The following is a 70,544-nucleotide window of genomic DNA, read 5'->3' as shown; positions in this document are numbered from 1 at the left end:
GTTTTGTGTTGTGTGTTTCCTTGACTGATGAAGCCTTCTGGATAGAAGGTGAAACGTTTCAGAAAAAAAAAAAAAAACGATAAACTGTCCAGATGACCTGACTGAAAAATGTTGGATAAAACAAAATTAATTTTCCTTCTTGTATGTCCCTTTTAAACAACAACAATAAAATGGAAACATTAAAATCAGGTTTTACGATGTATGATCCCACAAAGTGAGTTTTGATAAGTTTCTGCTCCAGTCTTTAGACTGTGGATCAGCTCCTCTCAGCTGTGATTGAAACACTCCATCTGATTTGATGTTTGCTGTGGCTGCAGCTGTTGGTGGCCCTGGACGCCCTGCAGGATCTCGGTGTCCTGCACACTGATATTAAACCAGACAACGTCATGTTTGTTGATTTGATCAAGCAGCCTCTTCGGGTCAAACTAATAGACTTTGGTAAAGCCATCCCAGCCTCCCTGATCCATCCTGGACTGACTCTTCAGCCAGTTGGCTACAGGTGGATTTAGCCTCCATGCTTCAGTTTTGAATGTGGATGAGCTGTCTGTTTAAACCTTCATGTTGGTCCTCAGAGCATTCCAGACAATTAACCATGTTCCTGTCTTTGTCCTCCTCAGGGCTCCAGAAGTGTCCCTCGGCCTCCCCTTCACTGCAGCTGTAGATGTGTGGGCCAGTGGCGGCTCCAGAAATATTTTTCTGCAGGTGCTAAGAGGGGGCTAAGCATTTTACTGAGGGTGCTATGAAGGATCATTTGTTCTTTCAGTTCTCAAGGTCAAGGTGTCTTTACTGTCAGTCACATCACACGTGGTACATGAGGTGGAACGAAACTATGTACACACAGGGTCCCAGTTACAGCCAGCAAAGTAATTGCAAAGAAAAACAGTAATACAATCTAAGACGTGACCTAAAAAATATACTAAACTAAGACTATACTAAGCACTAGTGTTAAGAGTTTGTATACTCATGTTGTATTATGTGCTTTTGTATATATTGTTTATTATTTAGAGGCATGCTTTGTTTTCACCAGTGTGGTGGCAAAGAGCCGCTCAGTAACGAGCACGTCACCACACATCTGTATCATGATATAAATTGCCTCGGATAATGTTTGTATCACTAGAGTCTAGACGCTTCACTTCTGCTCACTTGAATGTTCGTCACTCTGCCTCTGCTACTTGTACGTGCATGTGCTCATGCTCACACGATGCTTGTAGGCCTCAGAAGCCACTGTATGTGTCACTGGGAATAAAAGATGCTAAAAAGGAGGAATGCCTCTCTACTACTTCATACCTCGTACTCTACGCAGACGACGCTGCAAATCAACAACTAATGGTACAAAACTATGCGCCAAACAACAGCAGCACAAACATGAGTCTGTGTGAACACAGCAGCATGAAATAAATTAGCAGCATGAGATCAGCAGCATGGATAGTCAGCAGCAATCAAGTCAACAACCAAGTGGCATTACAGTGATTTTTTTCACAGTAAAACAAAGATCATTATTATTCATGGTCACACTTGTTAATCAAATAAAACAAACTTGAAAGATGATTTGTTTTTCTTAAAAGCATAGGAAGAATAAGAAACATTAGTCAGACTGTAGCTGACTCTGTGTCCAAGGATGAGAAATGTGTAGAAAAACATCAGTCAGACATTACTGAAGTCAAAAGTAACTTCATGGTTAGTCTGGAAGATGAATAAGGGTCAGGGGTCACAGTTAGAGGAGTGCAGCTTCATGCTACAAGCTGTTCCTTAATGCTCCTCAACCTCCTGCCTGAGGGGAGCGGGGCAAAAAGTGTGTGTGCTGGGTTAGAGGGGTCCTTCATGATGCAGGTGGCCCTCTTCCTGCATCTGGAGGTGTAAATGTCTTCTTTCTTTTTCAGCAGCCGGCCAACCTGGTGCAGCTCTGCTGACAAGTTCTCCTTGGTAACTCCCATGACAGGCCATGGGCAGTATGCATCTTTTGGTTAAGAACGATGAGTGTTTGGGGCTTAGAGCTGGCAAACCTTTCAGTATTTCATTTGTTTCTGAAGAACAAGGAAGTTTCAGTTCCATTAGCATCCTGTCTAAAACAGGATAGAACGACTGTGTTTTTAGGCCATCCATGCTGTCTGCACCTTTTCTTTCTATCGGGGCATCCACAATAAAAGGCTCTAAGTGTGTATTATGAAATTAATAGGGGTCGTGAACGATCGGCACCAGATATTCAGACAAGAGGAAAAATGAGACACAAGGAGACTGTTTTCTGCTAGAAATAATAGTGTCATTTATTAATCTGCCACAGAAAAACAGCCAAGCAAAAACATGTACACTTGTACACTCTTAACACACAAATTGATATGAGAGCCTCTCACCGTGACACGTGGTCGGGAAGCCGTTTCGACCCGGGTAAACAGGAATCACATCAAAACTGCGCCGGGCACTCACGCGCGTTGGTCCACAGCAGACTTCAGATTTTCTCACAATGTTGTGCTTCTTAAATACCCCTCCCTGACCGGATCGCGTGAGAGCAGTGAAAAACAAGTTTGATGGTTGTCAGGAGGACAGATCTAATTAAAACATGTTTTTCCATCATCAAAGCAGTCTGTGCAACAGAGCGATGGCTTCATAAAAACATGTCCTTCAAACCCTGGGTCACTGTAACCTTAAGATGGGCCAGATCCCTGGTTAGAGCATCCCCCGGAGGACTTTAATTACTCCAAAACACATCTACAGCACAGGCCTGACTTCGGACAGATAAGCTGCATCAAAAGTGAGTATAAGTATTAATTGACATAAAAGCATCAAAATAATCATTCCTATATCATTCCACCCTTGCCTTTTATGGCAATTTAGACATTTAATTCTGAAAAGTAACACACACAAAATATATATGTTTGAATAGGCATAAAGGCAACTTAATATATTTTTATAAAACATATTTTTATATCAAGGTGTTTAGCTGTTTGTCTGCCTTTTCTGTCATTGGATAGTGTCTGCTGCAATTCCCGTTTTGATGCAAAGCAAAGGTCTTTTGCTTCTGTTCTGAGTCTCTCCCATTTTTCATCTGTGTGTTGTTCTGTTATAGCAGTGATTACAGAATGAGCCAGGTTATTTGCTGCTACTAGACCTAAATTAGGACACTGTAGCTGATCAGACATGAATTTGGTTGTTCTGAAAATATCCTCAAAAGTTGTAAGATGCAGAACAAACTTCTCATCTATAAGTCCACTGAGAGCTTTAGCCTCTGTCCTACGTTTCGCATCTTTCTGCTGAACGTTGCGCAATGTAGCCATAACTGCTGGGAGTGTTTCTTTGACGGCGTGTATGGACTCACACTGGCATGCCCAGCGGGTGTCACCAAGTCTCTTGAGTTCAATGCATGTCTTACTGACACAAGTTCCTCCTGTTTCTTCAGAAAAAGATCATGAACAACCGACTCAGAAAAAAACTTGTGAAGCATTTGCAATGTCTCAAAAAAAATCTGCTGCGGCATCAACATTATGTACACAGTCTACCAACACGAGATTCAGCCTGTGAGCATGGTAGTGAATGTACAATGCTTGCAGCACCTAATCCTTCTGCTGGTGTGAAATGTAAAAATTCCTCCACCACTTTCTCTGAATCTGGCTGCAAATAGCGAACGATCACAGAAATGTGTTATTTTTCGCTTATATCTTTACTTTCATTTAACAAAATAGCAAAATGTTCAGCTTCCTTCACCTCCTTGCTGATTTGTTTTCTTATCATTTCAGCCATTACATTAAAGATCTCATTCTGTATATTGTGGTGAACGTACTTAATTTGGATTAGTGGTCAACTTCTGTTGGACCGTGGAATAAAATTTTCCAATGATAGCAACTCACAGAAATTGCCTTTGTTGGCTGAATCACCATTCTCAATATGACCATGCTGTGTGATTGTGTAGCGCAAACTTTCTACCACACACATCATGTACCTCTGGTTCTCCTTAACCAGCGCCGAGTGTCCTTTATCACCGGCGTCAAGTGAGCCTTTATCGAACATGATGGGATTTAAGCCATTTGTTTCTTTTAACTTGAATTCACTCCATGCCTCCATTGCAAATTTCTTTCATGATGTCTCTTCAACGATGCAACTGCTTTCCGCCAATTATTAAATCCGTGAGCGGTAAATGCTGGCTCCAGGTGAAATCTGTGTCCTCCTTCTAGTAAATGCCAACAAGCAAAAACACAGCATCTCTACCCACGCTGTATTCCAACCACAAATATGAATCGAGCCTGCCTTTATTAAAACTTCTCTGTTGCACTCCAAATAGGCTTGGCGGGTATTTTTGCAGAAGTGGTCGTCTTGGTCCATTTTGAGGAGTTCTGCTTAGATCGTCCAGCTGTCCAGCGCCAGCAGTGTTAGTATTCTCCACAGATGTAGAAGGATGGCGGTACCTTGATCACCTTCTTCCAAATTATTGTTTCTTTGTTGGTCGCAGTCTGCTTCCAAAAAAAAAAAAACAACCTCCTCCTCTGATTCCATCCTAGGAAATTTGGGTAACAGAAAACAATCCATTTTTGCATTTCGTGCACTTTTCAAACGTTTATTGGAACTTCCGGTCCGGAAGTGAAAATTCAAGTTCACTTCCTGTTGCGAGTTCGGATTTCTTTTTTTTTTTTTTTTTTACTCAAAATCATTGATTGTTTTATTTTTTATTTTTTAATTAGTTGTGTTTTGCGAGTAAAATATCACACCAACCACATATTAAAGAATATTAACTTAGATGAAAAAGAAAATAATCGGATATTTTCTTGGGGTTCTACGAGGTTGTCGTGACTTTTCCAGGGAGAGATATAGCGCCCCCTAGCGTCGCTCTGGCGCTGAGGCACAGTCTACATTTGATTTTTATTGTTTAAACATGAATACATATGTAAAAAAAGAAATGAAACTGGGACTGTCCCCGTTTCTTAATTTCGTCCTAATAACATTTTATTTTTTTTTGTCTCTGATTTGGAAATGTCCCCAGATTTAACTCCAGAAATCTGGTCACCAGGAGCAGACCTGTGCCTTTCTCCTTTCTGAGTTTCTGGCATCGATTCGTCGTGCCTGTTGCTACAGTGGCTGGCCGCTCTGCTGCTTCATCACATCTGCTTGAACATCGACTGAGCTGCTTCTCTACTGCATCCTCAGCTTAGCGACCTAAACGAGTCTTCGTCCTAGCAATGTCTGAGGAAGAAATTAAGTCTTTGGAAGAACAACAGGTACATTTAAAACGGCAAGCTAAAACACCGAATTTTAATGTGGAATAACTGCAGGCGGCACGCGCTTTGCTAGTTAGCCGGTAGCTAATATTGTCTGATTTCTTCATATCATTGCTAAGCTAATTTGCTACTATATGTTATCAGTGAGAGGATATTGGATCATTTTGGGGGCAAAAATGACTATTTATTAGACGGTAAGTACTGATTTAGCCATTCATGCTAACTTAGGTTGCTGCTGCTTGTGCAAACAAAGTGAGTTTGCCTCGGTGGTGACGGTGCAGAGCTCCTGTGAAAATGTATACAATAATATCGTAGGTGGTTTTTGACTCATTAGAAAAACAACCATCGTTTAGGTATTGTTTGGACACTGTCAACACACATTATTCTGATGCCAACAGGAAATGCAGGACAAAGTCATCAGTCCAGAGAAAGAAGAGGAAGCTAAGCTAAAGGCCAGATATCCTAATCTAGGAGCCAAGCCTGGGGGTTCTGACTTCCTCAGGAAAAGACTTCAGAAGGGGGTGTGTTTACTCATCTAAACATTTCTTAATTTCAAAAACAACCAAGCTTGCTGAATTCTCACTTTTGTCATCTTTTGTCCAGCCAAAATATTTTGACTCCGGCGACTACAACATGGCCAAGGCAAAAATCAAGAACAAGCAGTTGCCATCAGCCCCAATGGAAAAGACTGAGATCACAGGAGGACACATCCCAACACCTCAGGACCTGCCTCAAAGGAAGACCTCGATCGTAGCAAGCAAACTAGCTGTCTAACAATTTTGTGTTCATAGTTTTCCTACCATTCCATCCACCATTTTACAATTACTGTACCTGTTTTTTGTTTTCGTTTACCCTTGTCCAAATTCCATAAGAACAATTTGATAATAGTTGTCATGAGCTAAACTGTCGAGAGAAAAAACCTGACAAAACTGAAAATGTTGAAGATTTTAATAGTGTAATTACTAAGATTGGAGCACAATCTAAAATCAATAATTAACAGTTTCCAATTTTAAGCATCTCTATTGCCTCCATATTAATTAATAGTCACAATTTATCAGTGATAATCAGAACAAAATGGGATACATTTAAATTGTAAATGTGTAATTTAAAGATCCTCTTTAAATGGTTCCGGGGTTTACCTACTTATTCAGAGGCATGTTTAAATTATTAAAAAAATTAACTTTTTTTATTGTTCCTTTTGAACTTTCTTTTTGTAGCTTTCTTACATTGTTTTTATTTAATTATGTGCTTTCAAAGTATGGTAGACTAGATAATTCATGCTTTGTAGCCAGTTGTGTTCAGTTCATGTTCAGTTCAGCATTGATTTACAATGAAATGCTGCTGGTCTTCATCTCATCCTGACCTTTAAAATGGCCTTAAAAGTAACAAACTGTTGTTCCTCTTGAGCAATATTTGCTCCCTCAGTGGAAAATCTTGGTTATGAATTTTGCCTGGCATGTCTTTTGCTGTTTGACTGAATTTGATTTGGATTTTATGGGGAAGAAATTACCAGGACAAGTCTGGAGTGTGCATGTGCATTTCCTGTGTAGTTACGCTGTGCCATTTGTTTTATAATTAAAATAGTTTTGCATAATTTATTTTCACTTGAATGTTCTGAATTATTTTTCTCTTGTTTTCTTTGGACCAAATTTAAATTCAGTAATCTTAACCCAACTGTATCGATTTAAATAATTCATTATGGATCAAACGTCTCTGTCAAGGTTCTTGAGCGTGATCAGAAAAAAAATTGTTGATAAAAATCTGAAATGCGGGAGAGTATGAGAGCCTGTGAGAATAGCATTGTTGTCTACATTAATTTGTTAAAACTAAAAGGTAAACAACCATACAATTTATACCAACAAAGTCCACGCTCAATAATCCAGGTATACAATGCAACAATTTTCAGTCAGGTCTTCTGGACAGTTTTGTTTCTTTGTGCTGTTTCACCTTCCATCCAGAAGGCTTCATCATTGAATGGATGGAAGGTGAAATGTTTCAGATGACCTGACTGAAAATTGTTGGATTGTATACCTGGATTATTGAGCATGGACTTTGTTGGTTTTGAACCAGTTTGGCATGACTGTCGACGAGGAAGAGGGCTGGCACCAGAGGAGGGGGTGTACGAAAGAGACCATCTTAGCACCAACATAACTGGTTTGTTCCACTTTGGAGTAAGATGTTTAGGGGAAGAATCAGTTTTGTGTTGTGTGTTTCCTTGACTGATGTCGCCTTCTCGATGGAAGGTGAAACGTTTCAGCACAAAAAAAGAAACTGTCCAGATGACCTGACTGAAAATTGTTGGCATACAATTTATAGTTTTTGTGGCCCCAAGGAATTTTTTTTTATCCCACCTTATGTTTAACAGTTTATTTGTGCTTTTTGCTTGAATAGTCAGGGTGGCATCTTTTGTCATTGCCAAGACAAACTGCTGACTCAAAATTGCAAGAAGACGATTTCTTTAGTAGAATTCATTGAATTCTGTTAGTTTTCAACTATCAAACCACACGGCCTGGTTTTAGGCAGCTGTCCATCCATTATCCTCTGCTTGTTCTGGAGTCCGGTAGCGGGGGCAGCAGCTTGAGCACAGTGCTTTGACATTTTTTCACATCCACCTCTTCCAGTTCTGGGAAAATTCCAAGGTGCACAGGCCAACTGAGAGTCCTCCGTGTTACCAGGGTCTTCTTCTAGTTGGACATGTCTGGAACACCTTAGGGAGGCACCCAGGGAGCATCTTAATGCGTGAACCACCTCAACTGGCTCTATGGGGAGAAGCGGCGGCTCTGCTCCGAGTCTTTCCTAGATAACTGAACTTCTCACCCTATCTAAAGAGCCCTGCACACTCCATCTGAAGCTGCAGATCGGCTCACATTGACGTGGCTGCATGATGAAAATGGCGTCATTTGGTTACACCCGCCCCTTCTCGACACAAGACCCGGGTTGAACCTTTTCTCCCAGGCGCATGCACAAAGTATTGTATGATTAGGCCGAAGTTTGTGGGTGTGTTCGTATATGTGGAAAAGCACTGTTACATTCATCTGAACCACTCTTCAAACACTAAATTAGTCAAACGGCAAAAAACTCCTGGATGGAAATCATGCAGACGCGCACAGTATGGAGGAGTCTGCTGAAAAGTGTGGCGCTTTCTTCATGATAGATTTGTGGCCAAATGATGGATGCAGGGATGTTGTGGAAACCCTAGCAGGAAGAAACCCGTGCAGTGACGTATTTAGCAGTGGAAGGGGTTTCCTGGGAGCTTTGCACCGTGAGTCTCGCAGACTATGAAAGGAATGTGCAAAAACGAATGTCCTGCGGTCGACAGTTTCAGATGGAGTATGCTGGGTCCTTAAGGGTGAGCTACCAGATACCCTGTGGAGAAAACTCATTGACCACTTGTATTCACAGTCAGGTTCTTTTGGTCACTGAGGGTAGGAACACAGCCGGTTAACAGAGAGCTTCGCCTTCAGGTCCCTTTTCACCCCAGCAGACCGGCACAGGGTCTACAATACTTTGAAAGCTGCACCAAGAAACTTGAACTCATCCTTTGGAGGCAGCACCTCACTTCCAACCCAGGGAAGGCAGTCCACCATTTTCCATAAGGAAACCAGGATTTGATTGTGCTGACCTCCATCCCAGCTGCTTCACACTTGGTAGTGAACTGCTTTAGAACTGGAGATCATGACACGATGATGAAAGAGGACCACATCATCTGCACATACAGACGGGATCTTAAGGCTACCGATCCAAACGATTTCAACCCTTTCTGAAAATTAGAGTCTATTGTGTGCATAGCTTCCAAAACTGCTCTAGACCGTGCACATGATTTAGTTACTCACTTCTGCAGTATCGCTTCAGTCCGCTTTGTACCAACTTGAGCAACCATTATGGAAACTGAATTAGGAAGGGTTAAGAGTCACAAATATTTTATTTTAATTCTGAACTCACTAAAGGAAGATGAGAACCCTGGTGAACTTTCCAAGACATTTTAGACTTTTTTTTTTTTGCAAATGCTATCTTGTCACCAACCATCTCAGCAGTGACACTGGCTTTGTTACGAGATTCAAAACCACATTTTTCTTCCAATTCATGTCCATTTGTTAAAACAAGTGATGACATACATCATATGCATTTAAACAGTGTGACAACGTGTTCCCCATAGAATTTACACAGGATTATGTGTGAGAATGAAAAAAACGTCTAAACAAAAAATGACTGAACAAAATTATTATGAAAGTGTCATCACTTTTAATTAGCAAGGCTGACATTAAGTTTGACATGAATGGTGAAAAAAATCTAACCCTGTTTTGTAAAGAGTCAGAGAATCATTAAATGTTTAGATGACAATCGTTAGATGACATCAGCTTTCTTGTAAAAAGTTTTATTGTGTTGAAAGTTGGGAAAATGCATATAAAACAAATCTAGACCCACTAAATAAACTTTAAAAAGCTACCAGAATAATACACAACAAGAAAAACAGCTAATCAGCAATTGTGTTTAAAATCCTTAAACATTAAAGTTAATTATGCTTATAATGATGTTTATTGTAAAGATTGTGATGTATTTAAGATCAGAGAGGCGATTTAGTGAGTTTGTTAATTTTGTTTAGATTAAAATAAAATTGAGCTTTTTCTTTTTGTATATGTTTTTCTTGTTTATTATTAGTGTGTTCTTAGAACGACATGTGAGACGTGCACATTTATCAGCTAAGGCCTCGGCCTTCGCAGTTTGTCAGATTGTTTGTATTTTTTATTTGTGACTCTGGCAAAATGAGTCACAGTGAGGATTTTTTCCAATTATGAGTTATTATTTTCAAATTATCCATCTCAAGTACCTAAAAATGATAGTTTGTTGAAATTTTGTTATTTATCACCAACAAGCTAGTTTTGTTAATGAGAGTGCAGATTTGAAAACTCGGTTTTTATTGGTCTACTCTAGGATGATGTTATTGGGAATTCTAACACTTATAAAAAGTGAAAACCCAAAGTTTCACTGTTTTGGTTAAACATTATGTGAAGAGATTTCCCTGCACTACGACAGCTGGCAAAGAAAAGTGGTCAATTTTAAAGGTAATAAAAAAAACCCCATTATTTTGAAGGCATACATTTTAGAAAATTTTGATTTGAAGATAGATTTGGAAGAGTATATGTTCTTTTAGTTACTGAGATCTCTGCACGGTCTGAACTGGGGTTTGGCCTGTTCAGTTGTACTAACATCATTTTAAATGTAATTTCAAAATAAAACATAATTTTTTTTATTCATTCAAGAGAACTTGGAAAGCATGCCTTTAAAAAAACAAATGTTTTTTTTTTTAACAATGCCATTGAGGTTTAAAACAGTATTATGTTCATGTGAAGCCAAAGTATAACGGAGCTTTAGGGCCACGCTAAGAAAAAAAAACTTAAAAGCCATAAAATCACGAGAATAAAGCCGCAGTATTATGAGAATAACGTTGAATAAAGTCTTAATGTTACAAGAATAAAATCGTACAATACTATTTTTTTTTACAGCTCTCGTTTATTTATTTATTTATTTATTTCCACGAGTCAGATCCACAATGCAACCTGTCAATCAATCCAGTAGGCGTGTCAGCAAATGACCAATCTGAAGCTAAATGCTCCTTACCTGCAGAGCTGCGCTGCAGCCCATCAGAGTGTACCACCTGCAGATTCAAAGTCCTGATACTGATAATAATCTGATGCTGATGTGCTGACAGATTAACTATCTCCTTATTTGTAAAACCAATACCAAAGTATAACTTAACAAGATGCTCAACATTCTTCATTTTACCACAGTTAAAATGTGGTAAACCTGCTGTATCGTGTCGAAGTTCTGATAATATTACGACTCATTTAGCTTCAGATTGGCCATTTGCTGACAAGCCTACTGGGTTGATTGACAGGTCGGTGTGGATCTGACTTGTGGAAACAAAAACAAACAAACAAACAAAAAAAAACGAGAGCAGCAAAAAAAACTTGTACAACTTTATTCTTGTAATATTAAGACTTTATTCGACTTTATCTCGTATTTTTTTGGCTTTTAATTATTTTTTTTTTTTAGCGTGGCCCTAAAACCAAAGTGCTATTTTCCCTCTTGTGTAGAAAGAGGCGTTTATGTGCAAATTTAGTAAAAGTGGAAGCACTTCATGGCGCTATTGGTTTTCCACCGAGGTTAGCCGGTTATGATTTCTGACCGCAGGGAGGCGCTGTTGAGCCGCTTCAGCTACAGAAGCGGTCTGAGCATGCGCAGTTTGACTGACACGCTGCCAGCTGAAACTGAATCCTCAGGCCGGCAGAGCGCCGCGAGTTGAGGAGGGGAGAGCTGAGAAGTTTCTTTCTGTGGGAGTCTGCAACATGTTTTATTCTGCTCTCTGGGGGCAGAAGACGTCTCTGAAGACCCGCGGTACATTTTAAAAGACATGGCAGCCTCTGAACTTTACTCCAAGGTAGGGAGAAGCTGATAACAAGCTGGTCAAGGTTTCTATTAACCTTCTACCTTTAGTTTGTCAAACTAACTGCTCTGATTCATGTCTATCTTTTAGCTCTCATAATTATAATTTACAACTTCTTTAACGTTATTTTATCCACATTTACCGCATGGCTTCACTGTCTGCAGCTCATTGTCACTGATGTTAAGAGCAGGGCTCTGAACAACTCTAATCCGGTCTCTCCTTCTTGCAGAAGGCCCGTGTGTGGCTCCCAGATGCAGCAGAAGTGTGGAAGCCAGCAGAAGTTCTCAGAGATTACTCTCCAGGCGACCTGACCCTGTCTCTGCAGCTGGAGGATGGCACGGTGAGACAAAACCCCACACAATGAAGTATGCACAAAGTCACAGGGGGATTGTTCCACAAGCAAAAGGCTTATGATGCTCACCTACTGACATGCACAATATTTCTTAGCAAAACCTTAAATTTACATGTTATGACAAACCATTCAGTTTGATGGTATGTATATGCTGAAAAACAAAGACAAACAGCTGTGTGCAGCTCTGCAAACTGAATATTAAAAGTTTGCTATGTTCAAATAGCTGTCAAGCTCAGCTGCTACCTCTAGGTATTATGTCGAGTTTGGACACGCACCTCAGGTATGGAAATAAGGCTGAATTATTATCTTGAGTGAGCATGAACAGACCAAGCACAGAGAACATTTTGTTTAACTTCAACCTAAAGTAAAGTAAAATATACTTATGTTGCTTTTGTGTCGTTTTTCAGTTTGTTTGTTTTTTGTCCAATTTGAAGCAATTATTTAAAAACGATATGACCTAACAGATACCTGGTTTGCATTTATTGCAGAAAGTGGAGCACAAAATCGACCCCCGAACGAACAACCTGCCACCTCTCAGAAACCCGGACATCCTGGTGGGGGAGAATGACCTGACAGCTCTCAGCTACCTTCATGAACCAGCGGTGCTGCACAACCTTAGAGTGCGTTTCATCGACTCCAGGCTTATTTACACGTACTGTGGTAATGAGCTTCGTCTCCTTTGACTCCCATTATCACCGTCACTGTAGACTTTGAAGCCTCACTCACTCTGTATGCTGACATAATCTCTGTATGCTGACATAATCTCTGTATGCTGACATAATCTGCAGTAACACTAAGCTGATGATTATGATACGTCTACTTTTAAAGGGAACACAATACAAACATAACACTAAGAGTAGAGGTACCTTTTATAAGAAGACAACAGTCACAATCAGTATTTACCACAAGCAAAGCAAAGCCTGGTTGTGCTACTTTTTCTTAAGGAGATCAACAGATTTGTCCCTTTAGAAGTTCAGTCAGCCATAAAATTGTGCGGATATGTTGGAAAAATGTAATTGTTTTTCTCTGTCGATGACTGGATGGATGGATGGATGTGCGTCTGATCCCCTGAGGGAGGTATTTCTTGCCATGGCAGCAGGTAATAAAGTGGCATTAGTCAGGAGTCAAACCTAGTAGGTGTGCTGTAAAATAAAACAAGTTCTAACAAAACAGATAAATAAATGAACATGAAATAGAAATTTAAGTCTTTAAATTACTGTCTGAAAGCGAGCGGCGAATTACCGTATTTTTCGCCATATAAGTCGCACCTTTTTGCATAAATTTGCAAGTCCTGCAGCTTATACACCGAAGCGACTATTATAAGTTTTTTCCCATATTTATAACCAATTTTTGGCTGAGATCTGACGATTTCATTAATTCTGACATGAAAAATATTAAACACTATTGCAGTCACTAGAGGGCCCTCGACTAATATGGCAAGCCAAATGTCTCATTAATAGGCAAAAGTGGCTATTAATGAGACACTTGGTTTGCCATACAGAGTCACCTTCATCTCGCTCCAGAACTCCTGGAGCAAACGTCAAATCAGCTGCGTTTCGCTGCACCGCCCAGGAGAAATGCAGTTGATTTGACCTTTAAAGTGCATTTATTAAGGAAAAGTTCAACAGAGACACAACTTTACTATAATTCTGAGCAAACAAATAATTGTTTTTAAATGTTAATCCACAAACCGGATTCTAAAAAAAGTTGGGACAATAAACAAATTGTGAATAAAAACTGAATGCAATGATGTGGAGGTGCCAACATCTAATATTTTATTCAGAATAGAACACAAATCACAGATCAAAAGTTTAAACTGAGAGAATGTATCATTTTAAGGGAAAAATCTGTTGTTTCCAAATTTCATGGCGTCAACAAATCCCAAAAAAGTTGGGACAAGTCCATTTTTACCACTGTGTGGCATCCCCCCTTCTTCTTACAACACTCAACAGATGTCTGGGGACAGAGGAGACCAGTTTCTCAAGTTTAGAAATAGGAATGCTCTCCCATTCATGTCTAATACAGGCCTCTAACTGTTCAATCGTCTTGGGCCTTCTTTGTCGCACCTTCCTCTTTATGATGCGCCAAATGTTCTCTATAAGTGAAAGATCTGGACTGCAGGCTGGCCATTTCAGTACCCGGATCCTTCTGCTACGCAGCCATGATGTTGTGATTGCTGCAGAATGTGGTCTGGCATTATCGTGTTGAAAAATGCAGGGTCTTCCCTGAAAGAGATGGCGTCTAGATGGAAGCATATGTTGTTCTAGAACCTGAACATAGTTCTCTGGTGCCTTTCCAGACATGCAAGCTGCCCATGCCACAAGCGCTCATGCAACCCCATACCATCAGTGATGCAGGCTTCTGAACGGAGCGTTGATAACAACTTGGGCTATCCTTGTCCTCTCTGGTCCGGATGACATGGCGTCCCAGTGTTCCATAAAGAACTTCAAATCGTGACTCATCTGACCACAGAACAGTCTTCCATTTTGCCACACTCCATTTTAAATGACCCCTGGCCCAGTGCAAACGTCTGAGCTTGTGGAGCTTGCTTAGAAATGGCTTCCTCTTTGCACTGTAGAGTTTCAGCTGGCAACGGCGGATGGCACGGTGGATTGTGTTCACTGACTATGCTTTCTGGAAGTATTCCTGAGCCCACTCTGTTATTTCCTTGACAGTGGCATTCCTGTTTGAGGTGCAGTGACGTTTAAGGGCCCGGAGATCACGAGCATCCAGTAGAGTCTTACGGCCTTGACCCTTACGCACAGCGATTGTTCCAGAGTCTCTGAATCTTTTGATGATGTTATGCACGGTTGATGATGATAACTTAAAAGTCTTTGCCATTTTACACTGGGTAACACCATTCTGGTATTGCTGCACTATCTTTCTGCGCAACAATGTTGGAATTGGTGATCATCTTACCATCTTGGCTTCTGAGAGACGCTGAAACTCTGAGAAGCTCTTTTTATACCCAATCATGTTGTCAATTGACCTAATTAGTGTGAATTGGTCTTCCAGCTGTTTGTTATATGCTCAATTTCCTTTTTCCAGCCACTTATTGCTACATGTCCCAACTTTTTTGGGATTTGTTGACAATGTGAAATTTTGAATCAACATATTTTTCCTTTAAAATGTTACATTTACTCAGATTAAACTTTTGCTCTGTCATCTATGTTTTATTACGAATAAAATATTGACATTTGCCATCTCCACATCATTGCATTCAGTTTTTATTCACAATTTGTTTAGTGTCCCAACTTTTTTGGAATCCGGTTTGTAGTTAAATTCTTGTTAAATTCCTCCCATGCACGCTCCCGCGGCTGCCATTTGGCAGCAAATCATATTTCGGCACAACACCGGCCCACATTTCCAGGTGGTCAGCGGTGACGCATAATAGATGCGACTTATACGGCAACGCGACTTATTTATATATATATTTTCCAATTTTATTAAGACATTTTTGGAGTGATGCGACTTATACGGCAGAAAATATGGTAAATAGTAAATATAATTGCAGTGTAGTGCATGCTAAGATTTGCAAGAAGCAGTGCAAAGAATGAAATAGTTAATAGAGTTTTCACATCTAAAGTTTTTTAAGTGATGTTTAATGACGTGAACTGACCACCTCCTACACAAAGATGAGCTACTCTGTAATGAAACTTTTTTTTAATGACAGCAGAGTTGAGTGAATCTGTGGGAGAAAGAGCTTTGTTGTCTCTGCGTGATGTCATGAAGGGGAGGGAGAGATCGCTCGTGATTGAGAGCACTTTGTCCCTCGCTGACTCAAACGTCTTCAAGTTCGGTCCAATTATTCTTCCAGCCTTTTTTATGAGTTTATTGAGCACCTCTGCCATTGATGCAGCTCTCCGTAGCACAGTAGATGGCACCTGTCACCACAGACTGGTAAGATCTCCAGCGTCTTGGTGCACACGGTAAAAGATCTGAACTCACTCTGAAAGTAGAGTTTGTCTTATTCTAACACACTCAAGTTTGTGTAGTTCGCAACAACACCCACCTCCTCACATAAGATTTTGTTGACTTGGTTGGAGATCTTTACCTCCTACAGTTAACTATCATCTCCTCAGTCTTTGCCATAGACTGTATGGTTCTAGACTTCCAGCCGGAACATGGAAGAAGAAGATAAAACAGATGCTGTCATCTCTATAGACAGGTCTTAAGTCCCGCTCCCTCTGTATAAATAAATGAAACATTGCCCTTGGCAAATAATAAAAACAAAAACAACACCTCCAGATATTTCTTTCCCTGTTGGATCTTGATGGATTCATGTCGTTTTGGCCTTGCTGCTTTACATTCAGATGTTGTTTTGTCCAACACTTTTAACTGTTTTGTGTGGGGGAAGGTAGGGAGGCTTAAAGATGCAGATCCTTGGTTTCCAAAACACAATATGGCAGCAGCTCCCATACACCTGCTCCTGCTGGTTTTAGTTCCCAACTAAATATATATATATATATATATATATATATATATATATATATACACACACACACACACACACAGGTTTGTTTTGCTATCTTTGTGGGGCCTTTGCATTGACTTCCATTCATTTTTCATTCATGTCTATAGCCTAACCATGACCTTTATCCATAACCTAACCATTACCAGTACATACCTAACCCTAAACCTAACACATCCTCAATTCACACCTTAGTCCTAAACCTAGCCCCTGACCCACCAACGGGACTTCTTCTTATGGGGCCCGGGCTTTGGGCCCCATAAGGAGCAGTTGGTCCTCACAATGCAGTATAAGTTGGAAAAATGGGCCTCACAAAGTAGCATAAACAAGGACACACACACACACACAGTATGTGGTCTTTGCAACATTTAGGGACTGACTGTTTCTGCAGGACATCAGAGCTTCTGCAGGTGACATGACTCAAAGTTGTCTTAGAACTCCGCGGTGTAAAGAGTGGGAACAGAAGAGTCTCCTGTGTTACACATCACATCAGACAGAATGCTCCTCTCTCAGCTCTAATGGGCCTTCAACTCTGGGAATTTTGAGAACAGTCCCTGGGTTTACTAATGTAAGGAGTGAGCACTGTAACATTTATAAAGAAAAGATTAGTCTTTTTTTTATTCTTGTCAGCAAATTTGATTGGAAGAAATTATTTGATTTCTCGAGATGTTTTCCTTAACTAAAATAATGAGGGATGCACAATATTGTCAACATAGTATCGATATCAGCTGATATTAGTGATAAAAGGTGCTTTTTAATGTATATGCATATTTATTTATTTATTTATTTATTAGCGCTGCCTTTGTATGACAACCCAGTGACAAGGATGCCTGCAGCGCCAGCACAACATTATGACATGACGTGCACTGTTGAGTTTACGTTAGCAAAAATTTACAAATTTGCACTGTTCGAGTGTTGTCATTGTGTTAGAGAGTAAATGTCATGAATACATTTGACATTAAACATAATCCAAGTTGAAGTGTTGCATCATTTTCAGCTCCTTTTTGGCATCTGCATTTGGTAGCAGGTCAAACTGACAAAGATCATGCAGAATAATGTAGTATTTTAATTTCACAGCAGAGAAAGCTATGTAGTCTCTGTAAGTAGGTCTAAAAATATCGGTATTGATATCAGTTATCAGCGAAATAAGTTTTAATATATCAGCATATCGGATATCGGCCAAAAATCTAATCTCGTGCGTCCCTAAAAATAATAGTATAAAAACATTGGATATGTTTGGTATTTCATTAAATTTAAAATGAGTGATTGGATTTCAAATTTACATTCAGTATTCAATTATTTAAAGATGCGACAGATACTGCTTCAAAGGCTCAAGGTTCTTTATTGTCATTCGCAAGATACAAGAGGTGGAATGAAAATGTGTCCCAGTTACACCCCAAAATGGCAAAAATATGAAGTATATATATATATATATATATATATATATATATATATATATATATATATATCAAAGAAACAGTATACAAGATCTAAGATAGTAAACAACAATGTAATATCTTACGGTGTATTATTTGAGCCTGAGTTTGTGTTTTTCTGCACGTGGGCTTCAGGAATCGTCCTGGTTGCCATCAATCCGTATGAGAGCCTGCCTATTTATGAAGCCGACATCATCAGTGCCTACAGCGGGCAGAACATGGGGGATATGGACCCTCACATCTTTGCAGTAGCTGAGGAAGCATACAAACAGATGGCCAGGTTTGATCCAAATATAAAACATTTCACACATTTTGCATTTCTGGGCAGAAACTATGCTTATTAGTCTTAAAACTCACAAAGCTTATATGTAACATGTGTGTTCTTATATTTCATGCAGAGATGAGAAAAATCAGTCCATCATAGTAAGCGGTGAGTCTGGAGCTGGGAAAACGGTTTCTGCTAAGTACGCTATGCGTTACTTTGCTACAGTCAGCAGCTCCTCAGTTGAAGCCAATGTTGAAGAGCGAGTTCTTGCATCTAGTCCAATCATGGAGGTAACATTTGCCACTGCAGGAAAAGGTAATGCCGTTTAAAAATATAATTTGCATGATATAAAATATCTTTACTTGAGTTAGGCTTTTGGGAATGCCAGGACAACGAGGAATGACAACAGCAGTCGCTTCGGGAAGTACATCGAGATTGGATTTGACAAGAAGCACCGGATTATTGGCGCCAACATGAGAACCTACTTACTGGAAAAATCTAGAGTTGTGTTTCAGGTAAAATGTCATCAATACGTCTGACTTTGATGTAAAACTCTCAGGCACGTGTGTAATTATTGTGTTGGATTTTTTGGGGGTGATCTATTTGGCAGCTGTCAACTAAGACAATCTGTTTTAAGTGTAAATTTGTCAATGCAGGTTGAGTTTTGTCTGACACATTTGGGGTAATTTTCCTGATTAACCTTCAGCATCTATTCTGTTGTTTTAGTCTCATGGAGAAAGAAACTACCACGTATTTTACCAGCTTTGTGCCTCGTCACATCTACCGGAGTTCAAAGCCTTCAAGTTAGGTCTGTGAGTTTGTAAAATATCCACGTTCTGCACATGATGTTTAAAAATGACTGCTGTAGCAAAATAATTGCATGAAGTTTCCAATAAAGGAGCAATATTTTACGTTTGCTGTTGAAAGGTTGTGCTGATGACTTCTGCTGCACTAACCAGGGTCAGAGTCCGGTCATAGATGGAGTTAATGATGCCAAAGAGATGCACAGTACCAGGAGAGCTTTCTCACTAGTGGGTGAGTATTAATATAAAGGAAGACATTATTTTATAATTACCTGATGCAACTGATAATTGTTTATTGTTTGTTGTTTGCATTGTAGGAATTGGCGATGGTGAACAAATGGAAATTTACCAAATTTTGTCAGCAATTCTTCATCTCAGCAACGTGGAAGTGAAAGATCAGTCTGCAGACAGATGCAGCATCTTGGTAATCAGATTACCCTTTGATTTAGTAACAGAATAATTGAAATGCTTTTGTTGGGGGGGGGGGGGTACTGTAATGCGTTTTGTTTTAAAGTGAGGGGCATACTGCAGGTAATACAGTGACTTCTCAGATCAACTTCTACAATGCTGAAGTATTCCTTTAAATTTGTGTTAATACGTATGTGAAGCTTTACTTTCATCAAGTCCTTTAATGTGTTTCCAGCCGAATAATGCCCACTTGATGGTTTTCTGTGAGCTCATGGGGGTACCGTGTGAAGAAATGGCTCACTGGTTGTGTCACAAGAAGCTCAAGACGACCACAGAAACCTTTGTTAAGCCCGTTTCCAAAATAAATGCGGTCTACGGACGGGATGCCTTAGCCAAACACGTTTATGCCAAACTCTTCAGCTGGATTGTGAACAGTATTAACAACGCCTTAAAATCTACAGAGAAGCAACACTCGTTTATTGGTGTTCTCGACATTTATGGGTAAGTTCTCCTAAACAGTTTTTCTTCATTTCATTCAATCCAAACGAACCGGATTTGATTTCAAATGTGTGTTTTGTTTTCTTCAGGTTTGAAACGTTTGACGTCAACAGCTTTGAGCAGTTTTGCATCAATTATGCCAATGAGAAGCTTCAGCAGCAGTTCAACTTGGTACGAATCCTTTGTGCTCAACATGGTCCTATTTTTTTTCCTTGTTTTTTAGTTTTATTTTACAGTACTTGATTTGTCACTCTCTGCAGCACGTGTTCAAACTCGAGCAAGAAGAGTACATGAAAGAGGAGATCTCTTGGACTTTGATTGACTTCTTTGATAACCAGCCCTGCATCCACCTCATTGAGGCCAGACTGGGCATCCTGGACCTTCTGGACGAGGAATGCAAAGTAAAGTGGCACTTCTATTTTTGCCACTATAGAAATGTTTTTTCCTCTCCAGTCTCTGGACTCCCAGCACACTGTGTGTGGAGGCTGTGAGTAATACCATGACTAACTGACATGTCAGCTTTTCCGCTTTCCACAGATGCCCAAAGGCTCCGATGACACGTGGGCTCAGAAACTGTACAACGCCTTACTGAAGCAGAACGCTCACTTTGATAAACCCAGGTTATCAAACAGGGCTTTCATCGTCCATCACTTTGCTGACAAGGTGATCATTTTGTGACACATGGCGAGGTGGCCTTAAGGTCCAGTGGTTTAACCCACAAAAGAAACATTTTTCAAGTTGTTTGTATATGCTTTGGTTTCTCTCCAGAAGTTCACAGTCTGTCATGGTTTTCAAGCTGCACAGTATTCTCATGGGTGCAAACAATGTTCAGTAGAACAGATCCTATCATGAACTGAGATGTGCTGCAAACATTCAGACTCATGCTTACTATTCAAGACAAATTGTGACTTGTATTTTTAAACTACAAGTCAAATTTGACATTGTCAGAACTCGTTTGTTCCGATGGAGGATTCTGCTTCTTAAAGTTCAGCTAATTTCTTGTGCATAGGTGGAGTACCAGTGTGTGGGCTTCCTGGAGAAAAATAAGGACACAGTCAACGAGGAGCAAATCAACGTGCTGCAAAAGAGCAAGGTAAAGAGATGTTTTAACCATGTCTAAGCTATTATCTGTAGACGTCAACGTTTTTCTGTGAAATTTCATCTAATGCTTCACTGAAAGCCACAAAGCTGTTGAGTAATGTTGTGTTGTAAGTTTGTGGGCACAACACACACACCCTTAGATTGTTCAGACACAACTATTGGAGGAAATGACGGCTATATTTAAAACTTCAGATTGCAAACGGCGCCACCTGCTGTTGAGCTTTTTGTTCTGTTGCTCTTCAGTTTGATTTGCTGCTGAAGCTGTTTGAGGATGAAGACAAAGCCAAAGTTTCTGCCAGCAGATCTTCTGGCATCACTGGGAGAGCTGGGCAGAATCAGCGGGATACAAAGAAGACTGTTGGACTGCAGGTGAGACCGCTCTGGCCACGAAACAGGACTTTTCATGGCGTAATAGTTTTTTTCCACAAAGATGCACTTGGTGATCTCAGTGAGTCAGTATCAAGGGTTGCTTAAAATAATGTTATTTTTTCAACGCATGCACTTTTAATATTCTCTTACATTGTTTCAGTTTCGACAGTCTCTACAATTGCTAATGGACACGTTAAATTCTACAACGCCTCATTACGTACGCTGCATCAAACCAAATGACCTTAAAGCCCCCTTCACGTGAGAATTATTTGCCTTTTTTTTTTAAATACAATTCCCTTCAAGCATAAATGAAAGATTCAAATACTCGTGCATTTTTAGCTTAGACTCTGTGAGGGCTGTGCAGCAGCTTCGTGCATGTGGCATCCTGGAAACAATTCGTATTTCTGCAGCAGGCTTCCCATCCAGGTACCGCATCAGCATTGATATATTTGGTAGAAAGCTGAAAACATGAACATTGTGAGCATTATACATAGTCTTATACTTTATGATACTTACAATATTAATACTACAGATGGACTTATCAGGAATTCTTCAGTCGTTATCGTGTCCTCATGAAGCATAAAGAAGTGCTTCCGGATAAAAACCAAACCTGCAAAAACCTAATGGAAAAACTTATAAAGGTATGAACGAAAGAGTTTAATTTAATTTAAAAAAATACATGACCATTTACTAAAATATTAAATGTGCCACTGTATTTTTCATGTCGTTTTTAGGACCAGAAGAAGTACCAGTTTGGCAAAAACAAGATCTTCTTCAGGGCTGGACAGGTGGCTTTCTTAGAGAAGCTCCGTTCTGACAAACTGCGTCTGGCTTGTGTCTCCATCCAGAAGACAATCCGCTGCTGGCTCACCCGCAGGAAGTATCTGAGGATGAGAGAATCTGCCATCACTGTTCAGAAATATGTGCGGGGTCATCAAGCACGCAGGTATGTGGAGATGGTAAACAGCAGCAAAGAAGATAAAAAGCTATATTTATAAAAGTTAATATTTTAAATATTGTTCCTCTCTTTTCTCAGGTATGTGAAGTTTCTGAGGCAGACCAGAGCAGCTGTTGTGATCCAGCGAAACGTTCGAATGTGGACAAGAAGAAGATGCTTCCTGCAGCAGCGCTCTGCAGCTATCACCATTCAGTGTTTCTGGAGAGCTCACATGGCCAGGAAGCTGTACTATCAGGTACGTTTGATCGGAAGGACTAAGAATTTGTTCTCCATTAGGATGTGGCAATTGTAGATGAACAGATGCTGGATATATTCATCATTTAACGCGAGTTCCTCATTTTTCTGGACTGAATAAAACGTGCACTGAATTTAAGGAAATGCAAAGTGAGACGTCATTTAAATTTGACCCATCAAAATGAATGCGGTCATTTATTTACAGAATCAAATTTAACATCAAACATTTACATTAATTTGGCAAATTATGAAAATAACAATATAAGCAATCAATCAGGAAAAATCATACGGCCATGATTTTTTCCGTTGCTGACATTTATAAAACTGTACAACTATGATCTTTTACCCACACGGATGTGAATAAGCACTTTACACAGACATTTCTAAATATCTGGGAGAATTTCTACTTCATAGGAAAGTTTAAAGATGGAAAGAAGTTTAGAGGGAGTAAAGGATGGTGTGTGAGGGAAATTAAGTGTTTTCCAGAACCGACACTCTCCATCAGAAGCCCAGCTCGCCTTGGTACGCTTGGTAGGAAACTTGACCCATTACCTCTCTGATGATAATCAGCAGATATGGTGTTCCGTTAACGCTACCGGTCCAGCGTCTCCTTAGAATGGCTGTTGCCCGTCAGAAGTAGTGGCGAGGCTCTGTTCGACACACATTCACCTCAGTGGAAAATGTTATAATCCCATGGAACTCGGAAGAGCTTTGTTGTCATGTCAGGAACTCCAACAGCACTCCATCAGAACTCCAGAACTCTAGAAGTCTGACAACTCTCCAACTCCGTGAACTCTGTAACTCCGTGAGTCGTAAGTCACTCTGTGAGTACCTGTGAGTCCCTGTAGAGTCTGTGTAGACCAGGAAGTACTGACATTTTAAAGACTCTTTCCCGGTTCACTTTTTGGGATTTTTCATTGGTCAGAAACGACCAGAAGGGGTGTGTTTTTGTGACGTAATAGGTTAGAGACAGCGAGAATTGTTATGAGACAGCTCAGAAATGTTCTCACAGACCGAGAGGGTTCTGTTTTGGCGTGCCTAAGACACAGGTGCAAAACATCTCTATTTACGTCTGAGAGGATTCTAAAACATGACAGTTTTAACATAACAACTTGTTTTTCGTTTGACTGTAACCTTGTAAACGCACACACTTGCTCATTCAAAAGCAGAACTCAGAAAAATGCATAATTACTCTGCAACAGCTTTTAACATGAGAATAAAAATCATTACTCAGTTAATAAAATTGATTAGTTCACTGCAACATCTAAAATGGTTTGAACTAAGACACTTTGATTATCAACATTTGTAAGATAGTAATGATAATAAAAAGAGAGTGTTCTTTTCACTTGAATCTTCAAGAAAGAAAGTCTCAGGATGGGTGAACCTGTATCTATGTATTCAAATACATGAAATGACAGTTCCTGTCCCACAAGGTTCTAAAGGTCAAGAGTTTTGACCTTAGACTTAGTTTTGACGTAGGCCTAGTCCACTACACAATTCACCTTTAACATGATGAACATAATGTAGGAAGAAAAAGGTTTGTAAGCTCAATCATCCAGGTAGATGACGACAAAAAAGGTTAAATCATGTCATCTGGACCAGTTTCTTTAAGTGAAGAAATGTTTTGTTCCTCATCCAGAGGACTTTGTCAGTCTGTGGCCTGCCAACCAGATCTGTCCCATAAGTAGCCTTCACTGCTGTTTCAAGCCAACCTCCTGCTGGAATCTCAGAAGTAGACGTTTTAACACGTGCAAACAGAGCACACTCATCCGAAACCATCAGTCATCATGTGCGACAATCAAATGTTTTAGGCCAGATGGCCGACTTGCTACTCACAGAAACAGCCTGAGGACACCAAGGCCAAAGTGGTTCGGAAAAAGGTTTGCAAGCTCAGTCATCCAGGAGATAAACAAAACAGGTTATCATGTCATCTGGACATATCATCTGGTTTCAGATGGGTGTGCTCTGTTTGCACGTGTTAAAAAGTCTACTTCTGAGATTCCAACAGGAAGTTGGCTTGAAACACAGCAATGAAGACTACCTATGGGACAGATCTGATTGGCAGGCCACAGACTGACAAAGTCCTCTGGATGGGGGACAAAACGTTTCTTCACTTAAAGAAACAGGTCCAGATGACATGATTTAACCATTTTTGTTATAATGTAGGAAGGTTTCTTATCCAGTGGACACCCAGATGTTCAAGGTAAAGTAATGATGTCCCTAAAACAGCTAGGATTATTAACATCTTATTTGTTTCAGATAGCTAATTAAATGAATTGAATGACCGCAGGCAGGATAAATAGTTTAACTCCAGCAGGATTGACGATGTAGAATATCACAAACAGCTACAGCTAGTAGCTAATAGCTTTAATCAATGTTTTTACTCTCTGGTTTGCAACATTCAGCCATAACATTAAGACCAGTTATAGATAACACTGTTGTTGGAAAACCATGCCCTGTTGGGAAAACCTGCATCATAAATGCTACTTTCACTCTTTGACTCTTTTTGCACAGCTTCATACGGTAGCAGCACCCTCTGCAGGAGCAGCTTCCTCCTGCAGGGCGTTAGAGGAATCCACAACCACTGTTTATGTACAAAAGCAGAGAGTCTGAGGTGTTTCCTCACACAGTAACAACTCCAGATACCAATCTGTCTACAGATCCTACAATGCAGGGAGATCCAAAAGACTTTGCTAATGTCACAGTGCCAGATACTCTAGGAAAACCCTCAAATATTCTTTGTATTCTGACTGGTCTGATATTTTTAAAGGGCAAAGGGTCATAATGTTATGGCTGGCTGAGGTGCAGCAGAACAGATTTGTTTATTTTTTTCACATTATGATTTTTAGTGTCCCAAGTGTGGAAATGTCCAAAATTTGTGGTAAGACTGAAACAAACTCGTCATTTAAAAAAATAATGACAGTGGTACTCGGTAAATCAAAAAGAATTTAATTATGCTTTGAAAAGAAAGTCTAGTTAACTTAGCACCATGTCACTTACATTTTATTCCTGCGCCCGTTTCCACAGCTGATATACGAGCGCAAGGCCGTGATCATTCAGAAGTGGGCGAGAGGCTGGCTGGCCAAGTGGCGTTACAGACGCACCCTGTCAGCCATCATCCTGCTGCAGAGCTGTGTGCGCCGCATGAGGGCCAAGAAAGAACTGAAGAAGCTCAAAGTGGAGGCGCGCTCCGTGGAGCACTTCAAGAAGCTCAATGTCGGCATGGAAAACAAGATTCTGCAGCTGCAGCACAAGATAAATGAACAGGTGAGTGTCATGGCGTGTAGTTTTGTCTGCCGTTAATACTAGGACACTTAACTTGATTCTGAGGATTGTTACATCATCAGGAGTTGTCGCATCACATGCAAATCATGTGTCTGTATCTCTCCCCCCCCCCCCCCCCCCCGCCTCCCGCAGCAAAAAGAAAACAGGGAGCTCAGTGAGAGGTTCGGCGTTCTGGAGAAGACCCACGCTGCTGAGAGAGACAGACAGAGCAGAGAGATCGAAAACCTGCAGAGGTCAGAGCAGGAGGCCAGAGCCACAGCAGAGACGGTTCCCTCGCTGCTGGAGCGGCTCTCCTTCCTTCAGCACGAGCTGGAAAACACCAGCAGAGAGAAGAAGGAGCTGGAGGAGCAGACACAGGTCTACAAGGAGCAAACGCAACAGGTAGGTCTGTTCTGCAATGATCTAGTGGGAGTGAAAACTTCAGTTTTCTACTTCAAACTAATAATGACGTTACATTTAGACATATTCTTCCTGTCAAACCATCTGATAAAAACAACTACAAAACTGCAATGTTTTAAATTTTACTTTGATTTGCAAATTAGATACTTTTATCATAAGATATACCTTTTTCGTCTCTTTATTTAATACGTCATTTTTTTCATCTAGCTTTGACGTGAAATGAGTTTGTTTCCTGAAAGTCTGATGCAGCCTGACAAAGTGTGTTTTACAGATTTTAAATACTTACTTTTACCTTCTGGGCTTTTTATACTCTTTTTATTTACTCGGCTTTAATTCTTTAAAGCCCAAAAAGTTATAATGAATAGACTTAATTAATAAAAGCTTGTAAATATTCTCTTTTATCAGGTTGTAGCTGAGCTTAACATGAAGAATGACTTGTTAACGAGCAACATAGACGAGCTGAACCAGGAGGTCTTGAAACAAGCTCAACAGTTAACAGGTTTGAAAACAGTTCACCTCAAGTCTTCACAGATTAAATGTCTGAATGTAAAACAATAACAACAAAACTGTTTGACTCAGAGATTAAAACAACGTCTGAGAGCACCAAAGAGCTGGAGAAAGACCTGACTGAGGAGCGTTCTCGATACCAAAGTCTGCTGAGTGAACACCTGCAACTTGAGGACCGGCACAAGGACCTGAAGGAAGAGATGAGTCTCAGTATTGTGAGAAACATTTCTTTTGTCCTACTTAGTCCTAAAAATGACAATAAAAAAACACATGTATGTCCAAACTTTTCATGAAACAAATTTAGACCTGACTACTCGCGGAGCAAAGACTGCAAATAGAAATACCCTCCGTCCATCTGTCTGTCTCGTGAGCTTCATGATTTGAACAATGAGAGAGGTACAGACTTACATTTTTGTGTGTGGCTGCATCTAGGCATAAGAAAGGTCTTTATTGAAAATGGGGACATCCAAGATGGCCACCACCATATATATGTATATGTAAACTGGCCCTGCTGATCATTTGAGGAAACTGGTCTGATTGGCCACCATAGATTAATCTACAGACACACTCTGGCTCCACCATCGTGCCTGGTGGAGGAGAAAATTGCTCCCTCTGCTCACCGGGGTCTGTCGCTCTGTGCCACCTGGGACAAGCAAAAATAATAATAATAGTAAACTACCTGCATGGCAGTTACTACCTGGACTTACATACACAGTGTAACTCTGACCCACTTGAATGTCTTGCACCAACAACATTATGGTTTTCTTGTATTCCTTGTTCAATTCCAGTCCAGAAAAACACTCATCTCGAAATGGGACATCTTGTTAACTTAGTAAGCAACACAGAAGTATCCACAACAGCAGTGGATACTAGTATATATACTAGTATTCACAGCAGCAGTGGATACTAGTATCTATAGTGGTGGATTTCTGATCTCTCAATAAGTAACATTTTCTGTTTTCTCTCACTTAACAAGAATTCAAGCAAATTTAGTCACAAAAGGACGGACTCCAACTACAGCAGTAACTCATCCGAGTTTTCTCCGAGCTTAAGCTCAACTGAAGGTGAAGATGGCTCCATCCACACAGAGGTAATGTGTGAAGTACTCATCTATTGATGTGAAGGTGGATGTAGCCTGCTTGTGTTGACAAGGACAGAAAGTAGTTGTGAAATAATCAGCAGCTGGACTGTGGTGTGTCTTTTAATCCACAGCTTTTATTGAAGTAATTTTCATGTAGATCAGATGGTGTAGTGTTTGTGAACGTAGCCCAGTTTTAGCTGCCAGACAGTTGGCCTCACATTCAAGTTTAGAACATTCTGGTTTACAGAGGAATTCATGGTTGACTCAGTTACTGCAAGGTGTTCAGATCCTGCAGCTGCAAACAAAAAAAAGCCCAAATCATCATCCTTCCACCACTGTGCTTGAGAGCTGATATGAGGGCTTTAAACACATACTTTTGGTTTTATTCATGCAAAGAACTTTGTATTTTTTTCCAAAGAAGCCATACTTTTTCTGTTTCCCTTTAATTCTCTATCAAACATGTTTTTAATTCAGGCCTTTAGCATCCAATATAAAGTTTTTATTTTCAATTTGAGGATTATTCTGGGTGATTTCAGGAAGACTCACTCCCTGAAAAATTAGCATCTGTCTAGTCCAGCAGTGTCCAGACTTTTTCAGCATGCAAGCTGCTTTCAAAATGACCAAGTCAAATTGATCTACCTACTATAAGGCCCCGTTTACACAAGATCAACCTCTGGAAAACTTAGTGTTTTTTCATTGTTTACTGAGATAATAAACAAAAAAAAACCAAGTGGATTTACATGAAAAATGCTGTAGTGTGTCAGTCGGGTTGCCAGATAAAAAATTATGACCTATAGTACTGTGGCTTTAAAATTATAGTATTTTGACCTAAACTGTCATATGTGCTGAGTAAATGCGTGTGTTGTGTTTGTTGAACATGTGCACAGAAATGGAGGGGGTAAACAAGACATTTTAAATTTATCTGGCAACCCTGACCAGGCTCAGCTGCATTCTTTGCACATGCAGCATTTTTGGTTGTGTGCCACACACAGTAAATGCTTCAGAACAATAAATAATAAAACATACATTAATCTTGGAATTAAAAGAATACAGAGTTACTTTTTACCTTAACTGTAACACTTAGTTTGTTGTCTGGAACCAGATTTTTGAAGTTTAAATATACATAGTATTTTATAGAAAACAGTTCATTATAGACTACAGGAAACATTTTCCAAGTGCCACAGTAAAGATTAGAAATGGACAAAAATTACTTTGTGTTGATTAATTTAACACTTCAGTTGCAGAGAACAAGATTCCTTAAAACATCCATTTGAAAAGTATTATCTTTTGTCTGGTTCTGACACAAATAGTGCAGTATTTGAGGTAAATTGAAGATAATTATCAACTAGTGTTTTTTTTGTTTGCTCAGGAAGAGATGCAGAAAAAAGTGGACGTGACGATTCTGCTTAAGCTCCAGAGGAGAGTGAAGGATCTGGAGGAGGAAAATCGATCACTTTGGCAGCAGCTGGACACAAAAGAAGAAGCCCAACAAGAAAAGGCAAAAGTATGCAAAGCCTTTTTCCTAAATAAAAAATTAGATGTGATGAATTCATAATAAGGCTTTTTGTTACATTCTGATGTTTTAAGTTACATGTATTTTTTTCTGGAACAGGAGGTGGAGGAGCAGAGGAGTGTTGGCAGAACAGAACTGGACTTGGAGAAATTAAAGGTGAGACTTGGTGTTTTGGGATTCAACAGTTACTGCACCTTCGGTAATAACCTGTCAGTGCTGACATATCTAAAGATGAAATAAAGTCTAAGTATTTCTTGATTTTGTTTAAAAATGTTTTAATGCAGCGACAAGAACTGGAGTCCGAGAACAAGCAGTTGAAGCAGAATTTAAGTGAGCTGCGGAAGTCTCTGACCAGTGAGAACAGCGATGTAGCGCCCCCCGCCCCAGGTTCTTTGCCCTACAACATCCTACTGGAACAACTCGGTTCCTCCAACGAGGAGCTGGAGATGAGAAAAGAGGAAGTGCTGCTGCTCCGCTCACACATGGTTCGTCAGGAGGCTCTAAAACACAAGGTGAGAAGTTCAGTGTCTCACTTTTACTAATACAGTCAGAAAGAATGAATATATGTTATAACATTAACTTTAACTTGGTGCCCAGGATTCTGTACTCGGAGATGGTGTGAAATTAGATTTCAGTCAGATTCCTTCATTCCAACACCATGACAGGTGAGGCCTCTTAGAATCACTTTTAACCTACATGTTAGCAAGCAGTTCTTAAAAAAAAGTCTGAATTTAACACTCAAAAATGTTATCAAAGTAATAAAATAAAATGGGATTTTTTGACTGTTTGGAGATCTTGTATATTAATTGAATTGTGCACTTCTGTGCATATTGTCTGCTGTCTTGCATGTCAAAGTTTTAAACAAAGGTCCTGTGCAATCAGTTAACACTCAGACTGTTGATGGGATGACTCTCAGCAACTACCTCATCAAATTTTAGCTCAGTTTCTGCATAACTGACTGAGTTGTAGCTATTTTTGTGTTTGTAACAAGGGCGTGCTTACCACTGGGATGCATTATTTTTCTCTTTGCCAACACAATCAATTTATCTACTTTTAAAAGCTAAATGTTTTTTTTATTTTTTTATTATTCTTTTAGCAGGGCATCCGTTGGACAGTCCCTTTTCTTATTTTCTTTTGTACTTGTTTAACCTACTTTAACGCTTGTGGCCAAACAACTGCATGTGGTGCAATCATGTTTTGATGCTTTTCTTCAGGTCTACTGACATTCATACACTGAATGAAGATGGAGAGCTGTGGCTGGCTTATGAAGGTTTGAAAGAGACCAACAGGTAATGGATTAATATACCACACATAATGCATTCAAACATGGTCTTGCAATATGGACTTAAACACTTTTTCCTCGTGCTGTAGGCTTCTGGAGTGTCAGATGCAGGAGCAAGAGCATCTTCAGAATGAGAAGTACAGGAAGCTCATTGAGGAGATGAACAAACTGAGGGCTGAAAAGGAGCAGCAGCAGAAACTGTTGTCTCAGAGCCTTCATATGTCTGAAGATGCTAGAGTTGAAGCAAGCCTGAAGCATGAGATCACACGGCTCACTGCTGAGAACCTGGTGGGTCTGATTATTGGATCGAGGTCTGTCACTCTCTCTTTTATAAGTTATGTTGTTAGTTTCAGCACACCAAGCTTTGTTATGTAAAAAAAAAAACATGAAATGTCCATCCATCCATCAGGGAGGTCCAGACATCTTTTTCCACAGCCACCTCTTCCAGCTCTTCTGGGAGGATTCCAAGGTGTTCCCAGGCCAACTGAGAGACATAGTCTCTCCAGTGTATCCTGGGTCTTCTCTGGGGTCTCCTCCCAGTCAGATATGCCCAAATCAACTCTCTAGGGAGGTGCCCAGCAAACATCCTTACCAGATGCCAAACCACCTCAACTGGCTCCTCTCGATGTGGAGGAGCAGCGGTTCTACTCGGAGTCTCTCCCAGAAAACTGAACTTCTCACCCTATCCCTAATGGAGTGTCCAGCTACCCTGCAGAGGAAACTCATTTCAACTGCCTTTATCTGCAATCTCATTCTTTCGGTCACTACCCAGAGCTCATGACCATAGGTGAGGGTAGGAACGTAGACCATCCGGTAAACGGAGAGCTTCGCCTTACAGCTCAGCTCCCTCTTCACCACAATGGACTGGCATAGGGTCCTCAATTCTGCAGATTCTGCACCAGTCCGTCTGTCAAGCTCACGCTCCATTCTTCCCTCACTCTTGAACAAAACCCTGAGATACTTGAATTCCTCCACTTGAGGCAGAACCTCACCCTTGACACGAAGAGGGAAATCCCCCCTTTTCCAACTGAGGACCATGGCCTCAGATTTGGATGTGCTGACTTTCATCCCAGCCGATTTAAACTCTGCTGCGAACCACTTAAGTGAGAGCTGGAGATCACAGCACGATGACAACAGGACCACATCATCTGTAAAGAGCAGAGATGGAATCCTGGGGCCACCAAACCTGACTCCCCCTGGCTGCACTGAGAAATTCTGTCCATAAAAATTATGAACAGAATTGATGACAACGGGCAGCCCTGGTGGAGTCCAACTCCCCATCCTGAAGGGGTCCGACTTACTACTGGCAATGTGAACCAAACTCTCGTACCACTTGTATAGGGACTGAACAGCCCGTAACAATGGACCCCCACTCCCATACTCCCAGAGCATCCCCACAGTGTACCCCGAGGAACATGGTCAAATGTCATCTCCAAGTCCACAAAACACATGTAGACTGGATGGGCAAACTCCCAGGACCCCTCAAGGACCCTAGTGAGGGTAAATAGCTGATCCAATGTTCCACGGCCAGGACGGAACCCACATTGTTCCTCCTGGATCTGGGGTTCGACCAACAATCGGACTCACTTCTCCAGTACCCCTGAATAGACATTTCCAGTGAGGCTAAGGAGAGTGATGCCTCTGTAATTGGAGCACACCTTCCTCTCCCCCTTTTTGAAGAGGGGAACGAAAACCCAGTCTGTCAATTCAGCAGCGCTGCCCCCAATGTCTACATGGTGTTGCAAAGACATGTCAAAAAAGACAGGCCCACAACATCCAGAGCCTTAAGGACATTAGGGTAGATCTCATCCACCCCTGGAGCCCCAGTGCCACAGAGCTTTTTAACTACCTCGGTGACCGCAGCCACGGTTATGGACTCGGCTTCCTCCATGGAAAATGTGCTGGTGGGATTGAGAAGGTTCGAGAAGTATTCCTTCCACCTCCCGATGACATCACTGGTTGGGGTCAACAGCACCCCACCTTCACTGAACACAGTGTTAGTAAAGAGCTGCTTTCCCCTCCTCAGCCACCTGATGGTTTGCCAGAATCTCCTTGGAGCCGACAGAGAGTCTCTATCCAAGGTCTCACCGAACTCTTCCCACATCTGAGCTTTTGCCTCAGCAACATTCAGGGCTGCTGACCGCTTGGCTCTCCGGTACACTTCAGCTGCCTCCGGAGTCCCACCGGCCAACAAGGCCCTATAGTACTCCTTCTACAGTGTGACAGTCTCCCTAACCCGGGGTGTCCACCATCGAGTTTGAGGATGGCCACCAAGAGAACTATCGACAACCTTGCAGCCACAGCTCAGGCAGCCACTTCAACAATTGAGTTGCGGATCATGGCCCATTTGGACTCAATATTCCCCACATTAGCTGTGATGCAGTTAAAGCTGTCATGGAGGTGTGAGTTGAAGATCTCTCTGACGGATACTTCTGTCAGGCATTCCCAGCAAACCCTCACTACACGTTTGGGTCTATCGGGTTTGTCCGGCATCTTCCCCCGCCATCTGGTCCAACTCACTACCAGGTGGTGATCAGATGACAGCTCAGCTCCTCTCTTCACCCATCTGTCCAAAACAAACAGCCGCAAATCAGATGACACACCTATGAAGTCAATCATCGATCTATGACCTAGGGCGTCCTGGTGCCACGTGCACTTACGGACATCCTTATGTTCGAACATGGTGTTTGTGATGGACAAGCTATGACTAGCACAGAAGTCCAACAACAGAACACTGCTCGAGTTCAGATCAGAGAGGCCGTTCCTCCCAATCATGCCCTTCCAGGTCATCCATTACCCATGTGGGCGTTGGAAGTCCCCTGGAAAAATCAAGGAATTCTCAGCTGGAGCATCTTTCAGCACCCCCGCTAAGGACTTCAAGAAGGCTGGAGACTCTGAACTGCTGTTGGGCACGTACACACAAATAACAGTCAGACCCCGTCCCCCCCCACCCGAAAGCGCAGGGAAGCTACCCTCTCATCTATCGGGGATAACTGGAACACACAGGCACCAAGTTGCGGGGCTAAGAGTAGACCCACACCAGCTCGACGCCTCTCACCATGGGCAGCTTCAGAGAGAAATGAGGTCCAGCCCCTCTCAAGGAGATCGGTTCCAGAGCCCATGCTGTGCGTCGAGGTGAGCCCAACTATATCTAGTCAGTACCTCTCTACCTCACGCACAAGCTCAGGCTCCTTCCCCACCAGAGTTTATGTTCCATGTCCCAAGAGCCAGCTTTGGTAAGCCAGGGTCACAGCACCCAGGCCCCTGTCTTCAGACACTGCCCATGGAGTCATGCACCTCACTCATATGACCCCTCCTGCAGGTGGTGGTCCCACAGGAAGGCAAATACATGTTGCTCGTTAGGGCTGAGCCCAACCAGGCCCTTTGGGTAGAGGCCCGGTCACTCGCCGACAAGCCCCGCCCTCAGACCTGGCGTCAGGGTGGGACCCCAGTAACCCTCGTCTGGGCACTGAGCTCCTTGTTTTATTTTGTCCATAAAAGTCTTCTGAATCTCTCTGTCTGGCCTGTCACCCAGGACCAGTATGTCTTGGGAGATACAACCAAGGGCAAATATAATTGCTCCTGACAACATAGCTCCTATGTTTCAGGCACACAAACTCCCCCACCACGATAAGGTGGCAATTCAAGAAGGACATGAACTGTCCATTGTTGAATGAAATATTCACATCAAAACTGCCAGATATTTGTGTTTTTGTGTCTTGATCCCATCTTTTTCCATCAACAATTTCAGGAACGAATGGAGCAACAAGAAAATCAAGACAAAATCATACGCAAGTTGAAAAAACAACTTAAAATTTACATGAAAAAAGTGGAAGATTTTGAAGGTAATCCAATGAACATTTGTAAACGGGACAATTGTAGACAATTGTAACATAAGCTTAATCAAATGACTACTCCTGCCCGCTCATGTTGTTGCTGTGTTTAGAGAATTGTCAGCAGATGAGCGGTGCCTCTGTGCCCGTCAGACCGGTGAACATCCCCCGCAAGGAGAAGGAGTTCCAGGGCATGCTGCAGTTCAAGGAGGGGGACTCAAGCCGCTTGTTCAAGAATCTGATCATAGGTCTGCGCTCCTCAGACAGGCGGTTTGTTTTTAATAACATACAAAAATCAAAGAGTAACCTTTTGCCCCACTAAATCTTATATCCACAGATTTGAAGCCTCGCGGTGTAGCCGTCAGCTTCACTCCATGTCTTCCTGCCTACATCATCTTCATGTGCCTTCGTTACGCAGACAGCGTGAGTGACGACGGGAGAGTCAGCACTCTCCTCAACACTACCATCAGCAGCATCAAGGGGGTCATAAAGGTGCCTAATTTACAGTAACCTCGACTTGGTTAAATTTAATAAATAACGTGCATTTTAAATTAATCTGTCAAATGTTTCTGCAGAGGAAAGGAAATGACTTAGAAGTTGTTTCTTTCTGGCTGGCCAACACGTGCAGGTTGATGCACTGTCTTAAGCAGTACAGTGGAGAAGAGGTGAGCGTCACAAGGTTTTCTGTTGTTTATAGTGCCACTTTTCTTGAATTAACCCTAATTGTTCATGTAACACTTCTGCTCTGTAGGTCTTCGTCATGCACAATACTGCTAAGCAGAATGAACAAAGTCTGGCTAATTTTGAGCTATCTGAGTACCATCAGCTTTTTGGTGATCTGGCCATCCAGATTTACCGTCAGCTCATCAAATGCATGGAGAACATCTTGCTGCCCATCATAGGTGAGAGATCATCTCTTATCTCAAATACAGTGACCAACTGCATTCACTCACCTTTATGTCCGTTCTGTAGTGGCGAGCATGCTGGAGCATGAGACAATACAGGGAGTTCTAGGGGCCAAACCCACAGGCCTGAGAAAGAGGAGCAGCAGTTTCCCTGAGGAGGAGGCTGTGACCGTGGAGCTCCTCCTGCAGCGCCTGACCTTCTTCCACACCACCATGAGTCAACATGGGATGGACTCGGACCTCATCAGACAGGCGGTCAGGCAGCAGTTTTACATCGTCTGCTCGGTCACACTCAACCACCTGCTGCTGCGGAAGGACATGTGCTCGTGGAGTAAAGGGCTGCAGATCAGGTGCTGCGAGGAACACAGTCATGTATTTTAAATTTCAAAAATACATGTAAAGGGTGTTTTTATGCTTTAGTATTGCACAGTAAATCTGAGGTATGTAAACACATTGATTAGTCAACTCCAATTGTCATGGCCTCCTTCATCTTGGTTAAATATTAAGAGAGGTCCATTAGTGCAGGTCACCTGTCAATCAGAGACACGTGCACAGATATTTCCACGATGCTGTTACGATCAACAAAATAGTTATATAATCAAATATTTAAAAGCCAAACTCCTACAAAGACTCAGTTGTTTCTTATTAATTTAATGTAAGTGGCAGTAGACTCACTCAGAATCACCAGGCTATCTTTTTATTAAAATTTTGTTCCTCAATATTTCAGATCACATAAATTATAAACTGCACATGAGCTCGTCTCTTGCTCTCCCTTAATGTGAAACTTTGCCCTTCTGTTTACATGTATAATTATCATTAAAGCAATTGAAAATTTAAACATTTAAGAGCAATTTTATACACATTTCCTGCATTAAAAAAAATAATTAGTGCTTTGCTTTTCATTGGAAACACTGAGCTGTAAAATATGTATTTCCAATTAATTTAATTTTTTTTAGTCTTGTGAAAACATGCTCCTATATTAGAAACCAGGGGTCCAGATGTAAAACAACAATGCTGTTTTTTTTCTTGTTGGGGTTGTGTTTACATTGATTTAAAACAAAGATAAATCAGAAAAAGTAACAAATAGGATATTAAGCAAGTTAAGTTTTGTAACTTTATAAATATACTGTTATTAGCAACAAAAATGTGTTTTCTATGTGAAGAGATTTTAAAGTAGCCAAAATAAATAATGCCTCTTATGTTGATTTGGTGAAGTTGGAATAACATTTAAAATCTCTAACATTTTTTTAAATTAAATTAGAAATTCACAATGATACTAACATCTGTATTTGTTTTATTTCACACTAGGATTCCTGAAAAATGCATTTCTAAAGTTTTTGGGGGTTTTTTGCAGTTGAACAAAGCTGAGAGAAGAAAACAGATGTTTTTTAACCACATCTGTATGGCTTCAGGTACAATGTTTGGCAGCTGGAGGAATGGCTGATGGAGCGGGAGCTGACCAACTGTGGTGCAAAGGAGATGCTGGAGCCTCTGATCCAGGCTGCACAGCTCCTGCAGATCAAGAAAAAGACCGAAGCAGACGCTCGAGCGATCTGCAGCATGAGCACCGCCCTCACCACAGCACAGGTCCAGCATCAGTAACCAACCCGCAGCCATTTCACCCGCTTCCATTAGGGCTCTAATCTTTGTTTGGTTTTCGTAACAGATTGTTAAAATCTTGACCCTGTACACGCCGGTGATTGAGTTTGAAGAACGCGTCTCAAACACCTTCATCACAATGATTAAAGTGAGTCAAGTTTTGAACCTTTTTATTTTCAGGCAGTCGATGTAGTCCAAATATTAACATTTTTATTTTATTTTTTTACCCCCTTTTTAGAGCCTTTTGAAAGACAGGGAAGAGTCTTCATCCACTTTAACAATGGACGCCAAGAAAATCTTCTCTGTGACGTTCCCATTCACTCCTTCCTCTGTGGCTCTGGAGACCATCCAGATCCCTGTGAGCTTTAATCTGGGCTTCCTTACCCGCATCTAGATCGGACCTGTGACGATTCATGTTTAAAATCTGTTTACCAGAGGACAAAGACGGAACACTAAAGAGTTTGTATCTGTAAGAATATTACTCTGATAAGCTGGTGCAACAAAACAAACAAAAAAAAACCAAGCAGGATTAGGTTATTTATATATATTTCTTATAAATGTAACACCAAAGAGTAACGCATTTCTAAGCAGAAGATATGCAAAAAAGCCTTCAAAGGTCATCTTGTTGCTATCAAGTTGGAGTTTCATTCAAAAAAAATTGTAGTTATGTGCAATATCTAGATGTTGATGCTGAATGTGAATGTCCTGCTGTTTTATATCCAGTGTCAAATATTTCTACATTTGCTAACATTATGGTATTTTTGCCCCAAAACGCAGGAGAACGAAAAAAAAAAAAAAAAAATTGTATTCAAGTGGTTTTCATGTTGTGGGTCAGAGTAAAGACTGGCTGTCTATTGAGATGGATTTATTTGTAGTTTATTGCTCAATAAAATGTTGATCTGCTCATCGTGGCCCCCGATTAACAAGAACTTGGTTTTCAGTCAATTTATTTATATTTTAGGCTTTCTGAACCAATGCATTAATATTTAGCTCTTGTAAAGGTCTACAAGTTCATCAATAATTAACCACAGCCTTGACTTTGTGCACACAGTGATGTTTTCTTGAAGCTTGAAAAGTAATTTATCCCGTTTTCTCAGTTTCTCTAGTGTATTATGGGTCAAACTTGTTTAGCTAATTACAAAAAAAATATTTCTGATCAAACATAGTTCCGTGTAAGGCTGTAGAAGTTAAGTTAGTTTGTATCCGGTTTCTTTTGTGGCGTGGATCCTTGACAAAACGAGCACACCCACTTCCAAGCCGCTGTCATGAGACGGGGAGGGCGGACACAAAAGTCCCGGAGCAGGTGAGCGACAAGCCGGACAAGAAAATGCGAGACACAACCGGAAGTTGGCTTGTGAAGTTTCAACATAAAGTACGTAAAAGGCTTGTTGATTTGAATCCTCTTCAGTCTTTCAGTATTTGAACAAACCGCTATAAGATAAATGTGAAAATCAAATAAGGCCTGAAGTATTTTCAAACTAGACGAGAGAATAAAATCAACATATTTATTTATCACCCTATTAACTTCATGTTCTTGGGGAAACATGGTATTGTTTAATCAGTAATTGGAAAAAATAAATATACTTTGTCGAATAGTTGTGTAATTAAATAAAAAAAATCCAAGTATTTTTTTAATTATTAATTTTAATTATGCCCTTAATCTGAAGATAGTACCCGGAAGCGGAATCGGACTTTGTGAAACTTTATTTGGAGATTCTTGTGTAGTTGTGGTGTCATGGGAGCGACTTTATCTTTACAGGGAAACAGCAGGTGTTAAAATACATTCAGGAAAAAGTACAGAAACTATGAAAAGAACATGACTTTACTGGAACTTTACACAAAGGTAAGAAAAAAATCACTTTTCGACGGTAGTAATTACATAATTATAATAGACTATAATGTTTGATGTATTTTGAGGTGTAAAGAGACATATGGACGCTTTGTCGGTACTTTGGCATGTTAGAAAGATTTATTCGGAATGGATTTGTAAAACGTGACCCATTTCTGAACAATGTTTTAAATGTTTAAAATGTATTTGTTCTGTGTTTCATCCTAATCATTGTTTTTAGTGTAATAGATGACAGTCATTCTACTGTCCCCTGGTTTCCTTCAGTATAACAGAGTGTGGATACCAGATGCAGAGCAGGTGTGGAAATCAGCTGAAATTACAAGAGATTTCCATTCTGGGGACGATGTTCTTGAACTACTTTTTGAAGATGGCACTGTAAGCACTAAAGTGACACAACTTTGTCACTGGAATGAATTTAGACATGAAAATCAGCAGCTCCTCTCATTTAACTTGTCCCTCCAACAGGACTACAGATACCCTGTTGACACATCTCAACCCAAACTCCCTCCTCTTCGAAACCCAGACATCTTGGTGGGCGAGAACGACCTCACAGCTCTCAGCTACCTGCACGAGCCTGCAGTCCTGCACAATCTCAAAGTGCGATTCGTTGAATCCAGAATCATCTATACGTACTGTGGTATGGTTGCAAGAAGTTTTCTCAAACCTTGTGCACACGTAGTTTCCCAGTTTGTGACTTTAATTGGCTCAGGCTGTTTTGTTTCCTCTTTTCAGGTATTATTCTAGTTGCTGTAAATCCATACAAACAGCTTCCCATCTATGGAGATGCAATCATTCATGCCTACTCAGGCCAGAACATGGGGGACATGGATCCTCATATATTTTCAGTGGCAGAGGAGGCGTACAAACAGATGGCCAGGCAATAAAACCCTCAGACAATCGCGTAAAAAGATAAAGTCATAGAAGTTCTAAAGTTCATTTTCTCTTTCAGAAATCACAAGAACCAGTCTATCATTGTGAGCGGAGAGTCTGGAGCTGGTAAAACGGTGTCAGCTCGATATGCTATGAGGTACTTTGCTGTTGTGAGCAAATCTGGAAGTAAGACTCGAGTTGAAGACAAAGTGTTGGCATCTAATCCAATAACAGAGGTACAGCGTTTATCAAAGCAAGCGTTTGACTCAAAACAATGTATAGCACTAAATAAGTTTACATCTCAGAATATACAAAGTTTTTTTATTATTTTTATAAGGCCATAGGGAATGCAAAAACCACTCGAAATGACAACAGTAGCCGGTTTGGAAAATACACAGAGATCGGCTTTGATAGGAAGTACCGGATCATTGGAGCAAACATGAGGACTTACCTGCTGGAGAAATCCAGAGTTGTTTTTCAGGTGACAAATTTTGATAAGGACGTGTGTTTTATTCATTCAAATTTGATCTATAAAATGATTCTAAGTTGTTTGTTTTTTCCTAGGCAGAGAATGAGCGCAATTATCACATATTTTACCAACTGTGTTCATGTGCAGACTTGGTGGAGTTCAAGAACCTGAGACTGTGTGAGTGTTTGTACTTATTTCTCCTGATTTATCCTGAAGGTTTGACTAAGATGTGCCTCTGCTTCACTGTTATAGCATTGAGTCCAATTATCTTTAAACTAACTGAGGAGCTAATGTTACATATCAGGCATATTTTTTTTTTAATAAAATCCCAAAGTCCATGCTCAATAATCCAGGTATAAAATCCAACAATGTTCAGTCAGGTCATCTGGATGGCTTCTTTCTTTGTGCTGAGACGTTTCGCCCTCCATCCGAAGAGCTTCATCAGTCTGAGGAAATGCCAAACAAAACTGATTCTCCAACACCTTACAGTGGGAAAAAAAACAGTTATGTTGGTGCTAAGATGGCCTCAGGCTATCTCCGCACAAAGAAAGAAACCATCCAGATGATCTAACTGAACATTGTTTGGGTTTAAATAAGAACATTTTCAAAAAGCTGTCATAACACCAGTAGATTTTATTTGTACTTTATTTCAAATCCCCAATTTTGAAAAGGTTGGAAAATATAAAAAGTTAAAAAAGCAAAATGCAATGTTTTGCAAATTTCATGATATTCTATCAATAAAACATAACAAATGTTTAAAGTAAAAGTTGTATTTAAAATAAGGTAACTTTGAATGTTATGGCAGCAACACACAGGTAAAATAGGGCCATGTTTCCCACTACGTGAAACATCCTCTCTTCTCTTAACACCAGTCTGTAAATGTTTAGAAACTGAGGGGACCACGTGTTGGAGTTTGAGAGTAAATATGTCTAATTCTTGTCTGACGTGGGATTCTAGCTGTTCAGTTTCTGAATTTCTTTGATGATGCGTCAGTGTTTTCAGTTGAGTGGAGCTCTGGACTGCTCAGTTCAGCTCCTGGGCTCTTCTTACAAAGCCATGCTCTTTTAATATGTTTAATATAAAATATGCAAAGCCTTCCTTCAAAAAGACATGGTCTGGTTGGGAGAATGTTGTAAAAACGTTGCTGCATTTATCTGTGTCTTTACAGATCATTTTATCTGTTATCTTTTTTTCATTTCAAATGTATCACAATGGAGTATAAACCCAGAGCAGCTATGACAGACGGAAACAAACTCATAGGAAAGGTGAGTTTATTTACAGTGAATGATGACACATTTACAGGAGGCTGTGGGAAACCTGTAAAGGAGGAAGAGGGTGCTGTGAGGGTGACCATGTTTTGAGGATGATGAGACTTTCCTTTCCTTACAGGACTCTGTGAGGATGACTGGTGTCAAGAGGAGGGCGGAGGAATCCAGGTAGGTATGATGAGAAGATGAGGAGGCCAAGGAAGTAGCAGGGGTTCCAGAGTGAGTTGTAAGCAGGCAGAGGAGCAGCTAGACAGGTCCAGGTCGGAGGCAAGAGCTCGCTGGAGTTCCAGTGGAAGCTCGCCTTGAAGACACCAGGAGGAGAAACCGTTTCCAAGATTGGTCTCAGGTGGATGACTTCTAGAAACTGGGAAAACACAGGTGAGTATAGTTTTACCGAAAGGCGCACTGAAAGGCTGAACATCAGTACCGGTTGTTTAATGGTCCTGCAGGGAAGGGAGCATTTCCTCAGCCTCTTATACTCCTGGAGCTCGTCATGGGACGTGGTCACAGCTGCTGCTTGTTGGTGCTGCCCAGAACTCCCAAACCTGCAGAAGGAGAAACACTGGAATCTGTGGTCCAGAGAAGATGGCGGCATTTCTAGACGTTCACATATGGCTTCCTCTTTGCACGACAGAGCTTTAACCAGTATTTGTGGATGGCACTAAACGGTGTTTACAGACGATGATTTGTGGAAGTGTTCCTGATGTCCAGCACACAGAGATTCAGCCCTAAAAGACTTTCATCCATCTGTTGTCAGTTAATCTAACTTTTTGCATAATGCTAGTCCAGCTGTTTCTTGTTCACACTTACTTTTCCAGCCTTTTGTTGTTCCCGTCCTGTTTTTTATTGGGCTGTGTTGTTGTATAAAATTCTGAATTAATTTTCTTTTTTTTAAACATTTGATATGTTTGCTATATTTTATTGTAAATAAAATGTCATTTCATGAGGTTTGCCAATTGTTGCTTTTTTTTTCTTTTCATTTACGTTTTACACATATCCCCAACTTTTGTTACTAGAGTTATATGTAACAAAGTTAAACCTTCAGTCATGCACATATAGGTTTTTAAATTCATGTAACAACACGATGGTTTATTTGCAGTGAGCGCAGATAAGTTCAGATACACTTGCATGGGCGGTGACATCACCATCGAAGGTGTAGTTGACAAGAAAGACATGGAAGAAACTCGACGGACCTTCTCACTGCTGGGTAAATCCAAGTTTTTAGAAAGCATTTTGCTTCTGATGAACTTGGTTTTACTCGTCTTCTGCTCTCTGACGTGCAGGTTTAAAAGAGGACTTTCAGTCAGACGTTTTTAAAGTTTTAGCAGCGATTCTGCATTTGGGAAACGTGGAGATCAGAAGTTCGGGAGATGATAAATCATCCGTTCCTGTGAGTATTTTTCTCTCGAACGTGTTCCAATCTTAAAGCTTTAACCAGGTTAAAGTAATAGTTTGATTTGTGTGTTTCACAGTCTAACGATCCTCACCTGGCAGTCTTCTGTGACTTGTTAGGTGTGAAGGCAGAAGAACTGGTGCGCTGGCTGTGCCACCGGCGAATCGTTCTGGTGGCAGAGGCTGTTGTCAAACCGGTGCCCAAAGAGCGAGCTGTGAACGCCAGAGATGCCCTGGCGAAGCAGCTCTACGCTCATCTGTTTGACTGCATCATCAACAGGATCAACGCTGCGCTGCAAGTTCCTGGAAAACAACATGCGTTCATGGGTGTCCTGGACATTTATGGGTAATTCAAATAATGCTTTTGTTTTATTATCTCGTGGTCCCTTTCTCCGTCTTCATACTTGTGTGTGGTTTATTTGCCCTCAGGTTTGAAACATTTGACATCAACAGCTTTGAACAGTTTTGCATCAACTACGCGAATGAAAAGCTCCAGCAGCAGTTTAACTTGGTACTCAGCACCGTCTACCATAACCACATCTTGCACACACGGCAGTTTAACAGCTCGGACAGTTTTGACTGCAATCTTATTTCCTTTTAGCACGTTTTCAAGCTGGAGCAGGAGGAGTACATGAAGGAGGACATCCCTTGGACGCTGATAGATTTCTACGACAACCAGCCTGTCATCGACCTGATCGAAGCAAAGATGGGGATCCTGGACTTGCTTGATGAAGAATGTTTAGTAAGATTTGAACTCTTTCAGTGTTTTTTTTTGTCTTTTGCCCTTTATTGTGTGAAATTATCACTAACACACAATAATGTGTTTTTTTTTTATTCTTGCAGTTCCCTCAAGGGACTGATCAGAGCTGGCTGCAGAAATTGTACAACTACCTGGATGCCAATCCTTTGTTTGAGAAGCCCAGGTTATCAAATGAGGCTTTTGTGATTCAACACTTTGCAGACAAGGTGGAGTCTAAAGACCAAGTGTGCACAACATGTAGCTTCCAAAGCAGCTCCGTTACAAATACCTCTGTTACTCTTAAAATCCTGATCTTTACGGTTCCCGAATGGACATTGTGCCATTCTTTGTCTCTCCAGCTTTATTCTTGAAGGATAAAACACTAAACTAGAAGTTGTGACAATTTAGGGCTTTGTTTTAAACTTTTGAATGAACACATTTTGCATCCTTAACGGCTAAAATGCAACACTTGGTGCTGAAAACGTTCACATTGACAACAACTGTGTTACTGGATTGGTGGTAGTTCTGCTGTTTTTAGTGTCTGTACTGACAAAATTGAACTGATTTATTTCAATAACTGCTTTTATTTGTTGTAGCTCCTTCCACAGAGTAGGAGCACAATGCTTTGGAGGAATCTAATGCAAAGCAGCTGTGCAGTGACTAAATGAAACAGCGTTATTTGTATGATTAGTTTCATTTGTCTCTCCCCTTACAGCCCTTAGTTGACCTGAGTGTTCCTATTTGCAGTGCAAATGCAAACAGAGACAAGGCCAGTAAAGTATGTTGTGCTTCAGGAAACTGAAAGTCAAACAGCTACAGGTACTATGGGTAGTTACTTTAAAATGCAGAATTAAGTTAATTTTTGTTCTGTGGGAGAGAATTTGGATTTATGGAAACATCTCAGATACAGGTTGAGCATAAAAACTCAAATCAGAAAGGTCTTAGTTGAAATTTGAACCGGGAACCAAACCATCACTCGACTGTCCAGCCCTTCCTTCTTTATTTAAACTTTGATCTTTTTACCTACAACTCTGGTTTATTAAAGGCACATTAATGAAATACACTTTTCAAAGATGCTTTAGATTCTTAAAACTTATACACATGTCCAAATTATTTACCTTAAGGATGATTTCTGCACCGAGCTGGTTATTTTTAGATGGTGTAATTTACCCAGACTTTGGTTGTTTACCAACAGGTGGAATATCAATGCAGAGGTTTTCTCGAGAAGAACCGAGATGCTCTTTACGAAGAACTTGTGAACACAATGGGGACCAGTAAGGTGATCGAGTTTGTGTTTTCTCATTTGAAATTATGTGCACGAGTGTTTTTGCATCTGATAATCTCAATTTAACCCTTTTTTTTGTTCACATTTGTTGTCAGTTTTTGTTTCTGAGAGACTTTTTCCAAGAAAAGGAGCAAAACACCACAAACTCTAAAGGTGTGAAAGTGAAGCCGGCCAGGCCTTCGTTGAAACCAGCCAATAAACAGCTGAGAACCTCTGTGGGAAACAAGGTGCACATTTTCACTGCTCGCTCCCTCGGCTTGCTGCAGATTGAACCCAAAGTTTCTGAATCACTCTGCTTGACTGTAGTTCTGCAGCTCCCTGTCTTTACTGATGGAGACGTTAAACGCCACCACTCCTCACTATGTGCGCTGCATTAAGCCTAACGATGAAAAACGTCCGTTTGAGTGCGTACTCTTGAATTCTATTTGTATAATTTGCTTCTTGCTCGCTGAAAGCACGTGCTTGTGTATTTGATTTAAGCGAGTGTTTGCTCGTGCTTGAAGGTACGACTCTGGTAGAGTGGTGCAGCAGCTGCGAGCCTGTGGGGTCCTGGAAACTATTCGTATCAGCGCCCAGAGCTACCCTTCCAGGTAAAATGATCAAATATCATGTCTCTATTTCAAACTACTATGAATTATTAATGGTAAATGACAAAAATAATAAAAAAAATGTGTACAGACATAGGATGTTAGAATCTATAATAAAAACTATGAAAATGAGAAATAAAACGCATTATGTACTGTTTTCACTATTTTTTGTTTTACTTCTTATGACATAAAAATGTCTTTTTCGGACTATAAGGCGCACTTAAAATCCTTTAAAATTTTTCTCAAAAATCGACAGTGAGCCTTATAATCTGGTGTGCCTTATGTATTAATTCTAGTTGTGCTTACTGACCTTGAACTAATTTTATATGGTACATGGTGCTCAAAAAAAACAACAACAGGAAATGTTCCTGTGGTGGTTTTGCTTTGCTTAGTGTGCCTTACAATCTGAAAAATATGGTAAAAAAAAATTACCATTTCTTCCTTTCTGGTTAGCGGGGGTTACTGGTGCCCATATCCAGCAGTCACTGGTGCAAGAAGCAGGGGACACCCTGGACAGGTCACAAGTCCATCACACGGTGTAAAAGAAAACATCTAAAAAAAACCTTTTAAATACCCATCCATCCATTATCTTTTACCTGCTTCTTCCATTTTGGGTCATGGGGGTTGCCGGTGCCCATATCCAACGGTCACTGTGCGAGGGGCGGGGGACACCCTGGACAGGTCACAAGTCCATCACACAATGTAAAAGAAAATATCTAAAAAAAAACAAAACAACTTTTAAATACCCATTAAAAAACATGAAATAACAGAAGATGATTCCATTAATGGTTTAATCGTTTTTGCCTTTTATTGCTTGCCACCATGAAAGATGAGCAATTATGTAACCCTGTGTGTGTGTGTGTGTGTGTGTGTGTGTTAGCAAAATATCTCATGAACCTCTGGAAATTTTAAATGAAACTCTCAGCAAGTAATGTACACCTCTACAACTGATTAGTTTTGTAGGTTTTCCCAAATTTAGATGGCCACCACAGTTAACAGACTTTTGAAACACAAAACGCTATGACTCATTCAGTTTTACAGAATTTGAGCTAAATATTGGTGTGGTAGTAGCTGAGAGTCATTTCTGTACATATTTCTACAAGATACTTCATTAAAATGTTTGCAAGCAGCAGGTGATGAGCATTCCTTCAAGGAACACTAGTTTCCATACATTTTCCTCTAAAGTCAAATTTTTTTTTTTTTTTAAACAATATTTTGATAAATGTAGGTCATGACCTTTTGCTTTCAACATAATTTGGGGTCTTCTAAGATTTTCAAGTCCTGAAATTTGAAAGTGTTTAAATTAACAAATGTAGTCGTTATTTTTCTCCAATTTTATGTTTTAATGGTGTCATGCTTATTTCCCTGCACAATGAAGAGGTATTTTTATATGGCAGAATAAAATAAGATTACCTATTGGAATATAATGTAGTTATTAGTCTGAGATGTTGCATTTGTCACTTTGTTTTGTTTTTTTACTGACGTAGTTTTGATTTCATGTGTGATTTGCAACATAGTTTGCTGTCTATTACTCCAACAAGTTGGATTTCTGACATTTTTTTAAATTTCAGTATCATTTTTGCAAGTTTTTTGTTGAACAAGTTAAAAGGTGACTAGAAAATTAGGGAAAAAAACGTTTAACATATATTTTAAAGTAATTTATTGGCATAGGACCATTTCTTTAACTTATTTAAACCTTCTTCCAATAAATACAAATGTTTTAACTCTTTTTCACAATAAAACATATTTGCATCATCCGTAAACTTTACAAGCTGTAACAAATATAGCATTGACGTACAAAAAGAATTAACAATGACCCCAACACTGAACCTTGGGGTACTCCGCAGCAAACCTTTTAATAAATTGGAATCTGTGCCATTCATTTGAACATATTGCTGTTTGTTTACTAAGTGCTGTCTTCACTAACACAGCTTTATTCATCTCGACACGTTAGCTATATCTTCTGCAGCACTTTATGAACAATTAAATCAGATATTTTGAGATCTAACAATATCCACACGACAGATTTTTAAATATATTTAGCAGTTATTTTCTTTACAAATTTAATAAGTGCAAACAAATTAATCTTCAAAATTAATTTTGATGTTGAAAGTTGCTGTTTTTTTCTCTTCAGGTGGACGTACATTGAGTTTTACAGTCGATACAGTATCCTAATGTCACACGAGGAGGCTAACCTCAGAGACAAGAAACAAACCTGCAAGAATGTGCTGCAGAAGTTGATTCAGGTTAGCTTTCTGGTTTTTATTGCATCTCTTACTGTAACCATTAAAACTGCACATTTATGTGTCACTTCTTCTGTTCGTCTCCAGGACTCCAACCAGTACAAGTTTGGCCGGACAAAGATCTTCTTCCGAGCCGGTCAGGTAGCTTATCTGGAGAAGCTGCGTCTGGATCGACTTCGAGCAGCCTGTGTGACCATTCAGAAACACTTACGTGGATGGAGCCACAGGAGGAGGTACCTGAGGGTGAGGGAGGCAGCCATCATCATTCAACAGTACATCCGAGGGAAGAGGACAATTCGGTTAGGCCATTCACGGACCGTACACTACAGTACTGCTGTTACTTTAAGATCGAGGTTTTAAAGTTGACGAATACTTGTAAACATGCAGTAAAACGGTGAGCGCTGTAATGCTGAAGCAGGGCTGGGCGGCTCTGGTGATCCAAAGACACTGGAGAGGATACCGCATGAGGCAGGTCTTCCAGGTGGTCCGTCTGGCCTCCATCACCATCCAAGCCTTCACAAGAGGTTGGATGGCCAGAAAACGCTACAAGAAGGTCTGAAACTAAAGTCCTGTTTATGCATCATTGGTTTAAATTGTTGTGCTGTAATCCAGATCATTTTCTTCTCTCAGATGATGGAGGAACACAAAGCACTGGTTTTGCAGAAATATGCCAGAGCATGGTTGGCACGGCGACGGTTTCAAACCATGCGCCGGCTCGTGCTTAATGTCCAGCTTTCCTACAGAGTTCAGCAGCTCCGTAAGAAGATTGACGAGCAGGTGACGGTGCTTCTGCAGTTAACTCAGCTTTCAGTTTTCACTCAAGCCATTAACTACATCTCTGTATCCCGACAGAACAAAGAGAATCGTGGACTGATGGAACGACTCACGAGCTTGGCCAACTCTAATTCTCAAACTGTGGAAAGACTTCAAAGTCTGGAGGCGCAGCTGACAAAATTAACCACTCAGAAGGCTTCTCTGGAGGAAAAAGAGAGGAAAGCCAAAGAAGAAGCTAGTCTGGTTAGTACTGAAGTTAATGGTGAAACTTTGGTTTCTGTATTTTTATTTTGTTTTCCACTGAAGCAGATTGATTTCACTTCTTCATTGTAACTCTAGACAATTGCTCGGCTTCAGAAGGAAATAGAAGCACTCAGCCTTGAAAAGCAGAACTTGGAGAAAAAGTTTGATGTGAGCATCAAAGAGGCCAAAGGTAAAAAGTGTCAAAATTCAGTTAAGATTGTTGACCTTTAATATTTTTTTATAACTTCTTGAAAACGTATGCATTTTTTGTAAATACGACCTGAATCATCATTAAATTAGCATCTGAGACTAAATTATTAGACATGGATCATTTTTGGTCTGAACAATAAACATTTATATCAAGATTAGCAGGTAATTTGAAGGTGAGGTCCTAGTTGTATTCAATTAGTAATATGTAATGAAATGTGTTTTTCTTGATTGTTTTATGTAACGAACATAAATCAACAGTGCTTTTACATGCAAACATGAAATAAAACGAGTCCAACTACTGAAAAGTAGTTTTCAAAACACTCAAAATATGTAGCTTTATCTGAGTACCCACCCATAAAAATGATGTCAAAATAATTTAATCATTTATTCAGACATTAACCACGAGGCTGCCATAACAACCAGAATGATTTTGTCCCACATCGCAAAGTGAAAAGAAGGAATTAGAAATACACTTCGTCCACTCCAACCATCCTTCCTTCGGTCCATCAGTAAATGTTAGGCGTGTGAGGTACCGACTTCCATTCTGGTTTCTGGCTGCATCTAAGTGTCAGAAAGATTCATTTCGAAAATTGGGTTGCCATGTCAAAATCCAAGATGGCCACCACCATATATATATGTAAACTTGCCACGCCTATCGTTTGAGGAAACTATGCTTTCTAGTTTTTATATTGCTTAAAGTTATAGTTTCCTCAAATGACTGGTGTGGCTGGTGGGGTGGCCGAAGAATGATTTCCACCACTGGCCAACCACTGACTCCACCATTCACCTGGTGCTGGATAAAATTGCTCCCTCCGCTCGACAGGATGCGTCACTCTGCTCTCCTTCAGATTAAAAAAAACAAAACAAAAAAAACCCCACCTCTTTTCTTATACACAGTGTAACTCCTACCAACTTGAATATTTTGCACCAAAAACATAAAGGTTTAATTGTATTCCTTGTTCTATTCAAGTCCAGAAAAACACTCATCAAAGATGCTCCAAACATTCACTATTCAAATCCTTCAACATCAACGTATCGCTTGTTTAGTTAACATTTTCTCCACTGAAAGCGGGCCTTCAACTCACTTTTGTGTCGTGACCCATAAGTAGAGAATCGCTGGTCTACAGCAGACTGACTGTTTGCTGTTCTTTTGACCACACGTTTAACCAATCTTTGAATCTTACAGAGAGCTTTGATCAAATAAAAAGGAACCTCCTGGATGAGAAAGAAAATGAAGCCAGGCTTAGAAAGTAAGTTAATAAAATATGCAACAAACATTTTCATCAGATTGACGTAGATGATTATGAATGAGCTGCTCCTTGGCAGGATCGCAGAGAATAACACTGAGATCCAGAGACAGGACCACGAGAAAGAGCTGGAAACTCTGAAGGAGGAGATAAAGAGACTAAAGGAGGACAGGGTGAGTCTGCAGAGGAAGATGGAGGAGGGTGCGCAGGTGAACTCTGAGCTGCAGGAGCAGGTCGTTCAGCTCACCAAACACGTCAAGGTCATTCCAGAGCTGCGCAGGGATCTGAACAACATGCAAAACCAGAGGAACAGCCTGGACCGAAGGATGAAGGAACAGTCAGAACAAGCAGCAGGTAAAACCGTCAGCTCAAATAAAACTTCTAATATTTTAAACACACAAACCATGAACTAAATACACTTTTCTGCAGATAAAGTTAAGAAGATCATAAGACAACTTCTTGGTGATGTTGTTGAAAAGGAGAAACTTTTGGGGTAATTCTGTGTTTGTCAGTCTCTGTTTGTCTCGAAACATTTAATCTCACAGTGTTTCTCTGAAGGCTCGCTCCTGTCAACTTTGAGAAGGTTTATGACCCTGATGATTTGCTGGCAACCTTCGAGGGCCTGCACGAAGCCGCCAGGTCCAAATCTTCACTGTGATCCACTCCAATTCAAGTTTGCACCTTGATAACTTCAAATCCTTAAATACTTCATATTTATTGGCAGGATTCTGGAAAGCCACCAGAGGGAACTCAGGGAGAGCCATGAGACTCAAGTGGAGGGCTTGGTCCTAAAAGCGGACCTCCTTCAAAATGAGAACAGCAAGCTGCAGAATCTCTTCCAGGAAAAAATTAACGTCAATGAAGATATTCACCAAGAAGTGTCGAGGCTGAGCAGTGAGAACTCTGTAGGTTATTATGATCCTTGGATTTTTATCACCGAGGTGGATAAAGTGCAGTGTGATGTGTTTTTAATGTGTTTTTAATGTGACGCAGGTTATACCTGAGCTGAAACAGCAGGTTTTTGAGCTGCAAAGACATAAACAGGAGCTGGAGGGTTTTGTAAAGGAGCAGAGCCGAGAGTTAGCAGGTGTTTTTTTTTTTCTCCGTAGTCCTAAAATCTTACAATTAGTGTGTTGCAATTTAATCATAAAAATTAACTTTTGTTTGCTGTCTTCCTGAAGAAAAAAACACAGAGATAACCAACATTCTTCAGACAAAGTTTACAGAAGAAAGCTCACAGCGCAGGTAAAACCCCCTCTGTTCTCAAACAGCTCATTTGTTACACTTTTTGATGTTTTCGTGTGTTTTAGACTCTTTGAAGAGAGAGCCAGAGAGCTGGAGGAGGCGAAGGAGGAGCTTCAAGGGAGGATCAAGGAACTGGAAGAGGAGAAGGATCACTTGAGGAGACAGCAGCTGATGGAGAGTGAAGTCAAGGGAAAACTGAGAGAGGAGACTTCACGATTAACTGCAGAGAACATGGTGCGTTTGTGTGTCAGAGGAGAGTCTGAGTGTATGCGTGCACTAACAACAAGCAGAAACAACAATATTTTTTATTGCAGGACTTCGAAGAGCAGCTCGACCAGAAAGATAGACTAATAAAGAAACTCCAGAGTCAAATAAAGTGCCTTGAAATATCATCAAAAGGTAGTGCTGCAGTTTCTACAATAAAAGTGACATCTTAAATCAATGTAGGTTCATCATATTTACTGTTTGTGTTTATTTTTTCACGCAGCAAAACAAAATTCAGTGTCTGTCATTCCCAAAGAATACCTCGGCATGTTGGAGTACCAGAGAGACGATGAGTCCAGGCTCATTCAAAATATCATCCTGGGTATTCTCTTCCTCTTCCCTTTCCTTTACTCACGTGATCATCTTAAACGTGGATTCTGAAAATAATTTTGTCTTCAGATCTGAAGCCCAAAGGTGTGGCGGTCAGTATGATTCCCACCCTACCTGCGTACATCCTGTTCATGTGTGTCCGACACGCCGATTACCTGAACGATGACAGAAAACTCAAGTCTCTCATGAACGGGATGATTGTTGCTGTCAAAAAAGTCATCACGGTGAGAAAAAACACAGTCGGTTTGCCTGTAATGAAGAGTAAAGATAACCCTGGATAAAATGTGAAGGAAAAACTGAACCGTGATCGGGAAGTTATTTAAATTTATGATTTAATTGAAAATACATCAAAGAAAACTTATCAAGTGAATAACTCAAAAACAAAATTTCTTTGTAATAATATCTGAATTTCCACTTTATCTTGGAAAAGCTTATTTACTGAAGGAGGAACTGAGGCAACGTTGAGAAAACTCACCACACGGCCCTCTGACAAAATGTGCAGCAGCAAATTTTTTGTTTATCAAACTCAAAACAAGGAAACTCATTCCTTGAAGAAATCAAATCGCTCTGTCTTGTTTTCAACACAGATGTTGCACAGTTTCTTAGCCCTCCGAGTATGTACTGGTGATCAGTCTCAGCTACTACCACACCGAATTTTAGCTCAATTTTACGAAAGTGACGTTTGCTGGTTTGGTAGCCATGTTGAGTCTTTGACTCAAAAAGTAATTTGGTTGTAGATGTGTACCTAGTGGCTGCTCTCTAGAAGTTTGATTAAAATCTGTCCACTGGGTCATTGGATGCAAACAGACTGAACAATATTCACACAAACCAACACACAGACCTGGTTAATTACATGATCGCTCGTCTTTTTGTGGCAGGTGATCAAAAGGCAACAAATCACAGATGTAATCTTTTCTGGCAATAGAGTTCTGTTCTCCAAAAAGAATATTAAAGTCTGGTGGTTTATTGCTGTTTTTTTGAACCAGCTTTGAAGAAAGTACAACTTTTACTGACTCCTGCTGTTTTACCTGCTCTGGTTTAAAGCAAAAAAAAATAAATTCATAAGCTAACAAAATACCACTAACAATCATATATAATTTATCTAGTTATGTAATTTTATCCAAATCTCAGACAAATTCTAATAATTAGAAGGTACGATAAAGGTGAAAAGCTTCTACAAAATGTGACAGAGGAGATCTCAAGTCTGCATTAAGTGTAGAAGCACTAGACTGAGGAACAGCTTCTACCCTGAAGCTGTTAGACTCATGAATATCTAACCAGGATAATCACAATTTCAGTTCAGTTTCTTTATATACAGTGCCAAATCACAACAAAGTTGTCTCAGAGCACGTTACAGAAACATTCACATACATAAAAAAGCCAGTTAGTAAAGTTCTCTATCCAAGGAAGCCAGCAGACATGTTGAATCTTCACTTCGTCGACGTCTCCCATAACTGTGAAAAAATAAATCACTGTAATGCCACGTTGAATATGTGCTGCTGACTATCAGTGCTGCTGATCTCATGCTGCTGATTTATTTCATGCTGCTGATTTATTTCATGCTGCTGTGTTCATTCATGCTCATCTACTCACACAGACTCATGTTCGTGCTGCTGCTGTTAGATCTTATTCCTGTTTTTCTTTTACATTTTATACCTTTGTTGGATGTAACTGGGACCCTGTGTACACAATTTCGTTCCACCACATGTACCACGTGATGTGAATGATGATAAAGAAACCTTGACCTCAAACTGTTGAGCAGCTTAACTTCTCTGCTAATTAAGAATCGGGTAAAAATGTCACTTTCAAAACTTAAAGAGCTCTCCTCGGTCTTAAAATAAATTTAATTCAAATTCTTGTTTTTTTTTTCCAAAAACAATAAACATGTTTAATTGTTTCTTTGCTTAAGTATGAGCATTGGTGACCGTGTTTCATGAGTCTTAGTGAAAAGTCTGTAGAAAATAAAAGTAAGCTGAAGGAGTCTCTGTTTACTTTCATTAAATCTATGAGATAGTTGATAAAGTCTTTTAAGGGGGAGTGGTGGCGCAGAGGTTAGAAGATGGGCCTGTGATTGGAAAGTTGCAGGTTCAACTCCTGGTACTGTCAACATCAAAATGTGGGTGGAAAAGGTGAAACACCCACACCTGCCTCCACCCTCATTGGCCCCACTCTGGGTCCCTGAGCAAGGCCCTTAACCCCCACCATCTGCTCCCTAAACAGGTCTCTCTTGAAAATGAGTTTTCGTGGCTCAATGAGACTACCTGGATAAATAAAGGGTAAATGAAATTAAAACAGTGTGTGTTCCTTAATAGGCTTTGAGACGATAGAGACCTGAGACTGTTGATATTTTTCTGTTTCAGGCTCACCACAAAGACGCTGAGTTTTTGTCCTTTTGGCTGTCGAACACACATCAGCTGCTCAACTGTCTGAAACAATACAGCGGGGAGGACGTAAGAATCTACTCACCTGTACTTTGGCTTTTAACCTCTCAGTATTCTCACGTATGGCAAAGTGGAAGTTTTTTATTTGTTTGTTTTGTCCTTGTTAGGAGTTCCTGAAACAAAGCACCCCTCGTCAGAAAAAGAACTGCCTGCAGCACTTTGATTTGTCCGAACACAGACAGATTCTCAGTGACCTGGCCATTCACGTCTATCACCAGCTCATCAGTGGCATGCAGAAGACTCTCACACCTGCTATTGGTATTCTTAAATCATGCACTGAATTTTATCCATGTTCTGAAACAAACTAGAATGTACGTTTGCGTTTTCTTCACCAGTGCCTGGTATGTTGGAGCACGAGAGCTTACAGGGGATCTCCAGCATGAAGCCGACGGGCTTCAGGAAGCGCTCCAACAGTGTTTATAACGACTCTGAGAGCTACACCATCTCCTCCATTCTGCAGCTGCTCTCCATCTTCCACTCCACCATGAGCCACCACGGCATGGAGCAGTGCCTGATCAACCAAGTCGTCAAACAGCTGTTCTTCCTGGTGGGGGCCACCACCTTCAACCACATCATGCTCCGCAAAGACATGTGCTCCTGCAGGAAAGGGATGCAGATCAGGTGTGCGCTTTGGTTTTGTGCGATCTGACGGCTGGAAAAGCTGAAGATAAATCAGCCTCAAAGTGTACAACAAGATTTGTGTGCATACAATAAGATCCACAAGCGTAACACAAGTTTTACAAATGTACCACAACATTCATGATTGCATGTACAGTTTTTCAAATGAACACATTCATCTGAATCTGGAGCTGCAAGAAAGTCTCAAAAGTCACATTCAGACGAGATGAGCCGCACGTTCATGTTGACTGATTCATCCACAGCAGGTGATTTGTGCACGTGTATTTGACAACTTGTGTGCACGGAATATTCCTACTTGTGCAACCTGAACTGTTTATGCATTTGTAAAACTTGTGGTACGTTTGTGGCTCGTTTGGATTTTGAGATTTGTACACATACAGTACACATACGCTTACAGTGGTGCTTGAAAGTTTGTGAACTCGTTATAATTTTTTATATTTCTGCATCAATATGACCTAAAACATAATCAGATTTTCACACAAGTCCTAAAAGTAGATAAAGAGAACCCAGTTAAACAAAAGAGACAAAAGTATTCTACTTGGTCATTTATTTATTGAGGAAATGATCCAATATAACACATTTGTGAGTGGTAATAGTTTGTGAACCTCTAGGATTAGCAGTTAATATGAAGGTGAAATTAGGTGGTTTCAGTCAATGGGATGATGATCAGGTGTGAGTGGGCACCTTGTTTAATTTAAAGAACAGGATCTATCTAAGTGTCTTCACAACATGTTTGTGGAAGTGGATCATGGAGGAACAAAGGAGATTTCTGAGGAGCTCATAAAAATAGTTATTGATGCTCATCAGGCTGGAAAAGGTTACAAAACTTCTGTAAAGAGTTTGGACTCCACCAATCCACAGTCAGACACATTGTGTACAAATGGAGGAAATTCAAGACCATTGTTACTCCCCAGGAGTGGTGGACCAACCACATGTTCTCCAGGCAAATTCAGATAAGGTGGCCTTCAAGGCCAGCCAGGGGAGCCAAATTCAGATAAACACACAGTTGTTTTGGGGACAGGCAGAACTTAATGACATCTACCTTGAGTCTGTGTTGGTCCAAATGGTTCCGAAATGTCCAAATTACATGGACACACCGATGGAACATGACTGAGTAAAATCCCCGAGATCTGATCCATTCAGCCCAAAGCATTTGAGTCTGGGTACTCGAGGCATGAACCAAGACGTCATAAAGGCAAGCAGCGTGATCGGGTCCAAATTTGCTGCTGGCAACTTGATTGTAGATAAAACCAGCAACCAGCCAAATCCAAAAAGCAGGAACCAGTTATCGTAAATCCAATTAAATATGCGTCCTTAAAATTATGGTTCGGAAGAAATGCAAGAGAGTCTCAGAAGCAGTTTCACGACAGACAGAGCAGCAAAGCAAAGCGGAGAGGGAGGGGAAGGGAGAAGTGTCTGACCTCAGCAAGAGTATGTGACTACTTTTGACACTGATTTATCTTTATAGAAAAGGTTTGCTTTTAAACTTGTAGTGTTTATTTTATTTTTTAGGTGTAACATCAGTTACCTAGAAGAGTGGCTGAAAGAGAAGGAGCTTCAAAGCTCTAACGCTATAAAAACTTTGAGGCCATTGACTCAGGCTGCCTGGCTGCTGCAGGTCAGCAAGTCCACTGATGAAGACGCCAAAGAGATCGCTGAAAAATGCACCGAGCTCAGCCCTGTTCAGGTCGCTCCTTCAGTGATTCATCACTTGCTTACTTTCTGCCCTTTATGTTTTGGTTTCCACTAAAAACAAAACTTGTATTTAAATTTGCAGATTGTCAAGATTTTGAATTCCTACACACCCATAGATGATTTTGAGAAAAGAGTAACGTCCTCATTTGTCCGCAGAGTTCAGGTGAGTCCGGTGTTGGTTCATTCTCTTTTTACTGAAGTATTTTCCTCAAATATTTTTCCAAATATAAAAAATATACCAATCTGTTGCTTTTTACAGTCGTTACTTCAAGACCATGAAGGGTCCACACTGCTGATGTTGGACTCAGATTATCGTTTCCAGGTCACTTTTCCTTTCTGCTCGTCTTCCATGGCTCTGGAGTCGGTGCAGGTCCCGACCAGCCTTCATCTGGACTTCCTGACCAGGATCTGATCCGACACACTCGACCTTTGACCTGTGAATTTTCATGACAAACGACGCCTTTAAATGTCTTTAGTATTATGCCTGACTAAAGATATCATCTAAAGATACTTTTTAAATTATTCCATCCATCCATCATCTTCCGCTTGTTCTGAAGTCGGGTCGTGGGGCAGCAGATTGAGCAGGGAGGTCCAGCCATCTCTTTCCACAGCACCTCTTTCAGCTCTTCTGGGAGGATTCCAAGGCGTTCCCAGGCCAACCGAGAGATATAGTCTCTCCAGTGTGTCCTGGGTCTTCCTCGGGGTCTCCTCCCAGTCAGACATGCCTGAAGCACCTCCTTAGGGAGATGCCATGGGAGCATCCTTACCAGATACCCAAATCACCTCAACTGGCTCCTCTCGACGTGGAGGAGCAGCGGTTCTACTCTGAGTCTCTCCTGAATAATTGAACTTCTCACCCTGTCTCTAAGGGAGAGTCCATCTACCCTGCAGAGGAAACTCATTTCAACTTCCTGTATCCACAGTCTCACTTATTTTGGTCATTACCCACAGTTCATGACCATAGGTGAGGGTAGGAACGTAGATCGACCGGTAAACGTAGAGCTTTGCCTTACAGCTCAGCTCTCTATACCAAAACGAACCGGCACAAAGTCTGCAGTACTGCAGATGCTGCACCGATCCATCTGTCAATTTCATGCTCCATTCATCCCTCACTTCTGAACAAAACCCCAAGATACTTGAGCTCCTCCCCTCGAGGCAGAACCTCACCCTTGACCTGAAGAGAACACTCCACCCTTTTCCAACTGAGGATCATGGCCTCAGATCTGGAGGTGCTGATTCTCATCCCAGCTGCTTCACACTCGGCTGCGAACTGCTCCACTGAGAGCTGAAGATCACGGCACGACGACGCCAGCAGGATCACATCATCTGCAAAGAGTAGAGAAGGAATCCTGAGGCCACTGAACCAGACTCCTCCTGGTTGCACCGAGAAATTCTGTTTTTTTTTTATTATTAAAAATTAAAACACTTCATTACCAGAGCTGGAAATAAAAAATAATTTTCTATAATGCTAATTTGTAATTGGTGTTAATAAAATTTTGTTATGACCATTTAAATATATTTTCAATAAAATTGCAATTAGTTTTATGTTTGTCTTTTTATTTAAGCTTAGGTTTGTTATTTGAGTTCACTGAACCAAATAATTCAGTAAATATATTGTGGATATTATTTTTTTTTACTCTAAATAATATTTCATTCAATGTAAATTATGATGTTTTAGAGCTGCTGCATAACAGTTGCTATATTTATGCTGATTTAGGAATTGCACAGTTTTTCTGTTTTGTTTTTTCTGATCAAACTACTTCTGTATATGTTTAATTTTTCATATATTCCAACATTTTTCAGTCAGGTCATCTGGACAGTTTCTCTTTTTGTGCTGAAATGTTTCGCCTTCGATCCGGAAGGCGTTTCAGCACAAAAAAAAAAAGAAACTGTCCAGATGATCTGACTGAAAAATGTTGGATTTTATTCCTGGATTGAGCATGGACTTTGTTGTTTTCAACCAGTTTGACAAGACTGTCAACAAGGAAGAGGGCCGGCAATGGAGGAGGGGGCGTACCAAAGAGACCATCTTATCACAAGCAGAACTGGTTTGTTCCACTTTGGAGTAAGCTGTTGGGGAAAGAATCAGTTTTGTTGTGTGTTTCATTGACTGATGAAGCCTTCTGGATCGAAGACGAAACGTTTCAGCACAAAAAACGAAACTGTCCAGATGACCTGACTGAAAAATGTTGGATTTTATACCTGGATTATTGAGCATGGACTTTGTTGTTACTTCTGTATACGTTTAACTTTTCATATATTAATATTTCATCTTAACTCGGAATAGTGTTCTAATAACTTTTATAGATTTTTTAAAAATCATTTAACTTTATTTTAAAAAATCCCATAAATAATTATTGAGATTTATTATTTTTGCCCATTTTACTTTTCAGCCACTGTTTTTGATCATTTTCTCTTTATACGGTTTTCTCTATAGCCACCTTTCTTGTTGATTTTAGCTTTTTATGGTCTCACTGTTGTCATTTTATGCTTTTAGCTACAATATTGCTAAATTTAGCTTTCAACTACAAGTTTTGTTAATTTGATCTTTTAAATCTTATTATTTGTAGCTTTTAGCAATAGTTTTGCTGATTTTAGCTTTTAGCTATATGATTCTGCTGTATTTGGCCTTTTTTAATGTTCTGCCAAATTCTCTGTGGCTGTTTTGTAAATTGTAGCTTTTTGTTACAATTTAGCTAGTTTTGGGGCTTACTTATACAGTATATTTTTTATTTTAATCTTTTTACTAAAGGTTTTCTACAGTTGCCTTTTTGCTACTCTTGCTTATTTTAGCTTTTAGCCACTGTCTTGTTAATTTGGTCAGCTACCGATTTGCAAATGTTTTGCTTTTAGCTACTTTTACTAGTTTTAGCTTTAGCTCTTATTTCTATTCTGCTGATTTTAGGTTTAACGATTCACCAAGCTTTAGCAGCCATTTAGCAGTTACCTTCTAAAATATTCGTATTATTTGTATATTTAATGTGCCAAAGTTTGTTTCATGCTCCTAAAAACATTTTTAATGAAATGGATTGATTTAAAACCGTCATTTTAATGGTTTTCTTTTGACAAATGTCACCGTGCATCGTCTATCCTCTTTATTTATGCAAACAGCAAAATATTACTTTCTAAAAATGATATACATTATTTATCTGTGGAGTAGTGAGGATGCAGCCTCCTCCTCCTGTGGAAACAGCAGGAGCATCTTCTCCCTCCGTGACGTCATTGAAAGCAGCAGCATCAGCTGTTAGCTCCGCCGCCTGGAACAGCCTCTCCGCCGCTCCCCGCACAAAGACAACATTTATGAGATCCCCTCCAATCCCTGACATGGCGACTCAGGAGGTACAGCTGAACGAGACTCTGACCCATCTGAAAACCGAGTCTGAGACGCTGAAGACGAAGCTGGAGGAGGAGAGAGCGAAGCTGCACGACGTCGAGCGTGAGTCCTGAAAATGGAGCGAGGCCTCCATCACTCCTGCCTTCATCACGGCTCTAACAACTCTTGGTTTTATGTGTTTATTCGCTACGTCCTCGTGTTTTTTTTATGTATTTATTGTATTTAAACTCATCTATATGTTGGCGTTCACGGGATAGATTATTGATCAGACCGGCCGGATGTGAGCCATGTTTGCTTTCAGATGTTATCCTCTTCAGAGCTCTTATCCTCCTGGGGTTTAAATGGATGTAAAATAAAATCATGAAAAGAGGTTTTATACGTGCAAATTCATCTTATTTTAAGCAGATTATCATTTTGATCTGACTCTGGATTAATGCTGCCATCAGAAATAAAATTCAAGTGTAAAGCATGAATTTAATGCTCATAGTGTGTGTGTGTGTGTGTGTGTGTGTGTGTGTGTGTTTAGTGCATCAGGTGGCAGAGAAAGTGGAAGCTCTGGGTCAGTTTGTCATGAAGACCCGCAGAACTCTGAAGGGCCATGGCAACAAAGTGCTGTGCATGGACTGGTGTAAAGATAAGAGGAGGATCGTCAGCTCCTCTCAGGTCACACATTTTGTTCATGGTGCTGCTGAAACAGGAACAGGTTCACTTTTTCTAATTGTCTCAATGATCTTTTGTCACAGGATGGAAAGGTGATCGTGTGGGATGCTTTCACCACCAACAAGGTAATCGCAATGCCTTAATTTAAACACAAAAGCCATCAAAACAACATGCAATGGTTGCTTTTCTAAAGGCATGTGCTTGTTTTCAAAAAATAAAATAAATCAGGTTCAGAGGACAATAAAAAAAAGTTGCATGATGGTTTAAAACCTTATAGAGGGAGCAGAAATTTAAAATGACCACAACATTTCATTACATAAACTGAAATATTTAAAGGCATATTAAATTAGTTTGAAATGGGGTTTTGTGGAAAGGTTTTAAACTATGTTTACCTTGGAAGCTGACAATCAGATCTGGGCGTCAGACCCGACCTAAAGGGATAGTCTGGTCATTTTTGAAATGGTGTCCTGTCAAATGTGTAGTTATCAGTTCTTATTATCTACAACATTGATCATAGAGCAGAGAGAAAAGGACAGAAGTTTTCATCAAGCTTATAGTCAAACAAAGGATTAAATAACTGTAAAAACTGTGAAATAACATGTCAACTAATAATAAACTTTTACAGTTTTGTGTGAAACTGTTGAGATTGTCTGCGTTACTGCAAATGTGTAGCCAGTTTTCAGTTGTCCAGTCTCACCACGACTCACTTCCACTTTACTGGGCTCTACCCATTCTAGGTGTTTTTTAAATATAACTTAAGTGTCTCCTCAGTGTGTGTGGGAGGGGGAGTGGTGGTGCAGAGGCTAGAGGGCGTGGGCCCGTGATCAGAGGGTTGCCGGTCAACTCCCCGGTTCAACCCCCTGGACTGACTAGCAACATTAAAGGGAAAAAGGTGAAACACCCACACCTGCCTCCACCCTTGTTTGCCCCACTCTGGACTCATGAACAAGGCCCTTACACCCCCCACCCCCACCCCCACCACCACCAGTTGCTCCCTGGGCACCTTGGAAGGCAGCCCTCTGCTTCACATGTGTGCTCACATGCACAATGGGAAAAATGCAGATAATTAATTTCCCCGTTGGGGATTAATAGAGTACAATAAAAAAAATTAAAAATCATAACACAGCTGCCCGAAACTTGCACAGCATTATTTTTCATCCAAGACAAACACAACATCAGCTGGCAAATAAGTGAAGTCAAGTCACAAAACATTCACCGTGCTCTGCCACGGTTTCCAAAACTGACTTGGCTGAGTTGAGGTCACCTTCCCATTGTCGGTCAGAGTCCATACATCAAGTCCATTTGGTCTAGCTCCCTCTGGATTCTGTCATCCGCCAATAAGCACAAACATAGCTGCACCTCCTCGTAGTACCACTGTGTTTGTTGAGGCCATCTTATTGGATATATGTATATTTTGAAGTACATAAGAACAAATGTTGTGGTTGTGAAGTTTTAAAAATTGTGGCTCTGATTCCTGTGAAGGAGATGATCTCATGATAGATGCTGCTCTCTGTTGTATTGATGGCCTGCAGTCTGCTGACATTGAATCTTCCGCTTGACTCGGTTCACTCAGCCGAATGGGTCCTAAGAGAACCAAGCTGGAAATGGGTGGAATCACCCGGTGGAAGGACTGAAGCGAGTCGAGCCCTTGGAATTATATGTGAGCTGGCATAGGTTGTGCTCTGATGGTGCTGCGAGTCAGATTATCAGTCTGCCTACGATTATGTCTAGTCCATCAAAAGTGAACTTTCTGGTGAACTGATATAATCATTAGCCTCTCAGCACTATCAGCATAAACATGATCTACACTCAGAACACACATTTTCATGTTGTGACACTGACGTTCCAGTGAGAACACATCAACAAACTAAACCATGTATGCACAACTGTATAAAGACGATTCATGCTCTTATCAGCTCAAGGCTTGACTACTGCAATGCTCTGCACGTAGAAACCTCCCAATCTTCCATCAAACGACTTTAACTTGTACAAAATACTGCGGCCGGACTTACCCAACACTCCTAGACGTGAGCACATCGCCCTTGTTTTAGTTTCTTCCCGTCAGCTTCCAGTTCACTTTATAATGGATTTTAAACACAGGGGTGGCTGTGGCTGAGTGGTTAGAGCAGTCGTCCTCCAATGCAAGAGTTGGGGGTTCGAATCCACCAGTCACATGCTGAAGTGTCCCTGGGCAAGACACTGAACCCCTCATTGCCGCCAATATGTGTCCCAGAGATAGCACTCTGATTTGTCTTTGTAAAAGTATATTAGAGGGCTGTATGAATGGGTAAACACAGATTGTACTGTAAAGCACTTTGAGTATCTTAATAAGATACAAAGGTGTTATATACCATTTATTCACGTTTAAAGCTCTTAACGGTCTCACTTCACCTTATTTGGCTATCTAGTAGCTTTTTGTGAGTATGAAAGAAGCTTAAGATCAACTAATACTTCTTTACTGTTTGTTCCAAGGTATAAATGCAAATGTTGGCATGCCTTTTCTGTTGCCGCACCCAGACTCTGGAACAAACTACCTCGGGATTTGCCCTCAATCACTGATCTGGGCCTTTTAACATCTAATATTAAAACCCTTTTATTCAGGCAGCCTTTTACTTCCTAGTGGCACTCTTGGCATTTTTGTATTGTTTTTATTTAATTTTTTTCTACTTTTGTATTGTGAGGAACTTTGTGCTCCTTTTGGATATTGGAAAGGGCTCTATGAATAAACGTTCATTGATTGTTGATTAATGTCGGTGTTGACTGATTGGCTCTATTTACAGCTATATGACAGAACGTCACTTCATAAATGATCAAACTTTTAACTGTGTAACAAATAAAAGTCATAAAACCAATGCTTAAGCTCAGTGTCCAGGCTACTTGCAGTACAAACTGTTAACAATGGATTGGACAGTGCTGTGTGTTTGAACAACCTCAGGTTGGAGAAATACATTTAGTTTTGACAGACAGACAAGCTAACTGCTATTATTAAAAGGAGAAAAGGACAATGTCTTTATTTGTTGAGCTTCAGTTTAAAAACGTTTCATATAATATTTTCTATAAAGAGATTTGTGATCTCAATGGGATTTGCCTGGTTATTAAAGGTTAATAAAATGCAAACTTTATTTTGTGAGTTTTTACATCATTACAATGTTATCACAAAGTGCACCAACTGAGCTGCAGCTAGTTACTGGAGCTGCAAATAACCACAGAAGTCCGTGTGAATAACTGTGTAATGCAGAACTGACACAGATTTAACAGTTTAGAAAGTAGCATTCACATGAACCTCTGACATTTTCAGGATTAGAGTTGGTTTTAGGGTCAACAATCCATTTGGATTAGCCATTAGCTAAAAGAGCTATTTATTATCATTTATTATATTATTTGTTCATAACTTTTCAGCAGAACCACTTCTTAAAAGAGCTGAACTATTACTTAACAAGACAATTAAAGAAAAACAGGCAGGTACAAACATTTCACAAAGAATCTCAAACACACACTGTTTTTACTTTTTTTTTTTTAATCCTTTTCAGCCGAGTCCTGCTTTTTTGTAAAATCTAAATTTTACTATAAACTTTATTTAACTGGGGTTTAGTTCTTTATGTTATATTGGAAACAGAGTTTAAGTCACTGTGAAACCAGGAGATATAAAATAACTTTTACTGAAGAGGGATTGTTGACAAGTAATTTTTATATTGTTGACAAAATTTCTAATCTCTTTGATTAGTAATTTATTTAAAGACAATTTCCAGCACTTCTTATATCCATCATCTTATGCTTTCTAATGATGAATTCTCACCGTTTCATTCACACTCGTGCTGTTTGGTGTTGATCAGGAGCACGCCGTGACGATGCCTTGCACCTGGGTGATGGCCTGCGCCTACGCTCCATCCGGCTGCGCCGTTGCTTGTGGGTGAGTACGTTACTACTCCTGACACTAAATCTGTTTTTATTTGTTGTCGATGTTGGTGTTTTTTAAACTAGGCTTTTCCTTTCTATAACAGCGGCCTGGACAATAAATGCTCAGTGTATCCTCTGTCCCTGGATAAGAACGAGAACCTGGCTGCGAAGAAGAAGTCAGTGGCGATGCACACAAACTACCTGTCTGCCTGCAGCTTCACCAACTCAGACATGCAGGTGAGAAGACAGAAAAAAAACACCTTCAGAGTGAACCAGATACGGAGGTACTCTCATTGTTGATGCAAGTTTAACACCAGCAGCTTTGTGACTTTGGTAATAATCATGTGACTGCTGAGTCAGCATTTACATTGTTGTTTTCCTGGTAAAATTAATTCTGTTTTTTATTTTTTGCAATTACACTACTTTAGCACAGGTGATTCTATAATCTGACTCCATTGCTGACAAAGGCTCTTGGCTTGAACAACATGGTGGCTATTGGCATCAGAAGCATTTGTAATATGGGGGGACACATTGGGAGGTGTGTGTGTGTGGGTGGGGGGGTTCTGGGAATCCTCCCCCAGAAAATTTTGAATAAAGTAGATGCCATTTCTTGCATTCTGGTATATTTTTATGAGTTTTTAAACATCTACGTTTACCTACATAAGTAAACACTTGATTCAATAACTATTTTAGAGAGCATGACGCAACAAGAAGTAGCCTGACCAACAGCTCTTCTTGTGTGAATAAAGCACGGTCCACTTCTCTCACGCATCCTAACCCCCCCACCCCCAGCTCCTGCCAGTAAGGGGCGTTTCACTTCTGGACAAATTGAGGTTGCTGACTGGTCCGTTTGCTGACGAGCCTACTGGATTGATTGACAGGTGGCATCAATGATCCGACTTGTGCAAAAAAAATAAAAAAATCAGATTTACTGGCCCATTTAAGTGTCATCATTTATTCCATACTTAATTGAAATGTATTCAATATTTTGGTGACTCTAAGGTTTGAGAACTTACAAAATTGTAATGATGGTTTCTTAATTTTTCAGGGGGCTAAGTTAAAATTTTGGGATGCTTGAGCACCCCTAAAAAGAGGCTAAAATCGCTACTGCTTTAGCATACCAAAACATTTTGCTCAACTAGGAAAGGAATACGTGCTATGACTTTTAATATTTGTAACATTTATACTTTTTGGATTATTTAACTTTATTACAAGAATTATAGAAATACAATGAAATATCTTAATTCATTTCAAAAACATTTTCTGTAATCCGCTTCAGCACTCTTGGTTTATTTTGTCTGCTTATGTTCCTTTCAGCTTTAGGCACTATTTTTCTAATTTTTGTTAGCGATTATTTTGCTATCTTTAGCTTTTAGCTACCTTGTTTTGTTGTTGCCAATTTTAGCTATTGACAATCCATTCGTCCATCCATTTCCGAGTTGCGGGGGAGCTGGTTCCAATCTCCAGCTGCCATTGTGTGAGAGGCGGGGTACACCCTGGACAGGATGCAAGTGCACCACAGGGACACATATGGCATTTTTGCATTGTAAGACCTGGCCCAGATTCAAAGATCAAACCCTGATTCTGTGTATTTACATTTGGCATTATGGCCCACTTCAGGGTGAGGTAGTCATGTCACAGATAAGTCATCCCCCCAGAGACCACTCATTCCCTACACTAGTGTGTTGCTGTTGAGAGAGAGCTCTGTTTTTATTTATTTATTTATTTAGCTTTAAGTATAGACTCCCAAAACATTTTGTTACCCTGGACAAATGAATAGGTGAGTGTGTTCCTCTGAATTTGTCTCAAATAATATGATATCACATGTTTCTGGTATGATGATCCCCGCACACATCGAGGCACTCTGCTCAAAGAAAACACAAACATGGCCGGGGTAGAATAAGAGCAGGCCAACTTTGGCCAGGCCGGGCCTTACGATGCAAAAAATGCCTATAGAGACAACCAACCAGTCTCATACTCACCCACACTTAGGGAAGATTAGTCCCCAGTTAACCTAATATGCATGTTTTTAGTCTGTGGGAGGAAACCGAAGTACTCGGAGCATGCAAAGAGAGAACATGCAAACTCCACCCAGAAAGGCTGGGAACTGAACTTGCAACCTTTTTACAGTGGCTCCACCATGTCACCCAGCTACTGGCATATAAGTTGCTTATTTTTGCTTTTACCTACATTTTTGCTAGTTGTAACACATAGCTACAGTTTTTCACATTTATATTTTAGCTATGGTTTTGTTAATTTTAGCTCTGAGCAACAGTTTTGCTCATTTTCAGACTTATGTTACTGCTTTGCTTACTTGATCTGCTTTTCTTGTTATTTTAACATTTCAGTTAACAATTCTACCTTCAACAAATTTCAGCAACACTCAGCACTCACACTGCTTTTTCACAAAAAAATGCAATTCATCATGTTCTCTCCTGGTTTATTGTCCGGGTCACATGCTTCTCACAACAAAACAACCTATTTTTAACAATTTTATATTATAACTCTTCAAAGCTTTTTTCTAAGCTTCTTCACCTCCTCCTCTTTTCTGATTGTGTTAAAGATCTTGACATCCAGCGGTGATGGAACCTGCGCATTATGGGATGTTGAGAGTGGGCAGCTGCTGCAGAGCTTCCATGGACACGCTGCAGATGTGCTCTGTCTGGACCTCGCTCCATCCGAGACTGGAAACACGTTTGTTTCAGGGGTGAGGATACACTCTCCGTGCAGCTGTCTGTGCAACTTATTTAAACGTCTAAAGGATTTTAAAAATTTTTATTTTTTGTTTGCTACATTCTCATTTATTATCACCCCGCAGGGCTGTGATAAGAAGGCTAATGTGTGGGACATGCGTTCAGGGCAGTGCATTCAGTCTTTTGAAACTCATGAATCTGACATAAATAGTGTGCGGTAAGTTCATGTTTGAATTTAAGAGTTCAAAACAAGTGAATTTGCGTATCATTAAGTGGGAAAAAACATATTCAACTGTTACATGCTTATTATATAATTCAAATAATTATTCAAAATAAAAGTTTTCCATTTGTTTCTTTTAATCTGATCATCTTCTTTTTTTCTATGACAAGAAATCATTCAGAGTCGAAGTGGCTTCAATAAAGCAGTTTGTGTTTATTTATAAATTGTCCACTTTTTTCAATAGATACTATCCAAGTGGAGATGCTTTTGCATCTGGATCAGACGATGCTACAGTAAGCGCTCTAAAAAGCAGTTACACGCCTCAGAAAAAGGGTTTAAATTGCACTCAAACTATTTTAAATTGATGTTAAGTATAAATCACACTCTTGTTTCAGTGTCGTCTGTATGACTTAAGGGCAGACAGAGAAGTGGCTATTTATTCCAAAGACAGCATCATATTTGGGGTCTCCAGCGTTGATTTCTCCCTCAGTGGTATGCATATGTTTTTGACTATTATTATAAACATTAAAGTTCATGAAAATGTTGCTCTTTCCTACTTTAAAAAAACAAACTTTTTTGTTTTTGTGTTTGTTTTCTTAGGTCGGTTACTGTTTGGTGGCTATAACGACTACACCATAAATGTGTGGGATGTTCTCAAAGGAACACGGGTCTCCATTCTGTTTGGACATGAGAACCGTGTCAGCACACTGCGTGTCTCCCCTGATGGGACGGCCTTCTGCACAGGATCTTGGGACCACACTCTGAGGGTATGAGGTCTTTGTATTTCTTTCTATAACACAGCTGACAACAGTGCATGCTTCCATGACTCTTAAGGTGATAAATGCTATTTCTTTTTTCTTTCTTGTTTTCAGATCTGGGCCTAAGCAGCAAGCCAGGATTAGTTTAGTGGACTCATCTACTGAAGGCACACAGACGTTTCTGTTTGCTAGAGTACAATCACAGAGATAGAAACTCAGTTTTGGTTGTAGATAGTACATATCAATAGCACTGTATATACTCCAGTCAGGTCAGTATAGATTTAAATATTTTAAAGAGTAAATAAACCAAAAGGCACGCTTGCATTACAGTATGACCGAAATGAGAAAAAAAAAAAAAAGCACAGAAATACTTATCATAGCTCATGATATTTAAAATTATATTGAAAAAAATATTAATGGTAGTGACTTGCATTGGTCTAGGGTAGACGTGGCATAAAAAGTCATGTATTGTATGTGCCCACATAAAGGACATTATTTGTTTTCTTCACGAGTGATAAAAATAATTAACGCAGTCTGAAGAGAAAAACCAAATAAAGCAAATATGGCTCTTAGGATAGGTGCAAGGGGGTTTCATTGGGAGGATAACAGTAAATGTTGCTAGAAATACACATTAAAATAATAATTAATCAGTCCCAAGCCTATTTAGGGAACTGGGCACGAGAAAGAACAGTTAAGAATAAACAAAACTGCATTTTTATATCATTTTATTATTATTGTATATTTATTATATTATAAGTTAAAAAAAAGATACAAATCTTCTCTATTTCCAACAGCAGCTCGCCTGCTAAGATTATACTAAAGTAAACAAACATTAACAGGTTGATTTTATTTTACTTTCTTATCGGTGGTCTTGTTTTTTTAATTTCTCAGTTGTGAAAAACACCACCTAATTTTTGAGCATTCAGTCACATTAGATATTTTATTTTTTGCAGTTTCAATGAAGAAAGAATATGGGAATGTACTTCCTCCTTTGCAGCTGTAAGGCTGTAATTTAATTTTGACTTTAATTATTTTATTGTAGTTTAGTGTACAGATATACAACGGACTGTTATTCAGAATATTCCAAACATAATAAACCGAGTTTTGAGTATTACTAGTGTTTGTGTCGTTCTTGGTCTGTGATTTTCATGTTGACGCTGAATGACTGTTCCTGTTGAAGATTTCAATAAAGTTTTTTAAGATAAGCGGAAGTGACATCATCAAAACGCTCTGCCATTCAAAAATAATGGCCGATCTCTTGTGCTGTTTGTTTTTTTTTTACTTAAAAAAGCCGTCCTAAATGTCGAACAGGAGATTTTGTAATAGAGTGCCATTGTTTATAGATAGGCAATTAAAAAATTGTAGGTTTTACGGGTAAAGGTCACTCGGAAATTGTGTTTTTTTTTTGTTTCCAAAATGAGCGATGTTGTGGAGAAGACGCTGACTGCTCTGCCAAGCCTCCTCTCGTTGGACTCTCAACCTGGTTCTGCAAAACTGTCCACTCACTCCAAACTAGGAAATCTCATCAGAGGAATTACTGAGCTGACGTCCAAACATGTAAGTGTGTCCTGCAAGGCTTGTAAAAACGCATTTCGTGTTAGTTTGCCGAACCACCTTTTGCTGACATAAAAAAAAAGGTTCGTCAAACTGGGTCGAGCCTGGCTAAATTAAAATGTATAATGGACTGATTCAATGACAACTTCCAGTTGAAGCTTTATTTTCTAGTGTTGTCATTTTAGATAAGCGAAGCTGAAGCTTTTAAAATGCTTGTTTGCTGTGGTGCGTTCAGGTGCTATTGTGTAGCTCAGACATTTGAACATTCATAGATTTGCAAACCTATTAACTTTTTTTCATTCATTCAACCTTTATTTTAACTTGACAATAATATTAAAATGATCGATACCGAACTAACAACTACCGGTAACTAATTAACTGTGAGCCTAACTAACCAACAATACTCCAAAACTTTCAAAAAGCATGATGTTGGAAAATTCATTCAATCTAGTTCAGAGTTTTTAAAGTTACTCTGAAGAAATTGTCTTATTAAAACAGTTTGCCACAGTCATCCTCATTATTCCTGTTTCTAATTTGACAGCGTTAAAAAAGTGCTGTGTTGTCATCATTGTATGTTTCCACACAATGACGAAAATAGTTCTCTGCATTTAAACCCACCATGCTTCATATACACCATGGTGTAGCAGTGGGCAGTTATGTAAGCCTGTATGTTACCACATGTGTACTGCC

The 70,544-nt window shown here is 40.1% G+C and overlaps 5 protein-coding genes across 5 annotated transcripts in view; all 5 read left to right on the top strand.

The window, feature by feature from the left end:
* The first annotated feature begins 5,024 nt into the window (after positions 1-5,024).
* arpp19b (cAMP-regulated phosphoprotein 19b) lies at positions 5,025-6,790 on the top strand. Its single transcript, XM_037683602.1, has 3 exons — positions 5,025-5,204; positions 5,603-5,725; positions 5,808-6,790. The coding sequence occupies exons 1-3, from the start codon at positions 5,166-5,168 to the stop codon at positions 5,976-5,978; spliced, it is 333 nt and encodes a 110-aa protein (XP_037539530.1). The 5' UTR covers positions 5,025-5,165; the 3' UTR covers positions 5,979-6,790.
* A 4,786-nt stretch (positions 6,791-11,576) lies between these two features.
* LOC119416367 (unconventional myosin-Va-like) lies at positions 11,577-37,783 on the top strand. The gene is given in 39 exon segments (XM_037683603.1): positions 11,577-11,643; positions 11,879-11,989; positions 12,490-12,661; positions 18,044-18,188; positions 18,307-18,463; positions 18,545-18,688; positions 18,900-18,981; positions 19,101-19,208; positions 19,294-19,400; positions 19,620-19,885; positions 19,972-20,053; positions 20,143-20,283; positions 20,420-20,545; positions 20,892-20,975; positions 21,227-21,352; positions 21,513-21,610; positions 21,692-21,778; positions 21,885-21,993; positions 22,087-22,298; positions 22,389-22,545; positions 25,572-25,811; positions 25,962-26,210; positions 26,634-26,727; positions 26,808-26,950; positions 27,712-27,825; positions 29,186-29,320; positions 29,432-29,485; positions 29,614-29,891; positions 30,550-30,618; positions 30,701-30,899; positions 34,363-34,456; positions 34,558-34,692; positions 34,782-34,936; positions 35,020-35,109; positions 35,196-35,346; positions 35,417-35,699; positions 36,762-36,936; positions 37,016-37,096; positions 37,187-37,783. Coding segments are annotated over 39 exon segments (5,436 nt in total). The 5' UTR covers positions 11,577-11,616; the 3' UTR covers positions 37,343-37,783.
* A 981-nt stretch (positions 37,784-38,764) lies between these two features.
* Positions 38,765-57,211, top strand: myo5c (myosin VC). Its single transcript, XM_037683567.1, has 40 exons — positions 38,765-38,791; positions 39,062-39,172; positions 39,263-39,434; positions 39,530-39,674; positions 39,747-39,903; positions 40,005-40,148; positions 40,232-40,313; positions 42,504-42,611; positions 42,688-42,794; positions 42,877-43,142; positions 43,226-43,307; positions 43,398-43,538; positions 43,640-43,762; positions 44,731-44,814; positions 44,916-45,047; positions 45,127-45,224; positions 45,324-45,410; positions 47,542-47,653; positions 47,738-47,949; positions 48,038-48,203; positions 48,281-48,427; positions 48,503-48,667; positions 48,764-48,857; positions 50,064-50,127; positions 50,204-50,478; positions 50,554-50,617; positions 50,683-50,763; positions 50,849-51,029; positions 51,118-51,211; positions 51,306-51,369; positions 51,435-51,603; positions 51,684-51,768; positions 51,857-51,955; positions 52,033-52,187; positions 54,324-54,413; positions 54,512-54,662; positions 54,740-55,025; positions 56,556-56,730; positions 56,821-56,901; positions 56,998-57,211. Exons 1-40 carry the CDS (start codon positions 38,765-38,767, stop codon positions 57,148-57,150), a joined length of 5,229 nt encoding a protein of 1,742 aa, XP_037539495.1. The 3' UTR covers positions 57,151-57,211.
* Positions 57,212-59,946: 2,735 nt separating this feature from the next.
* gnb5a (guanine nucleotide binding protein (G protein), beta 5a) lies at positions 59,947-69,394 on the top strand. The gene is made up of 11 exons (XM_037683594.1): positions 59,947-60,174; positions 60,599-60,735; positions 60,816-60,857; positions 64,566-64,642; positions 64,734-64,866; positions 67,193-67,336; positions 67,448-67,539; positions 67,787-67,835; positions 67,938-68,034; positions 68,143-68,309; positions 68,415-69,394. The coding sequence occupies exons 1-11, from the start codon at positions 60,039-60,041 to the stop codon at positions 68,424-68,426; spliced, it is 1,086 nt and encodes a 361-aa protein (XP_037539522.1). The 5' UTR covers positions 59,947-60,038; the 3' UTR covers positions 68,427-69,394.
* Positions 69,395-69,716: 322 nt separating this feature from the next.
* The window catches only part of ap4e1 (adaptor related protein complex 4 subunit epsilon 1), a 15,141-nt gene continuing 14,313 nt past the window's right edge, over positions 69,717-70,544 (top strand). Inside the window, exon 1 of the mRNA XM_037683575.1 lies at positions 69,717-69,857. Within this exon, the coding sequence (XP_037539503.1) occupies positions 69,717-69,857 (141 nt within the window). The remainder of the gene's footprint in view (positions 69,858-70,544) is intronic.

This window comes from Nematolebias whitei, chromosome 10 (genome assembly GCF_014905685.2).
Source record: "Nematolebias whitei isolate Nwh7 chromosome 10, NemWhi1, whole genome shotgun sequence".
Lineage (NCBI taxonomy): Eukaryota > Metazoa > Chordata > Actinopteri > Cyprinodontiformes > Rivulidae > Nematolebias > Nematolebias whitei.
The sequence above is the reverse complement of the archived record's forward strand: the minus strand, read 5'-3'. Positions and strand labels throughout refer to the sequence as shown.

Excerpts from the sequence above, each read along its gene's own strand:
- arpp19b (XM_037683602.1), top strand. The coding sequence starts at position 5,166 with ATGTCTGAGGAAGAAATTAAGTCTTTGGAAGAACAACAG. Across the intron at positions 5,205-5,602 it reads AGTCTTTGGAAGAACAACAG|GAAATGCAGGACAAAGTCAT; the intron begins GTACATTTAAAA and ends TGATGCCAACAG. Across the intron at positions 5,726-5,807 it reads GGAAAAGACTTCAGAAGGGG|CCAAAATATTTTGACTCCGG; the intron begins GTGTGTTTACTC and ends TCTTTTGTCCAG.
- myo5c (XM_037683567.1), top strand. The coding sequence starts at position 38,765 with ATGACTTTACTGGAACTTTACACAAAG. Across the intron at positions 48,204-48,280 it reads CCAGAAAACGCTACAAGAAG|ATGATGGAGGAACACAAAGC; the intron begins GTCTGAAACTAA and ends TTCTTCTCTCAG. Across the intron at positions 50,764-50,848 it reads GGCCTGCACGAAGCCGCCAG|GATTCTGGAAAGCCACCAGA; the intron begins GTCCAAATCTTC and ends ATTTATTGGCAG.
- gnb5a (XM_037683594.1), top strand. The coding sequence starts at position 60,039 with ATGAGATCCCCTCCAATCCCTGACATGGCGACTCAGGAGGTACAGCTG. Across the intron at positions 60,175-60,598 it reads GAAGCTGCACGACGTCGAGC|TGCATCAGGTGGCAGAGAAA; the intron begins GTGAGTCCTGAA and ends GTGTGTGTTTAG. Across the intron at positions 67,337-67,447 it reads GAAACACGTTTGTTTCAGGG|GGCTGTGATAAGAAGGCTAA; the intron begins GTGAGGATACAC and ends ATCACCCCGCAG.